Consider the following 70,489-nt stretch of genomic DNA (forward strand, 5'->3'; position numbering starts at 1 on the left):
TCCTGATCATGTTTGTTGCTCTTCTCAGCACCTTTTCCAACTCTAATATAGCTTTTTTTGAGATGGGGTGACCAGAACTGCACACAGTATTCAAGGTAATCATGGATTTATACAGGGGCATATGATATTTTCTGTTTGATTATCTGTCCCTTTTCTAATGGTGCCTAACATTCTATTAGCATTTTTGGCTGCTGCTGCACATTGAGCCGATGTTTTCAAAGAATTATCCACGATGACTCCAACAGCTCTTTCTTGAGTAGAAACAGCTAATTTGGACTCCACCATTTTGTATGTATAGTGGGACTTTGTTTTCCAACGTGCATTACTTTGCACGTAATCAACCTGCCATTTTGTCACCCAATTTACTGAGATCCCTTTGTGACTCTTCACAGTCGGCTTTGGACTTGCAGACCATACAAAATTACTCAAGATAGGTAAGTTTTGCTACCTCTTTTCAGATCATTAAGGAACACGTTGAACAGCACTGGTCCCAGTGCAGATCCCTGGGGGACCCTGCTATTTACCATTCTCCATGGTAAAACTGACCACACATTCCTACGCTTTGTTTCCTAGTTGTCAACCAGTTATTGAACAGCCCTCGCCAGTTTGTGCACTCACAGTCCCCTTCCCATCATGCCCCAGAGCTTTAGCAATTAGAACACGGGATGTCAAAAGCATTTGCACTGAAGATGGGCTGTAATTGCTCAGGCCATGCTACAAAATGTATCTAAGAGATTAGCCTAGTTACACAGCCATACAAACGAGGGTCTGTTTGTCTAATGATCCTAATGTAGACATAATTATCCAAATTATGAAGGACTTGCTTCTTTTTCCTTTCTGATAATTAGATGCTCATAAATTTCCTGTATTCCATAAAAAGCTACACACTCCTACAGACATTTTAACTGACACAGGACTCTTCCATTGCCAGAGGACAAACCAGAACTACTAGCGCAACAAAACATTGACTAGTTCTTTTAGCTGCATTTTTGGCTTGTGTCTTAACTTTCAGGGTTTTTTTCCCCCCTCCAAACTTGAAGTTCTATATTTAGGCCCTTAAAAATGGCCTGATTTTCAGAGGCACTGAGCACCTGCAGCTCCCATTGATTTCAAATTTGGCACTGTGTCCCCACCGCAATGGATATGTTTACTGGCAACATATTATTTAGCCATTAGGTTTCTGTGCTGTAAAGATTTCCAGACAAGGTGTGGTCCCTGTTAAACAAAGGCAATAATTCTGGAACTCAAGCTAAGTGGAAGCCTGCATGTCTGGGATTGTAGTCTTTCATTTAAATAAACATCTCCTGTGGAAGACATTTTGAAACTGTATTTTCAGACATCAGGCATCAGTGGCACTTGAATGCTTTTTATAGTGGGGGTGCTGAAAACTAACAAAACGATCTCCAAACTTTTTATCGTGTGCCCCCTTTACGCCTGTCTGCCCTCCACCCCTCCCCCAGAGCTGAGGCCAGGAGCAGGGCTATGTTTCCGGGAGGAGGGGGGCATGGACAGGAGTAAGGGGGTCAAGGCTGGGCCACAGCCAAGGGTAGGTGTGGGGCCAGCAGATGGGACCCCACATAAAACCCAGGGGTGCTGCAGCATCCCCTGCACCCCTACTTCCCACACCTGTGTCAAGCACCTCTGAAAAAAAAAGTCAGGCCACATTAGGTCAAGATAGAAAAAGAAAGAGTTAGGGATCTAACATTAGGCACCCCAGGTCTGAAGATTTCACCCCAGAGCCCATTGAAAGATCCCTACTATGAGGAAGCTCCCAGCGCAGGCAACCTAGCTCTGTAGGTAACTCAAGGTGTCAAAGTAAGGTGCAGCAGTAGCCTGACACAGTGTATGCTTAGATTTGAGGACTGTATTTGTAAGTCAGGTAACAGATGTCACAGAGTTCTCGTCACAACAAACAGAACCCAGAGCTTGCCACACCCCCACCCAAACCTGTACCACTAACCAACAAATGACCTACATCTGGCTTCTCATGCAACAGAGTTCGCATGTTAGCCACCAAGAGCTTTTTGGAGAAAGAGACTGCTACAGATTTCACCCTACCACCAAGGCTTCTTTGGGATTTGAACCCAGTTCCTCCAATACCATAAGACGGACCTTTGCTCTAGGCTACTAGACATCTTTGGCTGGTGTAGGAAGGAGATTGTCAATGAGGTATGAGAACTTATTTGAACAATTGAAAGGTAGCACAAACATCCTAGCTGTTATTCAGAAGTTTCTAAGAGTTCTCCTTTCCAAAGCCAGAATTTCAGTTTTACCCGCACATTGCCCTTTCATTCTCATTGCAAAGGGTCAGCTCAGAGTTTAACAGACACTTCTGTTCCCCTAGCCAAGCCAAACTCTCATCAGCACTTGAAACTGCCCACACTCACGCCAAAGCTAGCTGCAGACCAACCAGCCTTTTTGTTGTGTTTTCACAGAGCCTAGCACAGTGGGGTCCTGGCCCAGGGAGGTCTTGGCTCTTAAGCCCTAGATCGTTTAATCGGAATTTGCCTCAACTCCTCTGGGATTCCCTCTGCTCCCCACTATCAGGATACACAGCATGGGACAGAGTCACTGCCCCAGTGGGACGACATAACTTGCTCCTCCGATTCTCGGTGTGCATGGTGCTCTCGTTGATGGAGGATAGAACAGCCCACTCCAGAAGCTTCCCACCTCTGCCGCACTCTCTTCTAACCAGGCAGAACAACCCAGCAAGGAAGGGGCCGGGGTTAATTTGAGCATATCACACCCACTCCTGGTTCACATCCCTCGCCCTGCGGGTGACTGGTAAGGCTAGCAGCTCTCCATCAGCTCTGACACATTCTGGCAACCTGTTTAATCATCCACCCTCCCAGCCCAGGCGAATGCTGCGTTCAAAGACAAGGGCCGTGCTGCTTCGCTCGGACATTAACCCGGCAGTGAAGGCAAACAGGAGAGAAGGCTGGCTTCCTGCTTGTGATAGACTGGAAGGGGTGATTATAATACAAGGGAAGCCACAGGGCTCAGGAAAGACAGAGACTCCATCCTGACTTCATCCCCTATGTGCCTAATCAGAGCAAGAGCAGACACCTTTGCAACAGGAACTTTGCTACGAACTGAAGCTCTGAACAAAGGACTGAATGACCCATACCAGCGAAGGATGTACTCCAGAGGCTTGATTTGAACCTGCAGTTTATTCCATCACGGCTACAAGCCTGAACTAAGAACTTTGCCATTACTGGATGTAATTGATTCCATTTAACCAATTCCAGTTCTCATCTACATCTTTTTCCTTTTATGAANAACCAGGCATGGATCAGGAGGCATAGGAGTAAGTTATAACCCCCTGTAAGGGTGCTAGCTACATGACACTCCCTTGGAAGCCAGTGAGTGGGGTACAGTTGCATCACTGCAGTACAATGGCAGAAGTTGCATTTATCTGGCTGTATCCAATTAGCCACATTTCAGGAACAGGGGGCTGCAGCATTCAAGCTACAGAGCTAGGGCTATTCAGGAGAATATAGCATCAGAGTTTCCACGTAGAGAAACGGGGTGGTCAGGTAATGCCATTGGCGGGTTAGCACAGCCAGGCAGAGTCCCAGGCACAATGACACCAGCACAAGCTCAGTAAATGGTACTACATCCATTTATAACCAGAGGTAGATGGGGTGACAGCTCCCTTCCTGTTGCTGGGACAAAAGGGTGTCCCTTTCTACCAGTGTCAGGAAGCTGCCCCCAACTCCAAATTTGCTACAAGTTACTTCCCAAGAGAGGAACTCTGGCACACTGGGAAAGGCCACGTCCTTTCAGGGCATGCCCAGGAGCATCCAATTCCCACAACCCACACATTATTGCACTCCCTAGGTACTTATAGGACCCCCATTAGGGCAGGATCGAGTGCCTCACACAGCCACTAATGGACTTTCTGCCCTGCATCTCCTTTACCAAACCGTTAGAGGGATTCTTCTCTGTTTCTCCAGCCCCAGACACTCTGGCCAGGGCCCTGTTCACATGGAGCACGAGACCCATTTTAGCCCTCAGCTCCAGTTCTTGGTTCCTAACTGGATCTCAGCTCAGGCTCGGCCCATTTTGTCCAGTAGCCCAGCTCAGCACACAGAGTTCTCATAAACTCCCCCCAGCAGCCACTTTTTACCCTGCCCTATTTCCATTCAGTTTGCTGAGACAATAACATCACTGACCAACCATATGTGTTTGCACTATGCTCCAATTCCTGCTTATTCATCTCCATCAGTCCTCACACCATTCTAGTCATTCACCTAAAAAAAATAACATCATTTCATCACTTACCTATTCAGTAGCAGATCAAGTTTTCATCCCCTTCATTTAACCATCACTTCAGTCAACCATCTGCATGAGTAAATTCATCCATCCATAATCCATTCCTAACCTTTTCTCCTCCACTAGAGTCACTCAAACTCGTCTGCCCATCAGCATAGGATGTTAAGAGACAGGAGTTCAGCAATGAGACATAAATATCATCCTTCCAACATGCAGGCATGAATATGAAATACCTCTCAGCTTTCAAAATTGGAGTATTTAGCCAGTGGATAAGCAGCTGAGTGAGAAGAGATTCATTTGCTCAAGTTAAACACTGGATGGAGTCTTTTTTGCAGGGTGGAGCAGGGTAACATTAGAATTCTGACAAACCCATGGAGATGGTGTTATTTTATTAATTGGATTCTGCTGCAGAGAAATAGGGACAGATCTTACCCACCATTGTACACCACAGTCAGGGATAGATAATGCTCCCTCCTGCCACGCAGACCCCGTTGCATGGGAATGCACAGGAAGCGACAACCATTCAAGAACAAAGACATACACCAATGTAGAGACCCATGCGCACGCGCACACACACAAACACACACACACGTATCTATCTATACACATAAAAAGAGACACACTTAGTTGTGCACAAGCATACAGCCCTCACTGCACAGACATGTCCAATTGTGGCAGATGGTACTCATGTCCACACCACACACACTGTTGCAATCATCTTTGTACAAAGTATACCATGTGAGGTATCATTTGAAAACTCATAATTTGCTGAACATTATTGTCCTGAAAAAAAATGTGTGTGGCAACACTGTATGTGAAGTCATAAGATTCCACTGCATGTTGTTCTTAACACGTTCCAATTTGAGGTTGGCAAACAGGTCTGTCTCCAACAAAGGAATGTATGCTCTGCTTAATTTGCATTTAAGCAGTAAACTGAGTCATCAAGTGGGAAGGGAAACAAAAGATGCTCAAACAGGTGAGTTAAAAGCAGCAGGGAACATCCTTCCTTATAGACTCTTTGTATCCTGAATCTCAGCTGGAAATGTTTTTTGAGGGGAACTGATGCTATAAAAAGAAGGGACCAACACCCCAAGGGATCCCCTCCCTCTCTCCTAGCCCATTACATTCACTTCATACCAAGAAGTAAAATACTACAAGTACTTCCTGCAATGCACATATATTCTCTGTAATTTTATCCTTTCAAAGTGTGTTATTTTAGTGTTTTGACTAGTTTATGAATTTCATAATTTTTATTTCTCTTACATTTAAATTTAATTCTTTGAGTAGTGAGTTCTAAAATGCCTAACCTGTCCTGGCTAGAGTAATTATCCCTATGGTAACTTTTGAAAATATATATCTAGTTTTTTTGTTTCGACTGGTGGTGCACATCCCTCAGTGCACATAAAATTTATTCTGCAGATGGATGGAAAAAATTAGAGAACATTGCTCACAATGGTCACACACACAAACGTGCACATTAGAGCTGAGAGGGAAATGGTTTCCTATCTCAGGAGTATGAGATTTCAGACTAAAAGTCAAAATTTCTGAAATTTGTACAGACCAAAAATCTGAACATCTTCAGTTCAGGTCACTTGACAAGTTTCATTTTGACTCCCCCCCCCAATGTACTATAATTAAATTTCAAAAGAGAAAAGTCATTTCAAGCCAGAACACTAATTTGTTTGTTTTAAAAATGTTAAAACGGGGCATCTGAAACTTTTTTCTCAAAATTTTTTTAAGTTGAGAAATTCATCAACACCAGCCCTGTGAAGAGTTTTGGTTTCAACAAGCTGGCATTTTTGACAAAAAAATTAGTTAAAAGCTTTGCAACTAGCTCTACTATTCAGTTATGGAAGAGGATCCATCCATCGGCCACCCACACACTTCCTGTGCACGGGTAGCACAGTTCTAAATACAGTTCACATTACGGAGACACAAGTTGCAACTCCATAATTAAGGTAAGGGCCAGCCTTAGGGGTGGGCTGCCTGGGCGATCGCCCTGGGGGTCCATGGTCAAGAGGGCGCTCTGTGGCTGTGCAGAGGTGCACGCTGATGGTGTAGTGTCAGAAACTGCTCCCAGCTGGCAGGGGAGCACTGCATGGGGGGGCACCCAGATTTCCCCCTGCTCCCCCCAGTGGAGGAACATGCGAGGGAGGGGGGTGAAAGGTGACACACAGATACTACTCTCCCCTAAACATTCCTCTGTGCCCCCCTAGGCGCTGGGAGGGGGTAGAAATTGAGGAGCAACACCAGGGCTGCCCAGAGGAGGGGCAAGTGGGGCAATTTGCCCCAGGCCCCACAGGGGCCCCACGAGCCCTGGCCCAGCAGCGGTCTGGGTCTTCGGTGGCATTTCAATGGCGGGGGCCCTTTCAGTGCTGCTGAAGACGTGGAGCAACTGAGGGGCCCCCTGCTGCTGAAATGCTGCCAAAGACCCAGACTGCTGCCGGGTAAGTACAAGCGCCGCAGCTCCCCCGCTTTGCCCCAGGCCCCCTGAATCCTCTGGGCAGCCCTGAGCAACACCACACACTTGGTGCATCAGGTCAGCCCCCAGATTTTGGACGCTAAGGTCCAGATTTGGGACAGAGGCTTATTACAACAGGTAAAAGAAACATTAACCCTTAACTATCTGTTTATGACACCCCAGGCCCCCTGAATCCTCTGTGCAGCCCTGAGCAACACCACACACTCGGTGCATCAGGTCACTTTCCCCACCTCGGCTGTGCTGGGAGGTGAACATCAGGAGCTGCTGCTGTCCTGCCCACCCCTTATGCAGCCCAGGTGGGGAAAGTGAGCTGTATAAAGGGAGCCCTGATGTTGCTCCTCTCTCCTCACAGCTCCCTCAAGGTGCACAGAGAAGCAGGGTTTCAGGGGGGGAAATGATAAGGAATGCCAGCTGCACCATGCATCCAGGTCAGTTTCTTCACATGGGCACAGGAGGGGGTACAGAGGTTGAGGTGAAGGTGGGGAGTGCAGGGAGTAGGGGTAAAGGGGGCATAGTGTAGAGGTTAGAGTGCAGGATGATGCAGGGGTTGGGGTGAAGAGGGGAGTGTAGGGATTAGGGGCAAAGGGGTCACAGGGCAGAGGTTGGGGTTCAGGAGGGTGGAGAGCCTAGGGAGCCCATGAGAGTGAGGAGCCCCAAAATACAAGTTTGCCCAGGGTGCCAGTCTCCCTAAGGCCAGCCCTGAATACAGTTAACCTGAATTTTGCATTTAAAGCATGTTTGTATTTTAGTTTGATCAGAGAGGATAGATGTTTGTGCTGCCTTGTGATTGATAGATACTTGGCAGAAGCCCACGTCAAATTGGCCGCTGTGATGGACGTGTGGCTCTGGACAGGTAGCCTGGTTGGATAGGATTGCAACGGGAACATCAGAGTGATCATCCCTAGTAATCTAAGAACTTTTCACTTGCCTCTCCAGGGACATGTCTTCAGGGACCACTCCAGCTGTGGCAGGAGGGAAGAACATTGGATAATGCTGAGAAATGGCATCAGAGGCCAGTCTTGCTGTTACATTTGCTAAAGGATTGTGGGTTATTGGTTGGTTCGTAGGAGGAGTGAGTTGAACACCTGATCAGTTGGAGGGTGTGCTGATCACTTCTTTCACCCACTGAGGCCAATTGAAGCAGATTCTCGAGATCTCACAGGATTCAGACTGTGCATCTCCCCATTCACTGCGGGGCAGGGATCAGTAAACAGTAACCTACTCCACATGCACAAGGCCTTGGTGGTCAGCTCAAGATGATCTGGGGAAGAGTTTTCCTTGTTTAAGTCCATGGAAGTCGGTGGGGCCCCAACCCATCAACTCTCCTTTGCTGTGAGGCCTACAAAAAATCTTGGCAATAGTTTGTCTGCTGGTATGTTGAGACCACAGCCTGTCATGATGACCAAGATGGTCTCTTTGTGCTCCCGTTTGTATCCACCTATCGTCACATGTCTTATTTAAACTGTAAGCTCTTCGGGACAGGGACCATCTTTTGGGCCTGTGTTTCTACAGCGCCAGGACTAGGGCTCCTAGATGCCAGCACAATACAAATAATAATCCAGTGCATCAGATAAAGCTCCCTCCAGCAGCATGTCAGTCCCTATCTTCAGGAGTGGCTTTATGTCTCAAAATAAAAGCAGGCCGATGGAAATCCAAAGACCCTGCTGCCGATCCTGCTTCCAGCTCCTTTTGCTTGACCCAGGATCACCTGCAGGAGTGAGCCAGTCAGCCCCACCCCCCATGGGATGTTTCTTGGCCTTTTATCTAAGCCTGCAGATCATCTGGTCCTATCACCTGGGAGGCAGCTAATTCAGTACAGGGAGGCTAACGCCACTTATCGAAGGCCCTTGAGTCCCCACTGGGACTGTCATCCTCTTTATTAGCCGATCCTGGCTCTCCTCCTACTTCTCCATTCATTCCTGTGGAATCCTGGCACAGCGTGGGCACTGCCGGAATGCAGCTAATAACAATGCTAAGAGCTGTCCATGACCATCATTGTGAGGTACCTGTGCACGGACAGCAACTGCTGGAGGTGATGCAGGCAGCAGCAGGCCAATTTGGTCCAATGCTGTCCACTCCTGCCATGAACTGCACACCTATTGAAACAGAGCATTCAGAGCTCTTGCCTCAGTGCGAGGCACTTTGCATCCAACTGTCACTCAGCCGGGCATACGAGGGGTTTGGTGGAGTACCGCTGCCAGAGGGAATCCATGGACAGCTGTGTGCAGTGGTGCGGGAGAGTCTGGCTGAGGAGATGGAGGGCCGAGACTCCTCTACTCAATGGATAAGTGAACAAAGCACAGCAGCAACAGGGAAAGTGGTAACTGGAAACAGTAGTGGGACAAATACAGGGGCAAGGGGAAAGATCTCCTTTCCTTTATGGGCTGAAGTGGGTGGAGCTCACCCATGCACTGGCACCCCCCGCCCCTCCCATGCAGGGCTGGATTGTGCTCTCATCACAGGGTTCTTCCCCCTTTTGGGAGGCACAGTGACCCGAACCCCACAGACTTCCCCTTTCTGGACTCAGGCGTCTGTGTACCAGACATGATAGAGCCAGCAGTGACCTTGCATTACGCTAACGGCCATGTCTGTGTTGCTCGTTTCCTCCTGGTCTGCTGGATTATTTAGGGACACTTATTTCTGCAACATTAAGTAAAAATGACATTCGCAAAACCCGTAAGTGCTGTCTGCCTGGTAACACCTCTGGGGCCAACATGGCCGTTCGTTCAGACACAGCCCACAACCCCTCTCCCGGCCATTCATATTGATGGTATGTTACAGCCCATCCTCCGAGCCAGATTCAGCCCAGTCCTGGCACAGAGGCAGAACAAGAGAAAAAATCTGAATCAACATCTCCTCAGTGGAGCGCTTTGATCGCCAGGCTACAGATCTTTCTCAGTCTCTCTTCAGTCCAATGACTATTTAAGTATCTACACAAAGCAGAACAGCATCCACAGGAGAGACTGAGAGCAGAATAACCTATAGCAGAGCAGTAACTAGGTATTTTTGCACCCGAGGCAAGAATATAAAATTGCACCCTCCCCCAGGGCCGGATCTTCGGCAGCGGGTCCCTTTGAGGGAAGGGCCTGCCGCCAAATTGCTGCCGAAGAATGAATGAAGGGGCAGTGGTAGAGCCTGTGATTTTGGAGGGTCAACTCATGATTTTTGACTGCTTGGGCTAGTAATGTTGCTTCCAAGATGGTCTTGGTTCCAGACCAGTTCCAACCCAGAGAGGGACTCACAGGTTAAGAGAGGAGGGAGGTGCTGGATATCAGCAGTGGCCACTAGGGATCAGCATGTGTCCTGAGAATGCTGGGAGTTCAAGTCTGCAGGGCAGGATCAGGGGTGGCAGGTTTGTAGACATTTTGGTGGTGCCCAGAACCTGCCCCCACCCACCCAAGGCTCTGGGAGGGAGTTGGTGGGGGAGGAGATCTGGGGTGCAGGCCCTAGGCTGGGACAGGGGATTGGGCTGCAGGCTCTGGGAGGGAGTTTGGGGATGGGAAGGGAGCAGAGGGAAGGGCTGCAGGGGTGAGGGCTGTGGCTGCAGATGAGGGGTTTGGAATGTGGGAGGGGCTCAGGGCAAGAGTAGGAGTGTGGAGGGATGAGGGCTCTGGCTGGGACTGGGGATAAGGTGTTTGTGGTGTTGGAGAGGCTCAGGGCTAAAGCAGAGGGTTGAGGGTGCTGTGGGGGGGTGAAAGCTCTGACTGGGGGTGTCTGGGGTGGGGCAGGGCTGGGGATGAGTTTGGGGTGCAGGCAGGCTGCTCCAGGACAGGGGCCAGAGAGGGGGACTCCCCCCAGCCCTTTCCCTGCCGGCAGCAGCGAGCTCTGGGGGAGGAGCCCCCCTTTCCTGCCCCCACAGCAGCACACTCACCTCTACCACTGTCACTGCATGTGCTTCTAGGGCCCCTCTCAGATCCAGGAATCTCCCTCGCCTCCCCTGTGGTGGGTGCTGTGGGGTGCTGCATGCGCCCCCTCCTCTGCTGTTGCCTCTGATTGTAGCATCACTGGGGGTGAGGGATGGGGCTGCCTCCTTCCCCAGCATGGGGCAGGAGCAGTGACTGTGGGCGGGGAGGCCTGTACTGCTGAAGGGTCCCACTGGAAAATGAAAGGGTCTGAGGAGGAAGGGCACGCTCATAGTCAGTCTGCCCTGGCAGTGAGATGGGGGCGGGCACTAGGATCCTGTGGCAGCAGTTGGTGCAGGGGAAGGACAGGGACTCTGTTCCTGGACCCAGGAAGGGGGAAGCAAGTCGCACTCGGGGGAGGTGCGTGGGGGGTGGCAGGTGGGGCCAAGGGGTTAGATCACCTGGGTTATAAATATCTCCGTGCCAATGGCTTTTTTTCCCCTCTCCACCTCTTTCTGCACCCCCCAGCTTTGTGTGTCAGAGGCAAGTGCCTCACTCACCTGCCCTTGTTAAGGCACTGACCTATAGCCATGTGGGGAGGGTGCTCACCTGGGAGAGAGGAATATCTGTATTCAAGCCTTGAGTACAGATTCAAACCTGCCTGTCCCACAGCCCACCCAAGTGCCCTACCAACTGGGCTAAAGGTTATAGGAGGATGTTCGTTTTCTTTCCCTCCCTCTCCCCCACTGGGGAAAAGGTCCTAGAGAGTTGTGGCTGACCAAAACTGCAGTTCTTTGGCAAATAACCTGTGTCCAAAAAAATTTCCCACGCTCTAGTGCTGAGCTAGCAGAGCCGGTTCTGTGCTGGGACACAGAGACCCCCTATACTGGGGCCCTTAGGCCTGCATGCCAACCCCTTTCTTGCTAGCAACAGCACTAGCGTAGACCAGCTGTTGAGGTTTTAGCCCCTTCCCATCTCAGCCTGTTATGGGGAAGGTCTACACCACTGTGCGTGGTCGGCATTAGCACCCCCTACCATTGCTACCCCCCAAAGGCCATTGTCTGCACCAGGCGTTACCACAGTTCATTTTATAGGATCAAATCCTGGGGGCCTGATCCTGTGATGCTTATTCTGTGGGACTGCTGGTGTGAGAGTAAGAAGGACAAGATCAGGCCCTTACCTCCCTATAACAGAAGGCCAGTGAGCCTGGCTAGCTCAGTTGGTAAAGCATCAGACTCTTACTCTGAGGGTCCAGGGTTCAAGTCCCTGGTCAAGTGATAAGCTACTCACGAAGATCTTAAACATCTGTCTTTCTAGAGTCCACTCTTCTATGGCCCCACAAAGTTGCAGAACCTCCTCCTTGCCTTGGCTAACAGGGCCATCTACACAACCAGGGAGAGGAGGTTGGCCAATGGAGACTCCTGTGACTGTGGGGCTTGTTTCCAATCCAAGGAGCAGTAGGCACTGTCCACGGTTCTCTGCTCAGTGTCCCCATCAGACTCCCTTTGACTGCACTCCTGTCCCTGTTCTTTTATTAGTTGTCTCCCAAAATCAGTTGGGTTCCGAGGTCCTGTAGATCCTCCTCTTAGGCTGGGGGGATCCTTTAGCAGTGGGTGGGCTTCCACCCACCCAGTTCCTGGAAACCCAATAGGTACAAGGGAAGGCTGGGGGAGGTGGGAGAAAACAGCTGACATCAGCTGCAAGACAGTCACAAATTGCCTACGTTAACATATTGAAAAACCCACGTCTGCCTCCCACACATGCAATAGAGCAAACCCGCTCTGTCCTTCCTTCCTCCTGCCATACTAAAGTGGAGAGCGGCTTTTCTCCGGCAGGGTCAGAAATTGCCTGTGCAGAACGGGGGCATGCAGCGCTGCAGCAGGATTAATTCCTGAGTGTTTGGCGCTGCAGTGAGCGCACTTGTCATGGAGATAAGGGCAGTTGTTGCCTCCTCTTACCCAGGGACCATCAGATTTACAGGAGAGAGTGACCCCGGGGTGTACGAGTGCCTGTGCCAAGCAGCCCCATTCAGGAGCCAGGACGAAGGGGATTGCAAAGCACAATTAACTGTTCGGCCAACACTTGCTCCAGAATTTCCTGGTGGAAAGGCCTCAAGCGCTCTTTGTTGAAATGTCTTAAATGATAATGCTGCAGGCCTCAGACTAATCAAAACACAGCTGCTATGGCTAGCCTCGAAGCAAAGCACAGCAACCTCACGTTCCCTTAGCAGCATTTAAGGCCTGGGAGTCCACAGAGCAATAAATCAGTGCTTCGGGGTGGGAGGCTGAGCCAGCATCCCTCAGTGCAGTAGGACCCACATGAAGTGCACTAGTGCCAGGAGTAGGGTGACCAGATGTCCCAATATTATTGGCACCATCCTGATATTAGGATTTCTGTCTTGATTTTCACACTTGCTCTCTGGTCACTCTAGCCAGTAGTTGCAGACCCAAGCTGCTGAGTTCACAAGGGTTGCTACCACCAGGGTCAGGCTTTACATCCCCTGCCTCTGAGTACAGCTGCAGCCACAACAGTGCCAGAAGCCCCCCGCTCTGGATCTGTGTATGTGTGCAGACATGCCTAGGGGTTGAGGAGCTAAATTAAACTCAAGTGCTAGTTGCATTCGTTTGGCTCCCCAGTCTCCCTGCTCACACACCTCCCAAGACACAGATAGCCAGAAGTGGTGAGAGGCACAGGGATCGGCACAGGCATTGCTGAGGGCTTGGTTTCCCTCTCCTAGCAGCCACATGTTTTAGCCCCATTTCTCCAGTTCCTGTGCAGTAGTGATAACTCGTGGCAGGTTGTCCGACATCAGCAAGCAGACAGTTAACAGGCCATTGCCAGCAAGGCAGCACACTAGACACAGGTAGGATCTAGACCCAGAGGCCTGAGCCTGTCTGACAGCACCTCTCTCTCCTCCAAGGACACATCACTTTGCCTCACCGTGCCTCAGTTTCCCCATCCATCAAATAAGGACAATAATGTCCTATCTCGCAGGAGGATTCATTAATATTTGTAAAGCATTTTGGAGATGGAAAGGCCACTTATTCTCCTCCGAGCTCTGGCTTGTTCCTGAAACAGGCATGCTTTATTCAATAGCAAAGAAGATGCCCATTGGGAAGCAATCATGCCAAAGCATTCATTTTGGGGCAATCCTACCTGTTTACGATATTATCATGCTTAAATTGCCTAGGTGCTTTCCTCCCACAATGTAATACAGTTTTAGAGTCCAATCCCACACTCATTACTCAGCTCTGAACTCCCACTGACTCTGAGTGCAAGATCAAGTCTTTAAGAAGCTAGCTTTAGAATGCTGCATCAGCTGACAGTTATTTGGGCAACACAGCACCCGCTTCTGGAGTCATGCGGATGCCTGCGTCCATTCCCTCGAGGGCGAGTGTGGAATCTTGGGGCTGTCACTCATGTCCTAGTTCTCCAGGCAGAGCAGGATGCACAGCTACTAACCCAGCTGCATCCAGTGCGAGGAAATTCTCCTGCAAAACTCACACCCTTGTTTGAATTCCATGCTCTGGTGTCCCTTGCCGATTGGCCAGGCATGCTGTGATGCCACCATCCAGCTGACCAATCTGCAAGCAGTATTGCTGCACAGGGAAAAAAAAAAAAAGTCTGAGGACTGGGGTGCTTCCTGGAATATTACAGCAAAAGCAGTGGGGTGAGCAGGTGATGAGACCAAGCTGTGAGGCCAGGAGGAATGTAAAACCATGTGAAGAAAACAAATGGGCAAGTGGCCATTCTGCTCTGCCGAGGGGTTTTAGGGAGTTTGAATTGAATTGAATCAGAACCCAAACCCGAATGAAGCCTCGAATCTTGAGCTACGCCCACCCAAGCTAGAGCTGAAACCCAGTCATACTGCAGGATGACTAGGTGCCCAGTAGGCAGCAGTGATATGATGAGGGCAGGGCTATGTTCTGGGGGCTGGCTGCAGACTTGAACATGGACAATGGCCTGGGCTGCATGTTTCAAGCAGAAGCCAACAAAGCCTTTATCCATGTGTTTTGTTCTCATCTAGGGATCTCCAGCATGCTGGTGCCGAGCATCATTTAGATACAGGACCCCAGGAAGGAGCATCTTGACGGTCCTGCAGGAGATGCTCCCCACGGGACGTTGTTTGTGCTCGGCATTTGAGATGTCGAAATGTGGCAGGGCAGTTTCTAGACTTACGTGAATGGAGGAAGCTGGAGTAACATCAAGCTAGCTCAGCAGAATCCTGTGTTGCAGTAGCTTCAAAGTGCCAGGACTCAAAATGACAGCCCCACCCTGCTGCACACTAGCACTGGCTTTTCACCCCTTTCCCATGACTCCTGCTAGTGCCAACAGGACACTCTCAGCCTTGCAGTGGGAAGGGAGGAGAAAGCAGCAGAGTGGGGACATTCTCAAGGCCTTGTGTTCTTGCATCTCAAAGTGGGTAAAGCTGGAAAGTCCCCTTCTAACCAGAAGCCTCTCTTCAGGTCGTGTAAATGCTCTGCCATCTGGGGCATTGCTTCCCTCCTGCTGATCAGCTTTGGGAGATGGGATCAGACAGGTGTGAAACGCCACTCAGATGAGACAATAAACAGCCTGTCAGATTCTCTCATCTGCTGTCAGATCAGATAATCCCAACACTGGCAGCTCTGAGATGCCTGCGAACAGAAAACTCATCTCCAAGATCACATCCTTATAGGGAAAAACCCTTTGGTCTGGTCCCAACCGCAGCACATCAGGATCCGCTACATCTTCAGAGAGGTGGCCCGTATGTAATGACTGTTTACGTTCTGGTCTGCAGCACACAGAAAGAGGCGCTAAGGTGAGTCTCTTCTTCCAGACCACCAGCTCCAAGGGACGGATTTAATTCTAGAAACCTCAGATCAGACAGCATTCAGTGCAGGGCACAGAGAGCGAGAGCCCGCTCTCAGCGACAGCACCACAAGCCCATTGACGCATGTGGAACTTTCTGATCCTGAATGCGGAATTTAGCCCGAAGTGTTCACTGGGTGGCTGATCCAAAGCCCAGTGATATCAAGGGCTTTGGATCAGATCTAAAGACTCCAGCGCTATTACTCCAGCCACCACCCTGTATTACTCTATCAAGAGCACTATGAAGACAGAGTAGCTGTCTCATTGGTGCCAGTGATCTTTGGGCTATTTGGGGTCACACACTTGGGTCAGATGCTCACAAGATTTCCCATACTATTGAATCAGAACCCAAACCTGAATGAAGCCTCGAATCTTGAGCTAGGCCTAGAGCTGAAATGCCACGTTGGGTCCCATCTCTGCATTAGCTACTTTCCGTATGGTACGCAGAAGTGAAACCAAGCTATACTCTCCTTCCAGTAGCTGGGGTGCTTTAGAAACACTTCTTACTGTGGGTTCCCTCCCACTGTAAAATAATAAAAATTGCCACTCGGTATTTTGTTTCTCTGTTTATGTAGTGGTGTCCCCTTAGGAACACAGCTTTTCGGAGTGACACACACTTGGAAAGAAAAGGAGAGATTCTTTACGTGGGTGTGAGTTCAATTACCGGGGCCTGAATTTTCAACTTGCTTTTACACCTTTTAATAAAAAGCAACGTGGAACAGCACTAGAGGCAGAAGCCATTGTCAAGAGTGGAGGGGACCAAAAAAAAAAAAAAAAAATAGAGCAGCCTTTGCAGCTTTGAGCCCTCTAAATGGAGGCCAGGCCTCAAGCGTGGGTCTCCGTACAGAACATACAAGCAGGCTGTGTAAGAGAGGGGAATCTAACTCAAGGCATGTGTATTAAAGAGCACTCTATTTATGGGGAGCTTGTTTAATGACAGTTTCTGCATTGGAAAGCTGGAGACCAGGGCCCAGAGAAGAATCACTTCATTTACTGCACCCCCAAAGCACTTTAGAGACATAGTGGAATTGCTTTAACCACCACAGAGGTGAAACACCCACCACACAGCAACACAACACAACCACTTGGGCTAGAAGAGAAAAAGCCCTGCATCTGTGGGAGGAGGTTGTAGGCAGGTAGGTGCAATGACCCACACGGAAGCTGTCCAGCACTTAAGGCCTCCCACTGCTGCTCCTGTCAACATGTCTCAGGAGTTTTAGTGACCTTAAAGACAGAGGAGTTTCCATTTAGTTCCACTGGAGCAATGATACCTCCAGCAGCACAGACATATTTAGCATCAACTCAGAGGGAAGAGCAGTGCCACCTCTTAGAGGGCTCCTGTACAAGCTCTGACCCAGACCAGCCCTGTTTACCACAACTGAACTATTGAGAATCACAGCCCCCCAGTGCAAATGCTACAGAGCAGCCACCCTTCCTTACCCTGGCCAGGAGATCCACATGCAAAGACATTTCTTTGAAGCATGGTTCTGCCCTGAATTGTGACTCCAAACAATGCCATGGTGGAACCCTATGGCTATCACCCTTCAGCAATTTCACATCCAATGGGATCCATTTACAGCTAAAAAATATCTCCCTTTTAACTACAAACCAAGCCTAGAAAGTAGGAGATACACTAAGCCCTGCACATCTCACCAAGAATAAAGAAACTGCAGGCCACTTCCTGTCCTTAGAACACCTGCACAGCCTGATCAGGCCTGGGTGGGTTTGCACAGCCTTAACCAATTAGTGATTCATACACCATTTTGATTCAGGATACAGCCCAGCTGACCCCCTTAGTAGGGTCACCAGGTAAGAAAAACAATGCACTTAATTTTGTCCCTGCAGCCTTCACTCTGACACACTCAGGGAGCAGAGCTGCCAACTGAGAAGGTGCCATTATTACAAAGCCACTTCCTGGAGCAAAGCCAGGCTCTTCAGCTGCTGCTGTCTCTGTGAACTTATCTGCATTCAGCATGCATCTCCAATGCCAGTCATTGCTCTCCAAGCAGACCTTCTCTTGCTGTTCCTGAGCCAGATCCACAGCTGGCAAAGCACCACTGGCTTCAGTGGAGCTAACTGATTTATACAAGCTGAGGATCTAGCCTGTTGTTCAGAGGGCTTGTCTTCACGTCCGGGGTTGGCTTGAGCTATAATGTGAGTGTTGCCCCTAATGCAACTTCCATCCACACACAAGTCTCCAGCTTAAGATAAGTGGTGTTATAAACTCCAGTTAGCTGGCCTGGCAGGGGTGTGTGTGTTGATGATTGAGAACTGCTGACACTGGGATGGGAGGGTCCCAGAGATGAGCTCCAGCCCAAGGTCAGAAGTCTACACAGCAGTGAAACACCCCCATGAGCCCAAGTCAGCTGGCATGGGCCAGTCATGGGTTTTTCTTTGCTGTGCAGACAGACCCACTGTGCTCCTAATCCATTCCTCCTGTGCTGCTCCAGTGCTGTTTCGTAGTGTAACTGCTCTCACTCAAACTGGGATAGATCAAGTTCTCTCCTCTTGAGCTAACACCACAGTGAAGACTGTGACTCAGTTGCCTGAGAATTGGCTTCTTGGCAGGGCTGTTTTCCAGACAGCAGCTTGTCTGTTGTGTCACACACTGCAATAAAAGACCCACGGGGCTGAGTCTCAGAGCTTGGGTGACTTTACTTGGGCTCATGGGGCTGCAAAGAACCATGTAGACATTGGTCTTGGGATGGAGCCCAGGCTCCAGGGCCAGCTTTAGGCCGGTTCCTTCGATTCCCCAGAATTGGGCCCTGCGCCTAAGAGGGCCCTGTGCCTTAGGCGCCTTTTTAATGTTTTTTTTTTTTACTCACCCAGTAGTGGTCCACTCTGGAGGTCTTCAGCGGCATTTCAGCGGTGGGAAGGGGGTCCTTCAGTGCCGCGGAAGACCCAGAGTGGACCCTCATTGCCAAAGTGCTGCTGAAGCCCCGGACCGCTGCCGAGTATTCAAATCGGACCCCGCAGTTCATAAAGCCAGGCTCTGTACCCCAACAAGTGGGTACAGCCTCAGAGTCTGGGCTCCAGGCCAAGCAGTATCATCTACACTGCTATTTTCAACCTAGCACCCGACCCGGATGAGCCCAAGTCAATTGACCTGGGCTCTGAGCCTCAGTACTCTGGTAGATGTCCCCATACACCTGTTGATTGGAGACCCGATGGAGAAGGAACTGGCTCCCAGGGCTGCTGGGGCTTGAATTGCTTTCTCAGAGGCATGAAGGGGCAGCACAGATGTCCCAACTGCACACGGCCCTCTTCCTTACTCACCTTCCCTAGCAGAGACCAGTGACTTAGTGTCCTTTCTGATGCTGCTATTTGCAATACACTCTCACCGCTTCCCAGTGCATTGCTCCAGTTCCTGCAGTAGCTGCTGAGACACAGTGATAGTGAATCACTCTCCCGCCGTACATGTGCTGTAAAGAAAGTGCCTTGTCCTTCCCACCTGCCTCCGGCTGCTGTATTAAAGCTCTTTAAACCACGTCAGGAGATTTCACGCAACACACACAGTCTGAGGTTTCCAGTGGAGCTGATGTATATGGAGCCCACCAACAGGGGTTTAAATTAAGGCCTCTCTCAGTAAGTGTTGTAGATGGAACATCTCCAACCAACAATGGCTTTTTGAACAACTCATTAAATCTATGAAACTGAGCAATGGATAGATTTCAAGCTGACACCTCCCAGGCAGAGCAAATGCAGTTGCTGCATATTTCCCTGGCCTCCCGCTGATTGAGGGCAGTGCGGCAAACTCTTGTAATCTTGCACAGGCCACCTGCGGATCCAAATGATCTTTCCTCTAAAGACTTTATTAGGAACTGGTTAGTTTGCTCTGTCTAGCAGCTGAAGGAGGAAATGGCTCAGGTGACTTTTCAGGAAAGCAGGATGTCTTAGCGCAGAGGACTTGCAGTCAGGAGATCTGGAGTTTTATTTCCAACTCGGTTGCTAACTCGCTCTGTGACTTTAGGCAAGGTACTGTCTGTGCTTTGGTGTCCACATCTGTCAAATCGGGGAAACGTTACCTGCCTCCCAGGGCGTGGTGAGGCTGAATTCTCTAATGTCTGCACAGTGCTTTGAGATCCTTGCACAGAAGGCATTGGAGGGGTGCTATCCAGTTCCTAGGGACTAGGAAAAGAGAGTGATTCGGTGACACAAAGGAGGCAAAACAAGAGTCAGAGAAAGAGAGGCCAGCAGCAGCCTCTGGGGAAGATCAGCTGCAGCCAGCACATCCATTCATGGTTTATTCTGGCTGGAGGACTTGGAGTCACACAAATGGATCGGACATTCACTATATTCAGATAGCAGCATTGTACCTGGGGACAAGCTGCAATGCCCAATGGGAAATGCTGGGCAAAAGCATGACCCCCAAAGACCCAGACGCTCTCTGCTGGCTTCATGAAGGACACTACAGCAGTGAGACACGGACAAACTACCTGCAGAGGTAGGAGCTCCTTCCATTTTCTATGCCTTGTGTCTCTAAGCTGTCTGGTCCAGCAAGCCAGCGGAAGAACACACCCACCGCTGCATCATTGTTCTCTCCTGGGAATTTAGCACTGATCTATTGACCAGCTCTGGATGTCCCAGCATCAGCCCCAATCTCAACTTTTCACTTTCTCTGCATTGAATGGACACGGGTCTGGAAATCTGTGGGATGGTAGGTTTTTCTGAATCATTTCTGTGATTAGTGTGTCCAAAGCTGCTTTCTCTGCAAGACACGTTCACCAGGGCAGAAGCATCTCCCACTGCCAAGATGAACCAGACAGCAGAGAGAATCCACTGGGGAGAGGACGAGAGAACACACAACATGGGACAGATGTGTAGGCATGTTATTTAATGCACTACTGGAAGACGTTCAGATTCTGCAATGATGAGTGCTGTGTAATGCCCTATATAGCGGGGATGGGCAACTGGCGGCCCGGGGGCCACATCCAGGCTGCCAGGTTATTTTATTAGGCCTGCCACAGACCAGCTGACAGCTGGCGATCCAGCAGTGCCTCCCACCCACCCGAGGGCAGGACCTGACAATTTCCGCTCCCCGCATCACACCCCTATATCATCACTCCTGGTCCACCAAAGAGTTTTCATGATCTTGTAGCCCTCTACTACCTTAAAGTTGCCCATCCCTGCTAGATAGACTAGACTTTGTGCCTCCTCACCTCCTGTGCGGTGTAACCAGGCTTGTATCAGTGCATTGTGGGAAAATCTGAGCAGCTCTCCCATAGTGCCCCAGTATGAGAGGGAGTCCAGAGCAGCACTATCAGCAGTGCATTGTGGGATGCCCTATTGCACCATGAACTGAGCGGCAGCAAGACCAGCTGAACTGGTTACACCAAGCAGATCAGAGGGTCCCGGCCAGAGTGGAAATCAGCTCGTTAAACTGGTTATAGGAAGGCAGCCAGGCGCCAGGCTACTGTCAGGAGGGAAACCCCGTCAGCTGCTTTGGTTGCTAACTGCATTCAAACCCTGCTGCTGATGCTGCACACGGTCGATTCGAGTCCCCCCAGCTGGGTTGCCCCCTGACATGGAACAGACCCACACATGGGTTGTGCTCCAGGCAGACTTTGTTAAATCACAGCGATACTTAGCAGGCCTCAACCGAGAGCAGGGCCCCTGCACAGAGCCAGATTAACTTTTTGTGGGCCTGGTGCCCAACATGTTTGTGGGCCCCCATGGGGGCAATGGACCATGGTGCAGGGGGGGTTGGTCCCTGGAGTGAGCGACTGGCAAGGGGCAGCAAGCCCCTTTCCCTTGGGGGTGGGCCTATGCCATGCCACAGAGTCCCCCCACCCAACACTGGAACAACCCTCCAATTTCCTGTGGCCAGAGTCCCCCCGAACCTGCTATGCCCAGTGCCCCTACCAGACCCTGCCACAAATGCACAGAGCCCTGCACACCACCACCCCTGCCTAGGGCCACCCTGCCCACAGCCCCACCCCCCAACAGAACCCCCACTCCTAGTGCCCCACACAGATCTTCCCCATTCCCTCACAGCCCAGCACCCCCTCCAGACATCCACTCCCCCATGCCCTGCCTCCCGGCCACACTCACCAGTCCTGCTGGGCGGCAACTGTCTGCTGAGCTGAGCTGCCAGGGCTGGTCCCAGGGTGGGAAATCACACTGGCCCCTCGGGAGTGGTGCGATCAGCCAGGCCAGGGCCTGCCCCGGCCAGGCTCCCTCAGGACCCAATTGCCTGAAGGGGCCCAGTCAAGCCCCTACACTGTCCTCTCCAACTGGCCAAGACTGGCCAGGCTTTGCACCAGTCCCAGGCAGTTCAGCTTCAGAGAGACAGGTGGGCCCTACACGTGGTGGGAAGCAGAGACTGGCTGGAGCTGGAGGTGCACTGGGGGCTTGCCAGGGGGCAGAGAGAAGCTGGTGGGTGAGGCCAGGGGGTGAAGAGGAACCCTCGGCGGACAGGCCGAGAGGAGCAAGTGGTGGGTAGGGTGGGGGGAGCCAGGGGGCTAGGGGGTCACAGGGCACAGTGCAAGCAGAGCAGGCTGGGGCCCCTTCTGAGCATGGGCCTGGCTCCATGGCACCACTGGTGCCATTGTAAACCTGGCAATGCCCTGCATGCTGGGGCTAAACACACACATAGCAAGAGCCAGTCCCTGCCCTGGGGAGCTTTCCCCCTTCATCTGTTTAGAGTGTGAGGGGAAAACAGGCCCAGTGGGAAAGCCACTCAGGGCCAGCTTTAGGCACCGTGGGGCTCGATTCGACGGAGCTGCCGCTGAAGTCCTGCTGCTGTCTTCGGCGGCAGCTCAATAGCTGCAGTGCAGGAAGGTCCCTCTGCCAAAATGCTGCCGAAGACAGAGGCAACAACCGAGTTGCCGCCGCCGACAATGCCGGTACTTCAGCAGCAGCTCAATTGGCTCTCGGTGCCTTGAGCGGCATTTTGGTGGAGGGACCTTCCTCCGCGGCAGCGAATGAGCTGCTGCCAAAGACAGTGGCAGGACTTGGCGGCAGCTCCTTCAGGACGTTGCAGGGCCCTCTTAGTGGTGTGGGGCCCGATTCCGAGGAATCGGCTGAATCACCCTAAAGCCGGCCCTGAAGGCACTTGCCTAAGGGGGTGGCAGAGCCAGGAAACAAGTCTCCTGAGGCCCAGCTGAAGGCCATGCCCTGGGACACACTGACTCTCCGAACATACCATGGGACTCAGCGTGCTTCACAGGCAAGGAATCCATGTGTCTCACGGGTCTGCCCTAGCACCAGCAAGACACAAGCTTCTCCATCCCACCCAGGATCAGCGCGCTGGAGCCAAGACGAACGCAGCGAGAAGGGGACGTGGTTCTGGCTAGGAAGAAGAGCAAGGAGAGAGGAATTAGTTCAGGCCAACAGCGGCCCAGTGAGACGAGATGGGGAAGGTGGCAGGGCAACACTGACCAGGCGCCTTCCAAAGAGTGATGGCAAATCCATTTAGCCAGGGCAGAGGGGGGTATCAGGGCACATACAATGCTGTGCACGCTGCCCAGCCTGCCAGGGTTGGTAACTGTGGTGCAATGGGGCCATCTGCTGGAGACCAACCTCTGGGATCCCACTTGTTATGGAGAATGTCAGACGGCTCTGCAGAGCTGCAGGGTTACATCTCCCCCTCTCTATTATCGCACTGCAGGGAGACAGGCCACCAGGCCACCTTAATGCGGCTACAAGGCGAGCAATCAGAACAGGGTTTCTTTGAGCTGAGTGCCAAGACAGATCACTTATGTCTCAGTCTCTTTCCCAGACACATCCCAACATTTTAGCTAAGCTGAGGATAGCTGGGTGCGCTTGCACCATCAGCACACAAAACTGTCCCATGCATGATCAGGAGCTAGCATCCCACCTGGTCTGCACTGGGAGGGCACTGCTGTGGGGACGCTCACCCTGCCGGCGTCCCAGCTGGCAGATGGGTACTGTCATGAGGAAGCTGCTAAGCAGTGCTTCTAACAAACCTCTGTGTACAAAGCGCGGCCTCCAAGAGGGCTGATCCCCAATCTCTGTTGTTCAGGAGTTAATTTCTGTGTATGCATTAGGAAGGGAAGGGGTCTACGCGTGGTTAATTAGAAGCTGGCTGCAAGGACACTCAATCTGTACTTCCTGTTTGTTACGTGAATGCAGGAACTGCTAGATGGGAGTAGACCTGGGGTCCATCTAGCCCAGTATCCTGGCTCTGCTGTGGCCATTATCAGATGATTCAGGAGAAGGTGCAATAAACCCTGCAGTAGCAGCTATGGGCTCATCCTACCCCCCTGGAAAGTTCCCTCCTGATCCATAATTGCTAGGGTGGCTCATGCTCTGAAGCTGGAGGGTTTGTATCCTGTCCAGAACTCCTTCTTTATGTTTGGAATTTACTCTGGATGTCCACAGAAATGTCCAGTCCTTTTCTGAATCCTGCTGATCTCTTGGTCTCACTGAGATCCTGTGGCAGTGAGTTCCACAGGCCAACTGTACCTTTGTTACACATCAGAATTCACTTTGCTCTTTCCATTCAAAAATCCTTATGAAAATTCCTGGCCACCTGCAAACTGCCATCCCCATCATCAAGGCTTTGCCTCTCTCCTCTCACTCCAGGCCATTTACTTTCCATCTGTTACTTCTCTCATTCATTTTCTCTCGCACCGGGAAGCCTATGATGCAGGAATAATCTCACTTAGCTTTTCCCAGCCAGCGTGACATCCATACAGCTGGTTAGCTGATCTCTCCAGTAGCCAGTGTACCTGAGATATGACTTCCCAAGGCTGCCTGCCCCATTCCAGCCAATTCCATTTCCTCATGGCCTGCCTTCTGGCCTCATGTCTGCAGAATCACCTGAGTTCCCTTGAGCTGCCTGGGGCAGGAGTAGGACTGAGCCATGTACCTGTCAGCCCTGTGAAAGTGGGTCGTCAAACCATCCCTGTCATTCCGGACTTCACTGTCGTGTGCACCTGCTTTCCAATTTGGCAGGATTAATCCTCGGAGCCGTGCAGCAATGACTGGTCAATTGAGAATGGAGAAGAATTTCCTGTTGCCAACAATGTTAATGCAATCTCCCCTACAGGCTGGACTCAGGTGCCCACCGGGGGTTGACCCATCAGTCACCTCCCCATAGCCCACCTGTTGCCAAATGTGCTTCCTTTACAACAGCTTTCAAATCCTCTCCAGCCACTGGCATTGCACCACCTCAGTTGCCTGGCTTCAGTTTCCAGCTCCACCTCGACTAGCTCCCCTACCTGTGCTGTGCTTCTGTTTCTGCACGAGAGGGAGGGGTTAATAAGAAGCTCCCTCACAAGGATTTGAGAATTAACATATGTGAGGCACTTTCCCTCTTGTACGGATCTGGCCATCACCATAGCATCAGTCATGATTTTTAATGTATTTATTCTCATGCCACCCCTGTGAGATAGGACACTGCTATTATCCCCATTGTACAGAGGGGGAAACTGAGGCACAGAGCAACCAAGGGACTTGGCCAAGGTCACCCTGTCTCAGAGTCTGTGCCAAAGCAGGAATTGAACCTTGGTCTCCTATAGTCCATAGGAGTGACCTAACCACTGGCCCACCCAGCACCCTACTTTAGGTGACAAATAGAGCAACATATTTCTGGGATGATTTTTTTTTCCTGGAAGAATTTTAAAACGCGGTGAAATCTCTGCAATTCAGAAACATTTTCCCACCTGGCCACCCACAAATAACACATCTCTGCAAGCAGCAGCACGGAGAAGCCCACTGTTTAGTTGCATCTCTGGGTGAATCTATGTTTCCATTATTCAGCTAAGTCCACTGGAGACTCAGGACCACCCCTTCTGTCTGGAAGTTACACTGCTAAACCCATATTTTGGTCCCTGAAGAAGCAGCCTGGTTGCCTGGTGTGACAGACACCCCCCACTTCCATGTGCCTCATGTGATTAGCTCTCTGTCGCACCCCCAAAGCTCAGCCCACACCCATCAGCTGCCTCGGCCTGTCCTGCATCTATCTGACTGCAGGCTGGGTCCACTCGGCTCCAGTGCCTCTCCAGTCTGATCAGCTGTTCTCCCGGGCCTCCGGAAGCCTGCAAGTCAGGACATCAGGAGCACCTGGGGGGAAGGCCAGAGAGCTGCTCAGTGGGGCACTTCCTGTTAATGGGGGCAGAGGAGGCATAAGAGCCAGTCATTGCTCCATCCCAGCCTTGCATCACTGCTTCTTTCCTCCTGTGCCCAGGACAATGAGGGGGGTCAGCTCTGTAGCTCCCTTTCCTTCCCGTCAAGTAAGAGGAGAGCCAGGGTGCAGCTCCCACCCAAGCTGTTTTCCTTCCCTTTAATGGGTTTCTTAAGTGACCTTGGTGCTGGTGATATGTCCCTCTGGGACCCTCCAGTCTGGCTTCCGCTCTCTCCACCCCCCTAAGACTGCTCCCCAAGGGCCACAGCGACCTCTTCAGGGTGGAGCCTGGGACCCAGACTCTGTCCGCAACTCCCTCTCTCGCTCTGCAGCCTGTTGATTGTTACCCTCTTCTAGTTTGGTTGCCTCTCCCTGCCTGGCTTCTCCGCTAGCCTCTCCTTTTGTCTCTTCTCCTCTGCCAGGTCCCTCTCTATTGGTGTCTCTCAGGGCTCTCTGTCACTGGCCTCCCACCTTCACCCCTGTGGGGGGCTGGTGCATAGAGCATGCTCTGCGAGCAGCATTTCAGATGTCCCAGGCTAGGTGCTGTGCTGCAGGGCAAGGGAAATAAGTGGTGTTATGAGTGAGAAGGGAGCTGTCTATGAGCCAGCCTAGCAGTGGGAGGCCTCCATCCTGCAGGTTAACCCTGGGCCATAACCTCCCCCCTGTGGGACAAGGACTTCTGCTCAGCTGAACCAGGGCAATCTACAACGGATGGGAAGCTACAAGTCCAGCACTACCCAGTCTGACAAAGCACAGCCTGGTGTTTTCAAACAACCCCCAAGTCACTGCTCCCAAAACTATGGCATAAGGGCTTCTGAAGCCCTGGGCCAACCCCAGTTGCAAGGTGCAGAGGGGGATCTCCATGAAAGCTCTGCCAACAGCAGCCCTCGGCAGGTGAATGCTGCCAGGACAAAGCAAAACAAGCAGCATACGCTACCCCTCTCCCCCGCGAGCCTTTCCTTCCCCAAAGGGGGAGGACGCTGGATGCTGGAGGTGTGTCTGCCGCTCCTTGGACTCAGGTGGATCCCAATCAACATCCTTGTGCACCTGGCACCAGAAGGAACCAGGAAGTGGAGGCCAGGGGAGTGCAGCTTGCTGCAGAGGAGATCGGCTGGAAGAAGTGCTCTGGAAGAAGCGCTCGGAGTGGTCCCAAGGTAAACACTCCACTCAGGAAGCTGCCCTCTCAGGGAAGGGGGAGTTATTTGCCCCCTGGGGGTTGTGCTGCTCAGCCAGGGCTGCAGTTCTGGGTCTGTCTCAGAGGCGAGTTTGGGGAACTGAAGTTACTTCCTCATTCTGGGAGCTCTCTGCTTACCAGGAGCCAGCTCTCGCAGCCGACTCTGGGGTTGCAGATCCTCAGGGGCAAGGGCCAGGGCCAGCCAAGAGGTGTGCCCAGGCATAGGGTCAAGGTTAGTACGAGGCTGGGCGCTGAGAGGGCTGGGGCTGCTAAAGGAAAATCCTGATGCTGCAAAGAAAAGGAATTGAGGGAACTTCTTCCAGGGGTTCTCTGTGCAGGAGCCACTGCAGGGCCCAACGAGGAGGAAGTGCCGGGGGGTTGCAATGGCCAGGGCCTCAGAGAATGGTGGGATTGCGGGGTGCTCCATAGCTGTACGGCGCTCTGTCCCTGGGAAGTCAGGAACCCTTGGCAGGATCTCACCACTCCAAGGAGGTTCTGCTGGCATAGGCCTTCGGGTCTGGAGCCCCAGCCCTGAGGTGCCCACAAGTAGGGGCCACATCCAAAAATGTGCCAGGCTAGCTAGCTGGGTGCACATAAGTGGAGCTGCTCAGACCCTCCTGGTCCATCCTCTGCTTCCTGCAGAGATCTGGCTCCCTGCCCTGGCAGCTAGGCATCATGGCAGTTGTTGTGGCAGGTGGGCCACCCTGCAGCCAGGAGGAAAGTACATCCCCTCTCATGAGGGGCCTGCGTGGTTGGCTGGTTAGGGAACCAGTGCTCTTTTGGCAGGCAGGTCTCCCCAGGGATGGGAGGTCTCCTTTGACAGGAGGACCAGGTCTCCAGGCTCCCTCCTCATGCTGGCTTGTGACACCCCAGCCTGGCAGTGCGTGTGGAGAGAGGTGGGCAGCAGTGCCTGCAGGACTCCCAGCTGCAGCAGCTGGAGCCCACCCCCTGCTGGAACAGCCCTGGGAAGGGAGATAGGAGAACTCTGCAGGGTGTCCCTTACGCACTGCCAGTGAGGCTGGCTGGGGACAAGGGGGGCAACCCCCTGCAGTCACAATGGTAATGCAGTGAGAGCAGCAGCTGCTTGGTCACAGCCTCCCAGAGGGCCTGAAATGCTGCTAAGCAGGGCTGGCCTGGGGTCTTCAGCTGGGACTGAGAACCAACTACCTCCAGCCTGCAAGCCTGATTGCTGCCCACCACCCCGTGCTGCAGACAGGGCTGGGCTGAGGGGAGGGCCAGTTAAATGGTTCTGGGGAGACCATCCCAAACTGTGTGTGTATGTGGGGGATCTTTAGATTCCCCACTCCTCTCTGCTCAGCTGCTGTGTTCCTTTCTGCCATCATAGTCAGTCATGTTTTCAAGGAGCTTCCCAAGGAAAAATGGCTAGAGAGCGAATTATTTGTACCTGCAATCTGAGCTTCTCCTTCATAGAACCAAAGGCTGGACCTGCTAACAGAGGGCTCACGCAGCTCCCCCAGGCTTATGAGCATTCAGAGAGAGCAGTCACTTCCCCTGTGCTGAAATGCAGCCTCCTCTGGAGTGGAGCTCTGGATCTCTCTCACGGCAGCACCATGCAACAGTGCTAGAAGGGGAAGCAAGTGCTACCTAGCAAGCTTTCAGCAGGGAGGATAGAACCACACTCTGCTTGTACTTTGAGCCTCACAGCTGCTGGGCAATGCCAGAAGCAGTTTCACTTGGCGCAGGCATACATATTGGTCACTAGCACATAGGGTCTCTGGCTTTCAGCAGCTGCACTTGATCTGGAATGCACTTTGTGCCGGGTTTATTTCTGGTTCCTCTTCGCACTCATCACCATCTGAAAGTGACTAGGGCAGTGACTGCAAACACACAGGCCAAACCTGGCCTCTCGGACATGTCCCTAGGGCAGCAGGGCATAGTCCAGATTCAGATTCCATTTGTATACATTTAAAAGAGATTCTAGCCCTCCTGGTTGTTGTAAATTGCCACGTATTCGCAGGGGCGAAAGGAAATGCAGGCCTGTTATTTACCAAACTGCACGTGGCAATGGACTGTATAGGTAAGGGATGCAAGGAGAGTATGGGCTACGATGCAAACTGCAGACACACACACAACTAAAATTAATCAATTTAAAGTTTTATTGGGGATAGTTACAAGGGGTAGGGGAGCAGCGTATGATTAGCTAATAGAGTTAACAAAACCTAAAACACACAATGCCTAAAATATCTACTAACAATATTTATAAACAAAAATGCAGCATTTAGTACTAATTGATACTTACAAATACAAACCAATGCATAACGACCGGCAAACGTAGAAACCCTGTTTGAGACACGTGGGCTGAGAGAGAGGCTTCGAGGTGATCAGGCTCGGTTACGGGTGTGCACAGGATACACAGGATTTGTTTTTTTTTCTCCTCTCCCTGCCTGCCTGTACCTACTATGACATCATAGAAGTGTCATAGGGGACGGGGCCCAAAACCTGTGTGTGTTCGTTTCTGATTGGCACAAGCAAAGTTTACACCAAGTAGGGGAGCAGGTGCCTAAAAGTCTGGCTTCGCCCCCAAAAGGTGAGGAAATGCATATTGTTTTAGAATGCGTTCAACACTGAATGATGAAAGAAGAGGCCAGGGCAATACCGGTATGGGCAAGTTCTACAGGATGCAGATAGGAACTCATCTTAACAGTTGTAACATTCACCGTGCAGACAATGAGGCAGCGGTGAACTGATGCAGTGCTGTCTTCCTGAGCGTGCAAGAAGCCTGAAGCAATGTCTCAGTTTCACCTACAGCAGGGGTATGTTTTTGTCATCAGCATGTCTGCTGTTAGCTCTGGAGTGTAATGATGACACCTTACATGTCAGCATTTGCTAATTCACTGCTGATCATTGTAGCAGCTGGAAAAGGGAAAGGAGTGGAAGGGAAGCTCGGGCACTGGGGGAATTGGATGTTATGGCTAGAAGAAGAGTTCAGAGGAGATACACAAAGACAGGGAAGCGGGAGAGGGAGAGAAAGGGGAAGGGAAGAGAAACAAAAGGCAGAAATAACCATGATCCTGACAGGGCCGGCTCCAGGCCCCAGCGCGTGCTTGGGAAGGCATGCCGCAGGGGGAGCTCTGCTGGTTGCCGGGAGGGCGGCAGGCGGCTCCGGTGGACCTCCTGCAGGTGTGCCTGCGGAGGGTCCGCTGGTCCCGCGGCTTCGGTGGAGCATCCACAGGCACGCCTGTGGGAGGTCCACCAGAGCCGCGGGACCAGTGAGCGCCCCCCGCGGCATGCCGCCGTGCTTGGGGCAGCGAAATGGCTAGAGCCGGCCCTGGATCATGATGGCGGCCATATTTCCCCACTGAGTAATGCTGACTGTCATGGGAAGTCTTTGTGGCACTCTCCCTCCGTTATTGATGGGTGCTCTGCTGTGGACTGAGGCGTGCTATGGAATCCTAGATTAGGTTCTCTGCCCTCTCCAATTAATCGACGTGACAAGCCTGGAGGAGGGGTGCCAAAACCTGCGAGCCTGTTTTCAATAAAGGCTAGCTTTGCAAGGGAAAGGGCTAGGCACGGAGAGCCCCTGACCGGCAGCTCTCAGGAGCTGTGGGAAATTGGCCACTGCTGCTGGTCTGGAGGAAAGTCCGCAGTCAGGTCCTGTCCCTACATTCCGCAGGTTGTTCAGTCTGAACTGGAAGCAGCAAGTCAGGCTGCAGGGGGTTTGCTGCCATAGGCAAACTAGGAACTAACCTTTCCTCCCACATCACTGACATTCTGCTACCTCAAGGCATTGCCCTGGGATGGGGGAGCTGCCATTTTCCTCAGCCGTGTCCATGCACTTAAAGTGCCTGGCTTTAACACAGTGTCTGACTGGGGCCAAGGTAAGAGAGGAACCATTCACAGTAACTACATATATGCACATATCTATATACACCCCCACATCACTGTAGTATCGGAACACCTCGCATCATCTGTGGGTGAGGGGTCAGTATTGACCTCTTTTTACAAGTGGGGAAACTGAGGCACAGACCGAGCTAGTGACTTGCCCAAGGACACACAGGGAGGCTGTGGCAGAGCCTCAGTTCAGTGTTTAATCACTAGGCCAGAACTACTGTTCTGCTCTCCAGCCTTCCCCCTCTACTATCCATAGTTTCCAGAGGGCACCGTATCCCTTTAAGCTTTGTTATCTCTGGACTCCCCCCTCTGGCTCAGGACAGATCCCTGATAAAGGACAGAGCAGGAGACTTTCATGAGTTGGTGGTGTGAAAATGGTTTCCTTCCCTATAATACATTGCAAGTCAGTTACTAAACGGAAGGAACTGGCCTGGCCCAGCCCACAAGGGGTGGTTTGCTATTTGGTGTGAGTGTTTCTAGCAGGTCACGTCTCCCACTAGAGAGAATGCAGCTCTGGTGTCAGGCTGCAGCCTTGGGAACTACAGGTGCTTGTTTGAGACTCACTGGGCGTATCCCTAAGAAATCTGGGCAGGTTTCCCAAATTGCACCATGTGGCTTTCCCTGCATGGCACTGGCAGAGCAGAGGAGGATTCCTTGCTTCTATCCCTCACCCTTCCACATGCCCTTAAAGTGATAACACAGGTACTACAGGGGATCGGCCCAGCGCTATGGAATCGATCGTATTTCAGTTTTGCAATAGCGGCAGCTTCCAGGATGCAGAATCGCCAGAATTGGTTCAGATTGGGAAATATGAATGACTGCATCTTTGTTTCTCATGCTGCAGGCTGCCTGGGTCTCTAGCACACTGCTCCCATGCTGCTGCAAACATCATAATGGACAGTGTGTGAGAAATTCCCTCCAGGCTCCTTAGTCTAAGTGCAGCCAAAGGAGTGACTATCCTGTGAGCTCTGGCTGGGCTCAGCTTTACTCAGGCCTTGCAAAGTTACAAGAGTTTGTTTGCTTTCGTGGAGCTGCTCCTGCATCTTTAACTGGCACGAGTGGTATTGTCTGAAATGTTGTGTTGTGCTCCCAGCTCTGGCTGGCTGGAAGGAACCTGCAGGTATTTGGTAAACAGCGCTTAAGTTTCTCTAGGCTGTTCTGTGCAGGTTCTTAGAACACATCCGTCACTGAGGCATCTGTGTGTCTTCCACAGCAAGCTGGTTTTACAGATGGGGAATCCGAGGCACAAAAAGACAAGTGACTTGTATAAGGTCACACAACAAATTCATAGCTGGATCCTCCTGGGACATTCTAACCCACACATGATAAAGGGATGGACAGATGTTAAACTGCAACAAGCATGTCCTGTGTGTGGGGAGGGGGTGTCACAACAGCATGACAGTCTGCTCCTAGGCAGGTTGTGGTGCAACTTTCTTGTGTGGCCAAGGCCTCAGACATTCCGCAACTTCTGCTGTGATCTGTTACTTGTTAACCCTTTGTGGCCATCCGGCACCACTTCACCCTGGTTACCCCGCTGCAGACTAGGTCAGACCCTCCTCTCCCCACTCTGGGGGCTGGAACTCCACAAGCAGAATGCACTGGCCCCTTCTTGCCCTGGAGCAGTAGGATCAGTGGCCTATGGGGCGGGGAAGCAAGCCCGAACTGCTGCAGTCATCTTGTACACAGCACCTCTGCCCCACAGTATCAGAGGGAACCAGCAGCCAATATGGGCAAAGCCCAGCGCAGCCAGAGCTAGGGACAAGGTGATCGTGTCTCTCAATGATACTCCAGCATTTGGGGACGGGGAGGCCATTCAGCTGGGGTGAAGCGGTTATTAGCAGCACCAATCCTCCCTCTCTTCCTTTGTAGATCAGACCGCAGGGGAAACTCGGAAAGGAACCAAAAATGGGATCTGAAGGGCAAAACTTGGGAGAGGAGTTCAACGACCAGATCAATGACGTCCTGAGCAGACTGGCAACCAAACAGATGTTCCAGTCAGACTGGGACATTGCTGCCTTCGCCATCTTCTTCATCTTCATTGGTAAGCGTGGGGCCAAGCAACGGGCATAGGATTAGGAGCCCATGGCCTGCAGCTGCTCTCTATTCCCACACAGGGCAGACGAGATACTTGTGGGTGTGCTGCAAACCCAGCCCCTCCATCCAACCCTTATCTGTGCAGGGTCTGTAGGGCTGTTCTGAACTCGTCTAGAGACGCTGGGCACAAGCAGCTGGAGTTACTGCAGTTGGCACCTCCAGCAAATTCCAGTCTTTGGGGGCAGAGATGGTCTGTAACGTGTGCAGCGTCTAGCACAACTGGACTAGGGGCCCATAGGTGCTACCACTGTAAGACAGTCCGTCCACTTGAAGCTCAGAAGGAACCATTAGATCATCCAGTCTGATTTCCTGTAGATCACAGCCAGAGCCCTCTACCTCTGTTTGAGCTAGAGAGATCTGTTAGAAAGACCCGCACTGTTGATTTAAAGACTTACATGAAGGAGAATCCACCACATCCCTAGGGAAGTTGTCCCAGTGGCTCATCACCCTTACGGTTAAAAATCTTATTTCTAGTCTGAATTTGTCTCACTTTAGCTTCCATCCATTGGGTCGTCATCTGCCTATTACAATAAAAAGGAAGCGCTGTGTCTGGGGATCCGGACACCAGACTGAGTTAAAGCATGGTCTGTGCTGGGGAATAGACAGAAGGGAACCAGTTTTTAAAACACTGGCCAAACTGTGCTGCTGTAACCCTGGGTGAGTGTTTGTCACAGGCCCCATTGAGCCAGTCAGCAGAGGAGGTGAGTCTGTTACAGCACATTTAGGAACCTTTAACTCAAGGTGCAGCAGCTTGTACGTTTAGTGCTGCAGGTCACCAGTTCAGTCCCTAGTACGTTGGCCAAGATGGCAGCCAACAGACTGCAGTTCAGGCAAGTCCATCTGTGTAGCATCATTCAAGAATGCAGTTAGAACAAGTGTTGATCCCAAGTCTAAGCTGTATTTTAGCTCTGATGCCAAAAGCTTCAGCATGTATGTGACCCATGTAGCAATGCGTACAACTACATACCCTCTGCTGACAGCTGCATTACTCCTAGGTACTGGTGAACCATTCAGGGCTAGAAAGGGGAGTGACAGGAGGGAGACAGCAGTGGAGATGCTCCAGCTGACCACTTGGCCAGCCACAGCTGTGTCTAAACCCATTCCTCCTAGCATGGTTTTTTCTCTGTCCAGTGTAAACAGAAATTTCCCCTCCCCTACCTCGAGCCATAGTGCGAAGCTATCACAGGGATGGCTTATTGCATGATTCTCAGCAAAACTAAAAGGCCTGTGAGTATGGCCAGAGTCTAGGTGATCAAAACCGTGAGATAGGAGATAGGTCAACACAAACCTGAGGGAGAGGTGCAAGAGAGGTGGCATCCCAGCCTCTTCTGGGGGGCTGCATCCAGCAAGCACCAGATCAGATCATGGGTTTGCAAAGGGCTCCCCAATGGTCTGTTCTGGGAGGAATGGGAATGGGTGGGAATTATTGCCTGAGGGCCTAACCTCCCAGAACTTGTTTATATCAGCAGTTTCAACTTTTAGGTTCCAGTTTAAACCAATTTAATTAAACAGATGTAAAAGGCTGGAGGGACACTCTTAATTTGGTTTAAACCAGATTTGGTTCAGGTTAGTTTACATCAGTTAGGAACTAGTTGAAGGTAAACAGAAATAAGCCACCTCTTGAACCTCAATAAGAGTGTCCACACGGGAGCTTAACTAAACTGGTGTAGCTGTGTGTAGACCAGGCTGTACCTGGCTCCTTGAGATATTGGATTCATGCCTGGTCCACTCTGCCAATGGCTGTTTTCCTGACCCTCCATCACTTACTGCGGGGGGTAGAGGAACCCTGGAGACAACGACTGCCTTGGTTAGTGATCTAGAGTCCAAGGATTCCACATCTCCTGTCTCTAGCAATGAGCAGTGGCTTTAACTATGCTTAGGGCTCATAATTCAGCAGCTGCTGTGCACAGGGCATGGTGCCAGCTGGGTGACTCAGCAGCACTAGGGAGCATGCAAGGGTCAGCAAGGTGACAACGTAAGGAGGAGGCAGTCGTGCTACTGCTCAGAGTATTGCATCAGTCCAGGAAGAGCACCTGTAATGGGCATGTACATTTGATCCTGCCAGAAGCTTGGAAAGGGACTGAAACACACAGGCCTGATTGACTCTCTAGAAGGTACAGTCACTGCTGGCGTCCTAGTGCTAGCAACATGGGAAGGGATGTTGATGTGACTGCTTGATTCTCCCCCAGGTACCGTGCTGTTGATGGTTCTCCTGGCTCTGATCCATTGTTGCTGCTGCTGCTGCTGTGACACCCGGGGATCACACAAAAAGGTAAAAAGAAAAAAAAGTTTGTCTCTAGTGGAGTCTGATCCTGTGCCTGGTGTTTTGGCACTGGACTCAGGCAGCCAGCTGTCGCACAGCTTATGGCAGGGAGGCAGGGCTTGGCTCCTCACAAACCTCCTCGGCTCTGCTGGATTGGAAGTGTTGCGTGTTCAATTAGCCTCCCCTGCAGCAAACCCCAGTTAGGTGAGGAGAAGCGGGTCTCCCCACTGTTAAAACACAGCTCAGTCTTGAGGCACAGACAGGACTGGAGTCATGCTACAGCCTTGGCATATCATATGGCTCTGTCCCTTCTGTGCTACATGGTGGACTTGGGTTATAAAGGGGCTCTTCACCTTTAGGCTGGACATGAGTCAACAGTGTGCCCTTGTTGCCAAGAAGGCTAATGGCATTTTGGACTGTATAAGTAGGTGCATTGCCAGCAGATCGAGAGATGTGATCATTCCTCTCTTTGACATTGGTGAGGCCTCATCTGGAGTACTGCCTAGTTTTGTGCCCTACACTACAAAAAGGGTGTGGAAAAATTGGAGTCCAACGGAGGGCAACAAAAATGATTAGGGGGCTGGAGCACATGACTTAGAAGGAGAGACTGAGGAAACTGGGATTGTTCAGCCTGCAGAAGAGAAGAATGGGGGGGAGGGGGGTGAATTTGATAGCTGTTTTCAACTACCTGAAAGGAAGTTCCAAAGAGGATGGATCTAGACCAGGGGTCGGCAACCCTTCAGCAGTGCTGTGCCAAGTCTTCATTTATTCACTCCAGTTTAAGGTTTCACATGCCAGCAATACATTTTAACCTTTTTAGAAGGTCTCTTTCAATAAGTCTATAATATATAACTAAACTATTGTTGTATGTAAAGTAAATAAGGTTTCAAAATATTTAAGAAGTTTCACCTAAAATTAAATTAAAATGCAGAGACCCCCGGACCGGTGGCTAGGACCTGGGCAGTATGAGCGCCACTTAAAATCAGCTCATGTGCTGCCTTCGGCATGCGTGCCGTAGATTGCCTACCCCTGATCTAGACTGTTCTCAGTGGTACCAGATGACAGAACAAGGTGTAATAGTCTCAAGTAATGAGGGAGGTCTAGGTTGGATATTAGGAAACACCATTTCATAGGAGGATGGTAAAGCACTGGAATGGGTTACCTAGGGAGGTGGTGGAATCTCCTTCCTTAGAGGTTTTTAAGGTCAGGCTTGACAAAGCCCTGGCTGGGATGATTTAGTTGGGGATTGGTCCTGCTTTGAGCTGGGGGTTGGACTAGATGACCTCCTGAGGTCTCTTCCAACCTGATATTCTATGATTCTATGAAAGCCCTGTCTAACCACAGCGGTTGCTGGCATGGTTCCTGCAGCATCCTCTGACGGGGTGGGAAGGAATTTCTTTCCGTGACCTACGCTTTTCACAGTGTGGTGTGAACAGAAGGGAAGGGGGCTTTGTGTTTACAGGGTTGATCCAGGACACAAGTTCCATTCCTGGGCAAGTCACTGAGTCTCTGTGTGCCTCAGTTCCCTACCTGCAAAATGGGGACATTTTCCTACCCCCCACAGGAGCTGTAATGCATTAAGGACTATGAGATGTGCAGACACAATATGGTGATGCGGGGCCATAAAGGACTGAGCAGACACCACCTCCCGTCAAATGGTTCTCAGACAAGAAATCCCTGTCCCTGATCATAGTTTCTAGGCCCAAGCAAGCAGAACTGGGTTCAAACTGTAAGTGTAGGCAAAGCCTGGGAGATGAACCCTGCTCCCATCACATGGTAACTAGACTATAGACATGTTCTTTCTTTTCACCGTTTTTTTTTAAATCACAATTAGGTCCCCAGAAAGAAAGTGGGCATTGATAACAAGGCCATGGAGCCATAACCCCGCCTCCTCCCTTGGACAGACTGATTCTGGAGCCAACGGGCAAAAGACTCTTCTTTGCTTGCTTCTTTCTGCTACACAGCAATCAACTGCAGATCAAACTCTTTGTGTTAATTTTGAGTGCTGGCCTGGTGGGGCCCTGGCCTCACACAGCTGTGCTTCACTGGCTCCAGCACTTGTTCATCCTTCTCTGTGCACAAAGGATGAAGATTAAAAGGAACTCGTATGATGCTGAATAAGAATAGCATCTACAGCCATCTCACATTGTACAATTAGACCCACTAGTCCTCAAACTACGGGGCAGAAGTTGCTCATCAGCCTAGGGTCAGCAGAGGAAGTCTGCCCCCTTGTGGTAGAGTACTGTACATAACAGGGAGTTTACACCTTCCAAGGCCACTACTGGCATCAGGGATTGCAACTAGATGGGCCATTGGGCCGGTCCTGAAAGGCAACTCCTGTGTGTGTATAGTCACCAATTAAAACAGTGTCCCCAGGGACTCTTCCAGGTCCCTGAAAACATCCCTTGCTTTGTCCCTCGCTGGCAGCTGTCATCTGACACTTCCAGAGTCTGGAAAGGAACATGCCCTAGATCAGAACTGACCACAGGGGAAGGAACAGCTCCCCTGAAAGCCCATCCTGGCTTAGCTGAAGACAGCGGAGGCATAGGTCTTGGCAGCACTTTCCTATAGAGCCCCCATTGACACAGGCTCTTGAGTCCTTTTGGCAGCAGCCAAGGAGTTAAATTGCTACCTGCACAGTCCCTGATAGCCAAGAGAACTGCCCATATGACCAGTTGAAGGAGAACAGGCTCAGGGGAGGAAGCATGTCTTGTGCACTGACATGCTGCTGTCTCCACTCATCCAGCAGAAGGAAGACGGAGCTCTGCAGAATACCACCGAGCTAGGGTAGTGCTGGTGCAGTCCTGATGCTCAAGAGACCCAGCTCGCTGTGTCTGTAATGGCAAGGCCAGTCCCCAGCCAAGGGCACTGGGCTCTAGTTCAGGGAGCTCAGGAAAGCCCAGAGTCATTTCTTTTCTGCATAGATGGTTTTACACTGTGGATGTAGTGCATGGTCAGTGGCCTTCTGCTGAGTCCTACGGAGCCAGCAAGCACATCCCATTAGCCAGTGACCCTGTCCAGCTCCCTGAGACACTGCCACAAACACTGCTTTGTTCAGCAGGTAGGGGAGGGGTTAGAACTCACCACCGTCTCCCTCTGGGAAGGCGTATTGCAGGGCCAGGTTAAGTTAGCCTATCCACTGTCTGAGACACTGACTCCCTGCAGCAGGACAAGCCAAATAAGAGAGTAACTTGGTCAGTGGCTTGGAAGCCATGGAAAGTGAGGGGGCCTGAGCACTCCAGCTCCAAACAAAGGGCCTGTCAGTGCCTGGCCTCTGCCACCCCCACCCTTCTCTGGTACTCAGGAACATCCTGAGCATGGCATTCAGGAACAGACTCACTTAGCCACCGGACTAAGTTTAGACAGGAGCTTACCTGGCACTGCGAAGGGAAGCCAGAGTCACAGAGACAACTGTGCTCTGGGCAGGAGAGCTGCTTCTGACTCCTCCATGAAGCCCTCTAAATAAGCAGTGTTCAGACAGCACATGGGACTTCAAATGGATCTGTGCTTCTATTCAGTTTGCACATTCTCCATCACAGTACAGTCTTTACGTACGCCCCACTGGCCTGTGAACACCCCTGGAGAGCCTTATTCCATATGGCATAATCTCTGCATTGCAGTGGTATTGCACTCTGCCTAGGGAGTGTGTCTAAAAGCGAAGGCCCACAAGGTACACGGCTTCATCTTCCCCAGCCCCTTTCACACTCGCTTTGGCTCAGAGGTGAGTGACATACATAGAAGAAAAGGCTTCTTCACCCTGTGGGCTTGATCCTGTGCTCAGTAAGACCACTGACTTCAGTGGCAGCTGGAGCAGACCCGCTTTCTGCCCAGCAGTTTGCTCTCAAACCCAGCTAGCAGCAGGGCATGCTGAAAATACAGGAGTCCCTTTGGTTGGAACATTTATCAATTTCAACAGCACTTCTGGCTGAGCAGAGCCACTGACTAGTGCCTTACAACCCTGTGCTTTTTATGCTAATTAGAGTCAAGCACAGGGAGTGTCACATCCTTCCTGCTGGTCAGCTGCTCCAGTGCTTGTGAATGCCTTCTCCCGCCCAGCTCTGTTTATCCACTGACTAGTGGCTCATAGGGAACCCAAAAGGAAGGTGTTACGGTCAGTTCAATTAACATTCCAAACAATGTCCTTTGGGGTTTCCCACTGACTTGTATGTTCATAAAACTTTCTAATTTCGTCTCTGAATCCAGGAAGACTCATGATTATAAATAAAAAGCACATGATGGAGATCAGTTGGCCAGGCATTTTTGTACATTAAACCCCTTGGATACTATATGGGAGCAGGTACATACATATACACGTAGCATGGGACCTGCGGTATTCATTTGGCTGGCAGTTGGTCCCTGTTCTGTGGGTGATGCTGGACTAACTGCTGAGGCTGAGAAGCACACAATAGATGCATCAAATAAATGCCTGTCACTGCTTTACATTTCTCTGCTTGGTGATCATCATTTTAGGACCAATTCATGGCGCTGCTCCTGGCTCTCCTGGTAGCCCAACTCTGTCACTGGTGCATGATTCTAGTGCCAGCTAGAATGCCACTGCTGGGAACTTCCTCAGCTTCCCCCACCAGTTAAGGCTGCCTCAGCAGCCTTCCCAAGGTCATTTAGAAAGGTGGCAGCCTAGGTTCTAGTGCTGAGTGCCCACAGAGACCGGAACTTTGCCAGTTTCCATGCAGCAAGGACCTGGCTGCTAGGACTATAATATTATGAGCTATTTAGGAGCAGTGAACCAGAACTGCAGCCCACGCTGGTTCTGAGACCTCTACCTCTCCCTGCACACACAATGAGGAAGAACCGGAGGTGCCCTACTACGGGAAAGAATGAGCATGCTGGGTGGGAGCACTGCTGGAAGATGTTTTACATGTGACACAGACAACCTCCTGCAGGGCTTGGTAATCAAAAGGAGCAAACACACATAGGAGAGGGCAACTTACATTTAACTCTGCCTGAAAGGAAACTCAAAAGCAAGATAGCCAACGTTCCGTAGCACTAGGCATTCGTGCAGTCGGAACACCTGTTCTCCGTGCACGTGTGGCAGCGAAGAAGGGGATGCTTTCCTACAGCCCGGTAGAGATCTAGCAGCCAGAAAGGTTCCAGCATTTCCCCTGCTGAGGGTTTATACACATTTGTGCATGATCACAAGTGAATGGCTTTGAGCAGGCACGCAGAATGCCAACCCAGAAATAGCATCTATTAGGTACTAGGGCCCTACGTACCTCCTTTATCTGCATTTCCAGCTTCAACTGAAGATGAGCTAGGAGACTGGGCCTATTTATCCTCACTGTGGACAGCTGGTGAGACATTTATCATCCCTCTCAAACCAAAGAATTTTAGAGGCCCTCAGGGGTTTATTGGGAAGAGTCTCACATTATTCAGTACTCTCCATTTACACAGTGCTGTAGATCAAGCCATGTTACAGACCATCCTAGTCCAGGAGCCAGCCTACAGCTCCTGTTACCGCTTTCCATAAAGGTTCTCCTAACATACGCATATGGTCAGTAGGGAATGGCAGGATGGCTATTTTCCTTAGCCTATGTCTCCAGACCTGAAGGAGGCTATTTCCACCCACAGGAAATAACACATCCCTGGTTGCATGCTACGGGCAAAACTTCCCTGACAAGCTGGCAGCCAACCAGATTATACATATTAGTTTGACTCTAAAGGAGAGTCACCCTACCACACAGAATTAAAGATCAGGGATCTTCCAAATATGGAGAGGAAACTCCATTAACTATACACATCCTTTACTGTCCTTGTAGACATGAGAACTGATGCATGTGCAGTGTCTAATTCTCAGCAGGCTGGTAACAAATGCGTGGAGCAGGGCTCTGGTAATGCATACCCAGAGTCAAGAGCACTGCTGGCCATAAAGATTATTGATAGGAGCCTGTAATGCGTTTGCTATTGTATTGTCACTTTTGGGGAGCCTCACAAGAGGATGGCATGGAAAGCCTTTGCATCCCATTGAGGTATCTGCAGAGTCCTAGTCCAGCGCAGGCCCCACAGTGCAGGCAGAGCAGCAGTGGCTGAGTGCAGCAAACAGAGACACTTCAGCTTCTCCCTTCCAGAACAGAAGACCCTGGATGCCAGTTTCAGTTTCCCCAAGAAGAATCACTGTTAAGAGTCTCCACCCTCTGCGGATTGTGTCAGGGGATTTCAGGCTGGTGTCTAGATCCAGAGACCTTTAACCCAGGAGTGTGTGATGCTGCAGGAGAAAGGAAGCACAGAGGCTACATAGCCATTCTTAGCACGAGAGGATGGAAAACTCCTGCATCCTGACTGAGTTAAGGTTGAACCACCTGGGAGGAACCCTCAGTGATTGCATATGGAGAGAGAGTGCTGCTTTAACTTGGGGAAGGGGCCTACTGAAGCTGAGCACTGGGGAAAGGAGGAGCTGTCCTCACCACTACAACCCCCCACCCAGCACCAACCCCTTAACTTCAGTACAATCCACTCTCAGCATCCAAAACTAGCCCTGCATTTTTGCCCTGGCCCCAACTCTTTATGATGGTCCCAGGCGGGTACGTTACGGAGCGGCACTGGGTGGCTTTTAGTCCTGGGGGGAAAGAGGTTGAGTGTCCCTGCACTATAGTACTTGACTTGCAACTATTTCCAGACTCTTGCCATGGTCTAGGGTTACCTTACTCATTCTGATCTTCCAGTACCTGCCCACGTCTATCCCCACCTCAATTCCGGCTTGTTTCATCCTGCACTGCACCCCACATATCCCGCTCTGCTCCCCCCAGCCCTCCCTTTAGCTGTTACTTTGCAGTCGTCCTCCCTCCACCCTTCCCCCCTGAGCAGTAATCCAGGTTATTCTAGCTGAGTCACACTAAGCACCTCCAGGAGATATCCTGGCTTACTGAGTTAGTAAATCACTTGACACACTAATAATTCTCTCCACGTCCTAGCATTGAACAATGCCTGTACCAGCCACGCAGCAAAGCGCTTGGTCTGAGGAACTTTATTTCACAAATATTGACTAGTTATGGGGATGATTCATATACTGTAGCATCAATAGGTTAGGCAGGTAACAATAACCATCCTTCCACAGGAATAACATGGTCTTGTCCACAGACCTGTGTTTAGTGTCACCCTGTAGCAGACCATCGAGACTGTACAACGGAAGACCTGGCACAGATGGCGGACAGAGGCGCCGCTCATTCCTGTGCTAGGGAGAGAGAGGTTTATGTGCAAATGGGAACAGAAGCTACATTCTAACACAGACAGAAATGCCTGGCTCACCTGGGGCTCAGAAACAAGGAGTAACACGCAGTCACATTGGTGCCAGGGAGAAGGAAGTAATAGCTGCAAATAAGAACATCTCAAACTGAATTACAAGAAACATCTGGACAGATGCTGGGGAGGGCTTGAGACAGGAAGGAATGAGTCTTGGGGCCATTCAAAAACCTTGCTAGACCATCCTAGGTCACGGCATTACACAGCATCCCCTTGACCCGTGATGTGCTGCACATTAACAAGCACTCAGCCTGCTCCAGTTAGTGTTTGTCTGTCTCCATCCCTCCCCAGCCCTGCTCATGGTCCAGCAATCCTGATGGTATGTGCAAATTAGATTAGTTTTACTGGCTCATCGTCTTCCCTTCACCCCAGCCCCTCGGACATGGTCCACATGACTTATTATGGGCTTGCAAGGTGCAAATAAGTAACATTCTACATGTGACTACGCAGACACGAGCAAGCTCATGGTCCACATCACAGCACTGCGAGGGGCCCTGCTTAGTGCTGCCATGTGTTGAACCCTGAGGTCTGAAGCACAAGCAGCTCCTACAAGTGATGTCTCTGGAAAGCACTGACCCTGGTGTATGGCAGGACACAGGCCAATGCGACATGGCACTCCTCTCAGGTTGGTACACAGGGGTTTCCTCCTAAGAGGGCAGGGCAGTAGTGTTCGGGATCACGTAGGGGCAAACTCTCCTGGAAGGATTAGTACGGCCTGTAGTTCCAGTAGCTGGAGAACACAGAGATCTGGAAAACAAGGGATAAAAGAGGTAGGTCTTTGGGTTCCCTGGATCCTTGTTAAATATCAGTCTCACATTAAAGCTGCTTCTTTCTGTTAAAGGGACAGCTTCCTCCCCCACCCTGCCTCACAGGCCAGACCCGGAAGCAGCTCCGGGGTTGAGAGAAGCTGGAAGGAGGCTATGATTCTCTTAGCTCTGGGCCCTCAGATTCTCCAGTCTCTCTCTGGCCACACGTCCCAAATCCCAGGATCCGCCTCCATTTTCTTTTACATCCCTCCCTTTAACTCAGAACAATGGCTGCTCCCAGCTCAAGGGGGCTGGGCAGAGCTCCTTTCAGCCAGTGGCATTTCTGGAGAGTGATATTCCCTTCAGACCTCCTCAAGGGCACACAGCTCAGGCCAGGAGCAACAGGCCACACTTGAATCCTAGGGACCAAATGTGTGCACCTCAGCAGTGATCCAGAACCAGTGCTATCAACAGTCTACTGGTTCTTGACGGGTTTATATGGATCCTGCCAGAGTGTTTTAGCCCTGGCTATGTAAGTAGTGGTTCCTGGTTCAAAGTTCAAGAGCAGTTACAATGGGCCAATTATTATTTGTTACATTTGTCTATGGAGCCATAGGTGTGCATAGTGTTTTACGCAGAGAGAGCGCGTCACTGCTACAGGTATTATATAACGTACAGCAGATACACACCAGACCACCAAGCTCTTACATGGCACTTCTCAACCAAGGAGCTCAAAGCACCCTGCAAGGGCTGGGAAATATTATTCCCATTTTACAGATAGGGAAAGTGAGGCAGCATGATGCGGTGACACACCCAAGGTCACGTACCAGATAAGTGGCAGAGCTGGGAACAGATCTCAGATCCTCCTGAATCCTAATCTGACCACACTGCCTATTCAGTGGTTCTGAACCTCTGGCTCCTCATTTCAGCTTCTCAATGTATGGCCATGGTCCTTAGCCCAGGAACACACATTTCTGAAACAGCATGACTAGTCCCTTATGAACAGATTCCCCCTTCTGCTCCTGGAAACCCTCCTAATTAGCTAACTACACAGCACACACAGTCCACACCATGGTACCTTCACCAAGTGTCTTTATTATTGTTTTCTCCCTTGTGCTCCAAGTACAAGGGAGGGATAGCTCAGTGGTTTGCGCATGGGCCTGCTAAACCCAGGGTTGAGAGTTCAATCCTTGAGGGGGCCATTTAGGGATTTGGGGTAAAAATCTGTCTGGTGATTGGTCCTGCTTTGAGCAGGGGGTTGGACTAGATACCTCCTGAGGTTCCTTCCAACCCTGAAATTCTATGATAAACACAGCAGCCGTTAATGGGAGCTCCCCAGCCCAGCATTTTATACTGTTTGCCTTCTCTCTGGCATTCAGCTGGTGAGCTAATTACCTCATTAGCAAATCAGATTCTCTACAAGTGCAAGTGACACTTGTAACCTTGCAAACCCCGCTCTGAAGTGACCAGCCTGCTGGATTCCAAGGGGTTCTCTCTGCAGCTGCTAACAGCACCCTGTTACTAAATCTCACCCAGTTATTCAGAATTTTAACTAGACTCCTGCTGTGCAGCACCTACCACTTGTCAGCTCCATAGCAACAATTTTCATTATTTCCCTCAACATCCTGTGCCATCAATACATAGAACCAATTACATCATATTGCATACTGATCTCTGTGCCAAGCACTCGTGGTCAAATTCATTCCAGCTCACGAGAGCACCTAGGTAATTAATTTGAACAGGTTTGAAACCTACTAACAGAACTCCTGCCCATCTCCCTACCTTGTCCTTCAGCTGCTGGCAGAGCTGCAGAGAGACCGTGAAGAAGACAAGGGCATCATTTAGCCAAGGTACCACACACTCCACTTTATGGACATGGCTGACTTCGTATCTTTGGCTGCCACACTCACTGCAAAGAGAACACACCACAGCTGCTCACAGACAGGGCTCCGTGGACTCTGATGAATCCAGGGGCTACACTAGCTAAGTCGGGGTTGGACTGTAAATTATAGGGGCATGTAGTGCTCATGAGAGGGAGGCTCAGTGTGCTAGTTAGCAGACATATGCTACACAGCTTCCTCTCCACAGTTCTGCCAAAGCACCTTCCCCCAATAGTCCAGTCCTATATTAAGCAATAAAGATGGCAGACTGTGAAACCTATCCACTGTAGGCCGTCACATCCAGTAGACATTTAACTCAATTTTACCTGTAGTCAAATTAAGTCGAACCCAAGCTTCTTAATAGAGAGGCTAATGGCATTTAGCTCACTGCACCACCAGTTTCATAGCTTAGTTTCAGTTACACTGCTACCACCCCCAGGTGCGGAGAATCAGTATGAATCACTTAGAACTCTTCCCCTCCCTCCTCCTGTTAAGATAGAAACCACAAGGATTTCTGTCAGAAGCACATGGTTACACCAGACACCTGCCAGACATGCTGAATATGAAACTGTTTCAGCCTAGCTTAGACAAGATGTAGTGTCAAGCACTGGCTAACCAGGGCACATGCAGGGGCAGCAGCACAAGGAATGAAACACTGATTGTAGTGGTGGGAGGTTAATGTTCTCTTTTGTGCCAGGCCAGAGCTCCTTGCCAGCCCCTTCCTCTCTAAGTGAGGACTGTATTTTGAACAGCCAGGTTCGTCTGGGCTACGGAATGAGTCATTAAAGAGATCTTGCTATTGCATCAGTGCTCAGCAGGTACAGCCCCAGTACTGGCTCACTGGAGCTGCTCTACCTAAGTGCTTGTCTGCACTGACAGCGCTGCAGCTGTGCTGCTGTAGCACTTAGGCCACGTCTGCACTTACAAGTGTACAGCTGTGCCGCTGGACCGATACAGCTGTGCCGCTGGAAGAGCGGTCGTGTAGCCATGTTAGGCTGAAGGGTGAGAGCTCTCCTGTCAACATAATAAAACCAACTCAACAAGCAGCAGTAGCTATGTCAGCAGGAGAGTATCTCTTGCTGACATAGCCCTGTGCACACAAGCACTTATGCTGGTAAAATTTATGTCACTCGGGGATGTTTTTTCACATCCCTTAGGGTACGTCCAGACTACCCGCCGTATCGGCAGGTAGCGATTGATCCCCGAATGCACTCCTGTCGACTCTGGAACTCCACCAGAGCGAGCAGCGGTAGCAGAGTTGACAGGGGAGCCGCGGCCGTTGATCCCACGCCATGAGGATGGGAGGTAAGTCGAAATAAGATATGTCGACTTCAGCTACGGTATTCCTGTAGCTGAAGTTGTGTATCTTACATCACTCCTCCCTTCCCCCACAGTTAGACCAGATCTTAGCAACAAACATTTTGCCGACATAAGTGCTAGTGTAGACATAGCCTTAGTGAAACCATTACCTATACCGACAGGAGAGCTTCTCCCATTGGTGAAGCTACTCCACCTCCCTGAGAGGCTAGCTACCCCTGAGGTTAGGTTGGTATAACTGTGTCTCTCAGGGGTGTGGATTTTTCACACCCCTGAGTGACGCTGTTATACCAGTGTAAGTCTGTAGTGTAGACCTGGCCTAACATATGCTTTTCTTGGCCAAAAGTTCAAAGCTATTCATAAGCAGGGCTAATGCTAATGACTGTGTTCTGGCCATGAGTCAGTGTAGGAAATCACTCTCTCCTACACATGCTATACAACCCTTCAGAAGACAGTACTTACAACATGGCTCCAGGGTTATGCAGAATAGACCCTCCAGTAGGTCTGAAGTTCTACACAAAGGATGAAAGAGAGAAATTAAGTCACTTAAAATTGGACATAAGGAAAAAAAATACAATCAAATGATTTGTCAGGATGTACTGACAAAATGCAGCTGAGACTCACATTTACTTCTATATATAGGGAGACAGTGGTTTGATATCAAGAAACATGGGGAGGTGTATGCTTAGGAGTTAAGAGTGAGCAAAAGGCAGAGCCAAAGAGCCTCTAGCATCTGGTCCTTCCTGCACCTTATGAATAGTCCCAGAAAATTTTTGAAAACAAAATCCATCACACTGCAGGGTTTGCATCCCAAAACACAGCACCACTGAGAACCTGAGTGTGAAACTCACTAGAAACTGGTTATAAACCAAATGAAACTGACTAGCCTTATTTCCACTGTCCAAGCTGAGAAATGCAAGTGGTCAAGCAACATTGTGAAAATGAAATTAGTTCTTTAAAATTCCTTTGGTTTAAATAATCTAAGATGTATTTGCAACACAGAGAAGGGATTTTTATTAGAAAAACATCAATTAACTTGACTGCGTCCCTTTAACACTATAAAGGAACTGACCCAAACACATTTTTTTAAAATAAAATATCATGCGGGTAAATTTAGTGATTATCCCCTCTGAGGCTCACTCAAATAGCTCCATCTTTACTAAATCATCATGCCCAAACCTAGGTTTGCACTTCCAGGAGGACCAGTTGTTCTGGCTGCATCCTGACCTAATTCCAGGTACTTAACCCTAACACACACTCATTCCATGCTCTGGAGATCTCACCACCTCACGTCATGAGGTGTCAGCATCATCCAGGCAACTGAGATCTCCTCTTTTTAGCCCATATCTCCCCTGACTGGGAAAGGTGAAGAAAGGAGACTACCTTGGTGGAATTGGGCTGCAGTGCATGGAGCTGGTAGACAGTCAAACACAGCTTATTTAGGTTGATGTAAAAATTCACAAGGATGTCCGAGGGCAGAGCAGGGGTGAACATTTTCTGCAAGAAAATAAAAATGATTTCTGCATCAGTGACAGGACCCTCTGTTTCTAAAGCTAGGGTAATACTACCGTACAGTCTCTTCCATTAAAAAAAAAAAAAAAGAAAGAAAGAAAGAGAGAGGCAGAGAGACATTAATAGCTTTAGGTAGAAGAGAAAAGCTATGTTTTATAGAGAAACTTGAATAGGGGCCTGACCATACACAATGGCTATTTCTCTTCTTGCACCTGACTTCTAGACAGCTCTTGCACCAACTCTGTGTAAGTGTGTACGAGAACAGAGGAGATGGGAGTTAGACTCCATAGTTCTGTCTCTCTTTAGAGTTTTGCCCTGGAGAAGCCCAGCTGACAAAGCCAAAACCCTTTCTCCTGGCTGTGGGCTCTTTAAGCCCAGGTCTGCTGCTCCCTGCAGCAGAGAAAGGTAGACCGATGACCAATACTGAGCACAGCATCTACATCTGCTTCCATACAACAGAAGTTATACAAGACTAAACGGGGGATTCTCTAACACGGTACAACAAGGGTAGATAAGAATACAGCAAACCATGTCCCCATTGTGGAGGGACATGCAAGCCCTCACTAGTGGGTGGAGAGAGGGAGCGGGCTGTATAGGCCAAGAGTGATATAAGGTTACCGTAAGGCCGCTGGAGGCAATTTCTGGCAGGGTTAAGGTGGCTGGAGTAGTGAGCCGGTTCCGAGCTCGTGTCAGCTGTAACATCACTGCATCCATCAGCTAGGAAAGAAAACACATATTCCTGTCTGAAAGCCATGGTGTAACTTTGGAGGGCGAGCTGAAAAGCCTGGGTAACACGCATGAGTTGTTACAGGGGAAACTGCATCAAGGAGTTGCACTGATTCAAGGCAGGGCGTCAACTCTACACACACACTCCCGCCCAAGGCTCAAACAGACGCAAGCAGCTCTCCCTCAGGCCCCTAGAGAGCAAAGGCCTCTTCATGTTACCCATGGGGAGGCACGTTCTGTCAACTGCATCTCCCTGCTGATGTTCCCAACAAAACCACATCAGCCTAACTGGCATCACTCCAATGCTCTGTCAACAACTTACTGTCACCGGGAGAAGCTTCCAGATCAGAAAGTGCTGACGTTTCATATTAGAGTCTCTGCTTTTCTACAGGATCTGCCATTGGAAGAGCTCGGAGCTCCTGGATATTCTGTTGCTCTGAATCCTAACCAAGTAACTTGCTTTAAAGAGAGTCACAGACCTCTCCCGGCATCCTTACAATGACACCAAGCATCATAATTTGCTCTGCAATTTCTTCTAACCAGCAGAAAGGTATTTGCATCAGAGTCACCTCCCACCAGGTTGTTCCCCTCCCCACCTACATGATCCCACTGTGAAATCTTCACGCTAAATTTACACTCTCCTTGGCAACAGGGTTACAAAAAAAATGAACCTGCTCAAGCTAGGCTGGGAGAGAGACTGTATTGCTTTAAGAAAAGAGGAGCGGGAATTCAGAGACTTACTGGGAAAGAAAATTGCTGTTTATAAGTGTAATTTCGCTGGCAAAAATGTACCACTGTCATGCAGCCTTGCATAAGAAGGGCAAGAATGTTTACAGAAGTGTCAGCCCACACTCTCCTCCACCCCACTTCACCCCTCTTCAGAGTAAGTCACCGCCAACTCCAGTTAAAAAAAAAGAAAAAGCCCGTCATGCCTTATGTAAGAAACAGCAGAAAAAACAATTTAAAGATTTTAAGAGCTGACAGTTAAAGAGGGATCTAAAGACACTGAAAGCTCTTCTAGAAGCTTTATATAAAAAAGAAGAGAAAAATGTTGCCTAATTGCTCTGATGGGCTCCAATCCTGCATGTGCAGAACTTGACTCATGTGAACCATCACATGGATGTCAATGAAACTACTCATGTTAATAAAGTTATGCACACTCTTGGGCATTTGTGGAGCAAGCTCTTTCCTATGACTCTGCGATAGTGGTGGCTTTTTCACCTGGCAGGAATATTGCACCTTGAAGGTGAATTTCCTCAGATATAGTCCCTATTTTGGGAAGAATGCCCAACCCAGCATTTTGGGGGAGCCGTGTTCATCTGCTACAGCGCTCATGACTACTAGAACGTTAAGGCACTCTGAACTATGACTCATCTTCTCCCAAGGGGAGAAAAAGGGTTGGTGGCCAAGTAAAAACGGAACAGGCTCTTTCTCACACTTGATGTGGTGAGAAGTTACAGCCAACCTGTCCAGTGGCTAGGACGCTAGCCTGGGACCTGGGTTTGCATCCCTGCACTACCTTGCATGACCAGTCTCTGCAGAGATTTCAACTCAGGATAAAAAAAAACACAACACAGCGCAGCCGCATTAAAAAGAAGAGAGAAATATGGAATTGGAGAGTTTGCCCTCTTATCCCACCTCCCAGAAAGAATTCTGCTCACCTTGAGGACCTCAGAGCCGGTTTTGAACTGGTAGTTTACATCTCGGTTTGTGAGCAGGTAAATTGCTTGGTTAACGTGGTTCCTAGCATCCTGGATCTGCAAAGGTACAAAATGCAGCCCTGTCAAATCTGCTTCCTCTGAAGCAATGCTAAAAGGTGGATTATCCCACTGTTGTCTCCCAGGATCCATCCTATACCACTGCACAGACAGGAAAGGAAATGTTGATCATTGCATAATACTGACGGCATTTTCCCCTGGGCACTTGGCACTCACCACTAAAGAAAGCTGTTACCTCTGCCATTCAGATCATAACATTTATTGGTGTACCAGACTGGGCATTTTAAGAAACAATGGTCTGAAGTCTGGGGCCTGCTGGTTTGAAGGAGCAGTGATGTCAGGTAGTCAGATCTCGTGAGCAGTCGGGGCCAGAAACAAAAGTGATACGTTGCTTTCCAGCTAGGCATTCCCACTGTCCAGGATATAGGGCATTCAGAGTACATTCTGGCTACTGTCTTTGCCCAGTCTCTGACTTCTTCAGCTGTGATCTGATTACAGTGGCTGCTCTTAAGAATCATTGCCATAGAGCTAAAACAAATACAACATGTGAATACTTTAAAGTTAGAGATCAATGCTATCTGTTCTCTTAAGGTTCATTGGAACAGCGGATTACCAACACCCTAAAGTAGCATTTTGGGTAGCTGGGGAACACATCACTGGGGCTTGCCTCTTGAGCAACCTTTGATAGAATAGACCTGAGGCACATCTAGCATGAACCCCTGTGAACCAAGAGAGACTGCAGCATATGGTCCATTAACAGAGCAATCCTGCCAGAGCTGCTCATAACACAAGTGAGGAAAAACAACCTAAAGAAAGGGTTCACTAGCAGGGGGAGAAAAGCAGAGGAGCAACTTCAAGTGGGGGTGAGACTTGGACACTCAGCACCAGAGGCCAGTGTGGGAGCTGGAACAGAGGAAGGCATCAATGAACAGGGAGGATGAACACAAAAAAGGCAGGCACAAGTTAGGGTAAGAGGCAGTGGGTGTGTAGAGAAAAGCACTTGATCAAGTTTAGCACAGGACGCTGTGAAGGGCACATTTCACTAGTGTTTTCAGACAAGTTCTAGATGCCAGTTGCAAATGTAACAGTGAAACAGACAGACATACAGCTTTGGACTTTGTTCATGGGAAGCTTGTAATCTGAAGCTTCCTTTCTCCCTCAAATATCGGCACAACTCTCCCGAGTGCTATACTGAACCTTACCCAGTGCAGGCTTTGGATAGATTTACAAGAAAAGCTCTTGCATGACTTGCACTTGCTTCCCCAGAACACACAGCTCAGAAGTCTCAGCAGGGGTCTTGTTACTCAGAGGAGGGCGTCTCTAGATGGAGGAAACATCTCCAGTGCAAAACCACCATTATGGTGCACGCAGCTGGCAGCTTAGATACTGCTGGCACTCGTGACATGACATCACAGGACACTACTCTCCAGATCCCCCACCTCCAGGAATATTCCAGAACAACAGACTTGGGAGCAGCTTATGCCACTAGGCTCTGGAGTGACATAGCCATCACAATTTTCACAGCAGTTCCTCCAACTGGCAAGGCCCACTCTCTCATGGAAGAAACTCAGGATATTTTAATATTGGAGGCTTGTTCTGAGAGAAACAGGACAAGGGTCTCCCCATAATCTCACAAAATACTACTATTCTGCCTCCTTTAGGCTCTCGCATCCCTTGTCTAAATAACGTTAAGAGACCAAGTCCTTCCAAAGTAAATCAAGGCGGGAGCTGTGCTTAAGAGATGGTGGAAGAATATCAATAGAGCAGCAACACAGAAGAGTCATTTATATAGAGGCAACACTGCTGAGTGCATTATAAAAGCTCCCTTGTCTACAAAACACAAACAATTCAACAGAGCCGTAAGCATTAATGATTCAAAGCCCAGATCAACCCAGGGCTTGATTCACCTACCACAGAGTAGCTAACATGTTTAAAATTAGCTAACATGTTTAAAATGCCAGTAAATTAGAATTCTCAATTTGCTGTAGATTGACGTGTCAAACAAACCACCAAAGTCCAAATATGCTTATAAAAAAAAATCCAAGACATTGTATAAGGACCTACATAGCATAGAACCCAGTGTCAGTTTTTAAACTTCAGAGCAATAGTGGGAAACTTTAGTTCCATGAGACTGGGCACTAGATTTCCAGAAGCCAGATCTATTCCAGCAATAGAAATGACAAGCAATACCAATCTGAAGAAGAGATTCAGAATTCTTCCCATTTGGATTCAATGGTCTTATCTGGTTTTATTCCAACTGAAGAATCCAGTTATAGCTAGAGTCTAAGGGCTGGTCTACACTGGGGAAGGGGGTATTGATCTAAGATATACAACTTCAACTACGTGAATAGCGTAGCTGAAGTCGAAGTATCTTAGATCGATTTACAGCGGGTCCCCATGGCATGGAATCGACGTCCATGGCTCCCCATTTTGACTCCGCTACTGTTGCTCACTCTGGTGGAGTTTCAGAGTCGACGGGAGACGCGATATATTGATTCCCGAAAAATTGATCACTACCCGATACGGCGGGTAGTCTGGACATACCCCGAGGCACTGTCATATACTGTTAGTGAGGAGAAGGGAGAAGACATGATTTCATACAGGGAATGAGAGCAGAATTGTGAGCCAGCTCAGAGCCGGATGAACTGTTCTCTGTTCAGTCAGCTAAGATTCAACAGGCATTGAGAGAGACAGCTACAGCCCGGGTGCTCTGAGCACTTCTTTCACAGGCTCAGCACCCCAACCCAGAGAGCTTTCAGCTCATCGATGTCTCAGGAACTAGTAGCACTCACTCCTTTTTCTTCTAAAACCTTAATCCCAACTAGTTCACACCTCTGCCCCCTCCTCTATCCCACTCCAATGAATAAAGAAAGGAAGGTGAGTACTGGTGTCTGGAGAACCACAATAGGGACCAGTCCTTTCCTCTTTGAAAGACAGGGCCTATGCAGCCTGCAGGGAGGACACAAGCTCAACATCAGGAAGACTCCTGATAACCATACCTGCTGCAATTTCCACTGCTTGTCTTCGCGGAATGTGAAGTGCAAGAGCTGGTTATTTCTGGGCATTTTCAAGTTAATATCCTTTAAAAAAGAGAGAGAGAAAAAGGCAAAGATGAGAGGAGCTCTCTCACAAAACTCAGAGCAGGGGTGCTGCTCATACCCCTTCAAAGCCAGGTATCTCATCTCCAACAGATCCATCGACACTGACTGCTGAGTGGGGGCATTTTGAGCAGTACTGGTTCAGCCAGTTTTTTGCTTTATTCTTATTTCTATGAGAGGGAGATGCAAGACGTAAATGATAACATCATTACTGAATCGGGCCCAGAGAGGAGACTGCCAGTTCATTTTAGGTGGTGTTGAGGGAACTCTGATGACAGAGATAAGAGGCAACATAGGTGAGAAGCCCATCAACTAAGAAGGGTCTATTGCAATACCTACTGTTGAGATTATAATATTGCAAAACACTGGTAATGATATTTCACTCGGTCATCATAAATATTGAACTGTCCCAGGTGAGTGAGTGGCAGTTTTGGAAGGTTGAGTTAAAACAGATCTAAGACTATACATCATGCATATTAAGACTGGACTGCAGCTAACAAAGGTGCCACTCCTTAACTGGGAGAGAACACACCCCAGTAGGATACCACACACGTGCAAGGACAGAATCTTCCTTCTCCTCATCCCTGCACTCAGATTTTCCTAGATGCAGATTTCAACCCCTGGCATCATGTCTCAGCAGCACGTCAGCTATGCAAGAACTGCCTTGTTTAGCCACAGACTTGGCTGCATCTTCATCCAGTTGCCTGACAGAGTTTGGCTGATACCAGAGCCTATTGTAAAACCAACCAAAGCTATGGCAAGATGCAATCACTGTGGTACCGAGGTGCCATCACTAGACAGCAACCAGCCAATCACCACCACAGAGGGCAGCTCCAGCCCCAGTGAGCTTGACACATCTTCTTGCTTGTTGACATCTGACAGAGCAAAGTCTAGCAGGGGAAGAAAGGCATGGAGCATGCTTCACCGCTGATCAGAAAAGAGAAGAATACAGGTATTCACCACTTGCTCACCCCAGTGCTAGCACAAAGTGATTTGTGTGGCTTGGTACTCACAGCTTGGCAGAGAGCATCTCCCTGCAGCATCAACACTCCTTTCACCTGGTCTGTGCTGGAATGACAAAACAGTTCCAAACAGTGAGAGTCACAGAAGGCTGACTGCAAGAACAGGTGACCAGCCTCCACCTTTACCAACCAAAATGCAACACAGCAGAGGGCAGCAAGGACCTTCCCCACTCCCAAGTGGGCACACAGGAGCTCTCCAGTGCTGGGCCTAGCATGTCCTGTGGACAGCTCAGCTAGGGAGATGCATGCTCACCACCTACTCTTACGGTATGTCTACACTATGGGATTATTCTGATTTTACAGAAACCGATTTTTGGAAACAGATTGTGTAAAGTCGAGCGTATGCAGCCACACTAAGCAAATTAATTCGGTGGTGTGTGTCCATGTACTGAGGCTAGTGTCGATTTCCAGAGCATTGCACTGTGGGTAGCTATCCCATAGTTCCCGCAGTCTCCCCCACCCATGGAATTCTGGGTTGAGATACCAATGCATGATGGGGCAAAAACAGTGTCGCGGGTGATTCTGGATAAATGTCATCACTCAATCCTCCCTCCGTGAAAGCAACGGCAGACAATCATTTTGCGCCCTTTTCCCTGGATTGCCTTGGCAGACGCCGTAGCATGGCAACCATGGAGCCCGTTCAGCTTTTCTTTACTGTCACAGTATGTGTACTGGATGTTGCTAACAGACGTGGTACTGCAGTGCTATACAGCAGCATTCCCTTGCCTTTTGCAAGTTAGCAAAGATGGTTACCAGCTGTTACGTGCCTGAGTGCTCTACAGGGACGAGACACGCACACACACACACGGTGAGTGATATGGCTTTTAATGAAGGTAAAGAAAACACACCCGCAACAGGGACTCTGCACGTTGCTAACTCAAAGCGGGGAGCGAGTCCAAAGCAGCAAAACAATTTCTAGTAAATATAACTTTATGCTAATGGCATGTAAAGCAGCTCATACATAGGCAAGTGGGAGCTTTCCCACGGCTGGGGCTATCTCTGGTGGCAAAGGGCCAAAGGCTAGCAACACTTTCCCAAACACACAGAAGCTCCCAGGCAAAGCAGTTCTGACCAGTTACATACAGCATGCACTAGTACACAGCAACCTTTAATAACCTGTGTCCTTGAAGAAGGCGGAAAAACAGCCTAAGCTAAACCGTAAACAAAATCTTCCGCAGTCCTTACCAATCCCAGCTTAACTGGTACCATCTGCTGCTTTGCAAGTTGACAATGACGGGTACCAGCCAGAATACTGTACTTCGTGTTGCTTGTCATGGGTGCTCCCCGTGGCCCGGCCTCGGTAGTCGGTCGGGCAACAATGACAAAAATAGGAATGATCCCCGAGCGTCATCTCCTTAAGTTTTGTCAAAGGAGAGTCAGTCCTGCCTAGACATCAGCGCAAGCCTCGTAAAAACAGTAGAAGGCAAACCCGCCCCAGGTCAGAGCCCTAGCCATCCAAAAATAGATCGACTGCCAGTCATACTCTAGGGGCCACCTGCAACAACAGCCACCATCTGCTTCCCCTCCCTCACCCCCTTGGGCTACACGGGCATTATCCCCCCATTTCTGTGATGAAGTAAAAAGAATGCAGAATATAGCCAACAAACACTGACTTTATTCGCCTCTGCAAAGCAGAGATCAAAAGCGGTGAGGGGAGGGCACAGCCTCACAGCTGCTAGAATTCCAGGCAAAGGAGACTGACTCTCCCAAGGACACAAGCTAAGAAGAGAAAATGACCGAGAGTTATCTAATTTCTGGCCCAGAGCGCTACCCCGCCAACCTACTGAGGCCGAGCCAGCGAACCACTCACGAGACGACAATAACAGTCCTACTAATACTGTCCTGCAAGACAAGGAAGGGGAAGGTATGCGCTGTGTAGCGCTGCAGCACTGCATCTGCCAGCAGCATCCAAGTAGACATACGGTGAATTGAAAAAGGCGAGAAATTATTTTTCCCTTTGCTTCACAGCGGGGTGGGAGGGGGGTCCGGGCTGACGACAATACCCTGAACACCCGCGACCAATGTTTGACTCCTTCAACACTTTGGGAACTCAGCCAGAGAATCCAAATGGTTTCGAGAAGTGCGGGAATTGTGGGATAGCTAACAGTCTCAGTTGCCCCTCCTCCGAAATGTCCATTCATTCTTATGGCTTCTCGGTAACGCTGTCTCACTCCGTAAGATCAAAGAGCACACGGTGTTGAGTCCCTGCTGTGGCCTCTGTCCATCATAGCCTTGGAGATTTTTTCAAATGTTTTGGCATTTCGTCTATTGGAACGGAGTTCTGATTCATCTCCCCATGCAGAGATCAGATTCAATATCTCCCGTACAGTCCATGCTGGAGCTCTTTTTTAATTCTGGGACTGCATGATCACCTGTGCTAATCAGCCTTCCACGCTGGGCAAACAAGAAATGAAATTCAAAAGTTCAAAAGGGGCTTTTCCTGTCTAGCTGGCCAGTGCATTCGAGTTCAGATTGCTGTCCAGAGTGGACACAATGGTGCACTGTGGGATAGCTCCCAGAGGCCAATACCGTTGAATTGCAGCCACACTAACCCTCATCCGAAATGGCAATACCGATTTCAGCGTTACTCCCCTTGTCGGGAAGGAGTACAGATATCAATATTAAGAGCCCTTTATATCGAAATAAAGGACTTTGTTGTGTGGACAGGTGCAGCGTAATTCGGTTTAACGCTGCTAAATTCAAAATAAACTCGTAGTGTAGACTGGGCCTTAGATCAAGCCTCCTGCCAGCAACTATAATATTGCTTGAGAGTTGCTCTCTTGTGTAACTGACCTGCTTAGAGCACTAAAATCTCATCCTAAACTAGTTTCCTCCCTGTATTAACAATCCACACTCTGTTCACCATTTAAACATTAACACCTTTTGTTTAAACATTAGAGTTCTGGCACTAACAGCAGGGACGCAAATCACAAACTAGGTTATCATCTGACATTGTGTATGCTTTCTGCTTATGCCATAGAGGAAGCTGAAGAGTAGCGCTGGGTAACTGGTCACTTTCTGCAAAGGTCCCACCTTCTCACCAATCCTGTTACATGTTTACATGAAGCAATGAGAGGAGATTAAAGTATCTGGGCTTTAAGGCCTTCACTTTATGAGCCCATTTCATTTAACGCAGACACCACAATCTCACTGACCTCCCAGCATCGGAGAGAGACCTGTCTCCAGATGGAGACAAACCTGTTGCAGTTCAACCCAAAGTAGACTGAAGTGATAGCTGACAGAAGAGAGAAACATCTGGAGGAATGGACAGAGGCAGTCTCTGCACACACTATAAACCCGCCCACAGATTTTCCTCTGTGGATACCAGAATCCCTTGCTCCACAGCTGCTCTGAGAACTTTTGTGGAAGCTTGTTTCACTGTCTACTGTGTAGCTCTACAGAAGTAGAGCTGGACTGGAGGCTCAGAAATGTTGACTATTAAGATGCAGTTTAGTAGTAACTGCACTTATACAGCGCCTTTCATCCAGATCTCTCACTGCTTTGTGAGGTCGGTAAATGTTATTCCTATTTCACATTTGGGGAAACTAAGACACAGAGGTTAAGGGACTTGCCCAAGGCCACACACAGAATCAGCAGCAGAGCCAAGAACAGACTTCAGATTCCTTGAGTCCAGGTCTCCAGCTGTAAGCGCTAGACAGGGTCTCCTCATTTTTCACACTTTGAACATGGTGAGAACTGATCTAACTATTCTGCAGTGATGCAATGAATCAGAATAGGACCAGGAAAACTACCTGGTGATTCCACTAAAGAATCAAACAGGAAATTGGCAAAGCCTAAAATGTGATCCATTTTAAAAGTACTTTCATCTGATGGGAAGCATCTAATTTTATTTAACCCTACCAAAGGAGTGATTTTTTTGAGTGCCCTATTCTTATGGGATCAAAGAAATGAACTTCCCATTCTGTATGGACATTACCAAAGATGCTAATGTATATAAATAGAGTAAACAAGGACAGGTATGTGTATTTCACCAGGCAAATACAATTAATGTTTGATAAAATGGCAAGAAAGCAAAACAGATGGGAAAGCCAAGTGTTCATTCTTTAGAAGGTTATTAAACAATGATTAAATGAGCATTGGATAACTGCCTTTTACAACATAAACAGCAAAATATCATCAGGCTTTCCTCAGAGCGACAGTCACTTTTTTAAAGAGCTGGAAATCTGCAGCAGTAAAGGCTCAAATAATGAAATTATGGCTAAATATTTCAACATCTATTTAGAAGCAGATATTCAGCTATCGACCCAACCACTCAGCTGTGGGAGTAATACAGTACAACAGGTAAGGTGGGATTTACAGAGCACAGGGCAGGTAGCTTCCAGCTACAGCTGTCTGATAGGGGCTCTTATCCTTGAACTGCTGCTTTTCTAAATGCCACTGCATTCAGATCTCCATGTTATGTAACAAAGCAGATGAAATGGGGGAGGGAGGAAGATGTGACATGCACATGATTAAAGTAAGCTAGGAGAGCAGCAGGCGAGAAGAGACAAATAAAGCCAAACTGTCACAGACGTTGTAGGAAAGAAGGTGTAATTGTGCACCAAAGTAAATCAGCTTCTGTGCTCTGCAAGCCAGGCACCTGGGTCACTAGAAGGTGGATGTGCTCAACTATGAAAGTGTTCTAGTGTGTCCAGATGTTAAATGGGGGATAGCAACAACAGGAGAATCTGTGTAAAATGGGAATGAATTGCCTCAGTCCTCCACATCCTCCCTACTCCTTTCCTAAGCAAGGAGGATCCCAAGACCAAATGTGCACATGGAGAACAAACACTTACCTTGAAGTATCCAGAATAAAATTCTCCTGTTTGACTGGTCCTTCTGTGCCACCAACAGGCAAAGCAAATCTGTGAGAAGCCTCCTGCACAACAGCAAAGGGAGCTGACACTGTGACTGACCGACAAAATACTGCAATATCCTGGACAAACTTTACGGGACTAAGATTAACTTTACTGAATTACGTTAAACCATATTGAATTAGGTTTAAACCTATGGGGTCCATTGTATTAAAAATGCAATTGTGTAGGTGTTATTGTGGCATTGTATGCATCTCTTTTAGGAGGAGAGGGATGCCAATGTAAAGCCACTCCTGGAGAGGTCCAAATACGCTCATTCAAACTGGATTCTCCAGGGACCACCAGACCAAGAAAGGATTTTTGGATAAACAGCCTTGTTTTAGCTCAGGGCCTTCTTCCTGATTAAGTAAACAGACAAGTCCCTTGGTCTAAGAAGGAACCCAATCCTTAGGGAAGGGTTGGAAGGACTGGGGCCCATAAGGACTGGGTCTTATTCTAGGCTGAAGCTGTGATGAACTTGAAACCACAAGGAAACCCCTTGAGCGGGGTTTTAAAGGGCTGCTCCTGCCAGAGCTCATGTCAGGGTTGAGGGAGTCCTCTGGTTAGCTTATTAGCATGCATGCAGGGTTTTTTAAATTGTTTTTAATATATTTTCTTTGGGGATAAAGAGAGATCTTTGCTCTCCAGGGCTGCCACCCCATCATTGTGTTCACACAGAACAAAGCAGCAACCAGAAAAAAGCAACTGAGAATTCCCTATGCATGGCTGGAACTGGCTCGTTACCTTCAGAATATCCTGCAGCTGTCTCAGAACACCATGAACCTCCTCTTGCAAAAGCCATTTAAACTCTTCTTCCTACAGCCATGGAAAGACAAAACAGGAATAATTTATGAGAGTCTCTTGGGGCTTTCACAGGATGCTTGGTCTTAATTTCTTTCTGAGACACAGAAGCACATAATCCATGGAGAACAAGTTTACTGGTATGTGCAGATGGAAATGTAACAAGAGGAAAGGTAGGCAGTTTTTGACTGAATTGTTCAAAGGTGCTGTTTTCTCTACCTCTCCATGCTGCCTTTCAAAATATCTTGCCTTGACTCCACTGATCAAATATTTATTTATTTAGAGGATTATATGAATAATAATGAGTAGGTGGCCCTGTGCTGCTGGCGGTATCAGTTTCAGATGAAGCATAAAGCCCAGATCCTGCCTCCTTGAAAACTCTGGGGCTGTTCGAGCCTGGCTCTTATACTGCTCTCATCCATTTGGTTTACCAAACAGCAGCAGCTTAATTAGGAAAGAACCTGAAATAAATTCAGCTGAGGGGACTGGACTCTTTGCACAAATTCAGTAATAAACAAGTTCAGATCTGATGGGACAACTTCTCAGCTGACCTCAACCAGTTGTCTAATATAGAGAAAGCCTGTGAAAATCAGATCCTGAATATGAAACTACAAACCTGAAGTATTAGTATAAAAACACCCTTGGTCAAAAGAACAAAGGTAGTAGGTGTATGGGCATTGGGGGGAGGATTACTTTCACCACAGCGAAGTAGGGAAGGGCAATCCCCATTTTTCAGAGGCACATGGTAAATAAGTGTCTTGCCCAAGGTGTCACAAGCAGTCTGCGGCTGGGGCTCAGGAACTGAATAAGGTCTCTCAAATCCCAGTCTAGTCCAATGGCTTAACTACTATACCATTCCTACCTATATGTATTAGGAGAAGTGTTAGCAAATCTGAGGATTTCCGCCTAGCTCTTTTTACAGGAGATGGAAATGTCCTACTGGCAAACACCTTTTGAATGAGGGCTAGGACAAAGATGCTGGTTATAACACTCGTTAACCTGCCAGATGCGCCTGTTGGGTGCACATCTGGATAAGACTGCATTTCATAGAATACCTGTTAACCACTAAGTGCCAACAAAAGCTTGAGATACGTTACAGCGGGAAACAATGAGAGGTTTGATCCTTTGGTGGAATCAGGTTTGGGAGTTTGCTAGAATGAGGTAGCTTACAGCAAGTCAAACATGATATGGATCCAATCCAGAGAATCAAACAATCCCTCTCTGAATACATCTCCTTAGAAAGAGTCTTTGCAAAACCACTGAATACATTAAAAGAAAAACCTTTCAGCTCTTAAGAACAGTCACTTCTGGGGTGGTAAGAGATTCCATTTCAGGGGAGAGTAGGCAAACAGATTCACTGCAACATGAAGGACTTTCCCCAAAGCCTAGAGGATGGCAGCCTCGCCCTCCTTGATGACAAACAGGACAAGGTTGTCTGTGAAGAGACTGGGAGACCTTCCATCCTGTCCGGTACAGCCATGGAAGGTTAGTTGGGTCGACCACCAGAACGGTTTAGTTCTTTCTATATAGAAAGCTAGAGCCCATCTAACCTCCAGTGAGTGAAGACATCGTTCATTCTTATTTGCACAATGTTTCAGGTAAAAGACAGGTAAGTAAATTGCCTGATTGCTATGAAATTGTGAAACCACTTTCGGGAGGAAACTGGGGTGAGGCTGTAAATACACCTTACCTTTAAAGAAGGCTGAATACAGTAGCTTCGATGTGAGGACATGGGGTTCAGAGACTCTTTGGGCCTAAGTGATCGCAATTAAGAAAACCACGTCCCAGGAGAGGTGTAATAAAGAGCACGTTGCTAATGGCTCAAACAGTGGTCCCGTAAGTTTTGACAAGACCAGATCAGGTCCCAAAGGGGAATGGATTCCCTTACTTGAGGCCTTTGAGGAATCTGACATGTCATGTCATTTGAGAAGCAGACTGGTTATCCACCCTCAGGAGGAAAGTTAATATTGCGGCCAAATGAACTTTGACAGAAGAAATTGCTAAGCCTGTTTCAGGTGCGACAATGTTTTGGATGGATGAATGCATGGGTGAGACTCTGGACTGGGATGCCCAGACTTAGAACAGCTTCCATTTTGAGAGGTAAGTAGTCCTGATGGAGGGCTCTCTATTATCTAGAAGGACCTGGCAAACTTGCTTTGAGCAGCCTATTCTGTGGGATTTAGCCAGGGAGCTCCCAGGCCATTAAATGAAGGAAACTCAGGTTTGGGTGGAGCAGACAGCCATGGTCCTGAGAGATCAGGTCCAGGTACAATAGGAGTGGAACTGGAGTCGCCACTGAGAAGTCTAGCAGAGAGGAGAACCAGTGTCGGCAGGGCCATGCTGGGGCTATCAGAATAACTTGAACCTAGTCCCACTTGATCTTTAGCGGCACTCTGTATAAGAGTGGGATTGGGGGAAAAGTATAATAAAGCTGTCCTGTCCAAGGTAGCAGGAAGGTGTCTGTGATGGAACCTGGCCTATGACCTCATTGGGAGCAGAGTTCGGAACAACAGAAGGAGTCACAAAAAGAGCAAGGCTCCTTGAAAGGGTACATCCTGAACAGTCTGTTGGACCTCCTGTGGGAGATCAGAGGACTGTAACCATGAACTCTTGTGTATGGCAACTGCTGAAGCCATGGACCTGGCACCTGAGTCAGCTGCATCCAGAGCAGCCTGTAAAGAGACCCTTGCCATCGATTTTTCCCTCGTCCACTAGCAAGGAGAACTCTTGCCTAGCCTCTTGTGGGAATCCCACATGTTAAAATCAGACCTGTCCAGCAGCTCCTGTCGGTTTGCAATTCTGAGTTATAACCTCCCCCAGCAGAATAAACTCTCCTACTGAACACATTTAATTTCTTTGAGTCCTGAACTGATCCCCTTTCTCTCTCTTATTGGCATTCCGGGGGGATAGCTTTAAAATGAACTCATAACCTTGGATGGGAACATAATATTTTCTGTTAGCCCTTTTTGAAGGAGGCAGGAAGGGATGCGGGGTCTGCCACAGAGTCTTAGCTGGTTCATAATGGCCTCATTGAGAGGCAGAACTATTTTAGAAGGGCTCACAGTGGCTAAAATGTCAACCAGGCTGTGGGAGGACTCTTTCCCTACCTCCATTTGTACACTCAGATTCAGGGCCATCATCTTTAACAACTCTTGGTGAGCCTTATAATCATCTGGGGGAGACGACACGTCCCTTCCTGAGATTGTTTCATCAGGGGAGGAAGCCAGCACTGGCTGTGGGTGCTCTTTTTCCCTTTCTGCATCAGCAGGATCCCACTGAACTGGCTCTTTGAGTTTGATACTGGGCTTGGTACCCAGTAGGACAGTGCTGCCCATCTTTCAGAGGCCACTGAATAGGAGCACCTGGAATATGCCCTGGAAACTGGGGGAACCCCCACAGGTTCCAAAAGGGCCACTGGACTGGTGCAGGTCCCCAGTGACCTCCTGGCCAGCCACTCAATCGTGCTCCTGTGCCCGGACTCATGGAAGGGTAGAAATGCCTAGAGGAGTAGCAAGAATGGTTTCAAGGATGGAAAGAGTAAGACCCGATCTCCGATTCTGAAGAGGATGAGTCTCTCTCTAGTGATCGCAGAGGTGCTGTTCCCAACCGTGTCAGAGATCAGTGATGGAGTGGAGAGGTCCACACTGAAGCAAGCATTGCAGGTTTCCCTTCTGATGGTGCTGTGCCCTTCGCATTGAAATGACCCAGCTGGTTCATTCCTATCCACCAGTACCAATAACACCAACTGCCGACAATACTGGTACCAACAGCGAGAGAAGGTCCCTGGCAGCTACAAATTCTTCCGGTGCGGTAGGTACCAAAATAGTGTCGGTACTGCACAGTGCCACCAATATAGAAGCTCTTCTGGTACCAGACTTCACAGTGCCTACGCAGGTGCCAGAATCAATGGTGCCAGTTTCTATGGATCTGAGGTAGAGGAGTGCTTTGATTTAGATCACACTCTACTCTAAAGGTTGCCAGGCATGGGAATCAATGCTGGGGATGCCCCCTTTTGGCATGCTGTTTCTTATGTCTTTTTCTGGGCTCTGGAGATGGTGATTGGTGCTGGGACTCTGGTAAGGTAGGAGGAGCACTCCTTACTGATGCTGAGGCATTTGGCCTGGCTCAGATGAAGGTTTCGGTGCCACATCTGTGAGCAGGATCTTCCACTTGGCCTCATGATCCTTCTCTGTCCGAGTCCTTGCAGATCTAGCAATGATCCCCAGTATAAGCATCCCTCAGGCACTTCAAGTAGCTCGAATGCCAGCTGGTCAAGGGCACAGCCTCGTTGCAGGAGATCCAGTGCTTGAAGCCCGGTGACCAAGGCCTCCCTCAGTACTGGGGATCAGATGAAAACTCCAATAAACATGATAACTAATTTACTAAAACTAACTATGTACAATAAAAAGAGAAAGTCCACTGGGAGAACTTGCAAATGCAAGGAGAGCAGTTCCAGCGACCGTCACAGGCGGTAAGAATTGAGAGGGCGCAGGATTGGCTGGGCGCTTTATATTGGCGCAAACAGTGTGTGGCAGCAAAGGGCGCTTGATCCACCATGATGGGTACCACTGAGGGAAAAATTTCTGGTGACTGTGCGCAGGGTGCATGCACATCTAGAGTAGAATGCACATATGCAGTCATTCCAAGAAGACGAACACCATATCAACTGTTTAAACCACTTTTAAGCTTAAAAACGTCTTCCATTTTCAGGGTACACACAGACTGGCTTGGTTCTCATCCTTTGTTGATCAGTCCAGATCAAACAGTGTATCGATCTTCAGGGCATGCTATGTTTTTGCAGATCTTTAAGAACAGCTGAGAGACTTGGAATGGTTGGGATTCTTGGAAAGGGTGAGGCATATTTATATTCACACAAGTGTTGGTTAGTTGGTTATTTTGTCACTTAAAGCACAGTTCCAGCCTAACTATATTTGGAATACTTCTATGAACTTGTTAAAAATCTACAGCTCAGAATAGCATCTTTGGTTTAGAAGTCTCAAATCTCAATATGTAGAATTTGGGGCAATTTATTCATCCACGCATGAATTTACACCAAGTGGCATATGACACCTGCAATGTCACAGACTGACACATCCAAGGTGACTTACACAGCAGCAGTTTGTTTTGCTCAGTTTCCTAGGGTACCCTGGACCTTTTTCTAAAGCAGATAAAACCACATTATAAACATATCCCTCTGTGCAAGGCCATTTTAACTCAGAAAGCACAGAGTTTTAATAATTAACCATTTTCTGTTTCCATGATGGTACATCCCTTTATTAAGGAGAATGCACAGACAGGAGGAGGTGGGAGAAAAAGACTAGGATGTGCACAGGCTCTAGTATTTGTCTTGTTTTTTTCTTGAGCTTTCCAAATACCTCTGGGGAGCTACTTATGGCACCCACATAAATTCTTGCCTTCCTTGAATTCCTGGACATCAGATCTCAGATATTATAACTTCATACACATCACATGAGACCATAAGAAATAAAACACACAAAAAAAACACATCCAAAGTTCTCTGGCTTTGTTTGATACAATCCAAGTGTTACTATTTGGGTGTTTCCTGTGACTTCTGCAGAACCTGATTCTCTGCCCTAATCAAAATTAATATGAAGAATTATGATTGAGGATTGACAGAAAGAGTATAAATCAAACAAGTCTGATCAGAGAAGAGAAGCTGAGGGGCTTGGAATGGCTGGGATTCTCAGAGAGGGTGGGGTATGTTTATATTCCTGCAGGTCTTGGATGGTTGGTTATTTTGTTACATAGTCTTGATCTACACTACACAGTTAGATATATTTAAGGCAGCTAAAATGACCTAATTATGTCAGTGTACACACTATAGCAGCGGTTCTCAACCCATGGCTCACATGTGCATACGCACCGACTTCTAATGGTGCCAGTGGGTGCTTGATCCCCTCTGTCCCCAGCCCCGCCCCGACTCCCGGTGCAGAACAGGGAGGCAAGAAGTCTGGGGGCTACAGGGCTCTTGGAAAGGAGCTGTGTGGAGCTGAGTGCCCTGGCTCTCAGCTCCCTTCCCCTCTGCCGCTCTTCAGTGGGTGACAGTGCTCCCATTAAGGACATGCACCACTGACAGAAGGAGGGCAGTGCGGACATCAGCAGTAATTACTGCAGTGTCTGTAAGTCGACCTAACGTAGCTCGACTTAAGTCTATAGTGTAGACATGCTTTTAGGCTAAGGTTGTTTTAACTGCTATTCCACCCACCTATTGATTACAATCGGGTCTCAGTTAGAACACAATTTCAGACACATTTGTTAATTAAGTTCTTGATGGACAAATCCATGCACATCTTAGTCATACAAATGTCCTTTAGTACTGATGTTTAATTTCAGCCATCCAAGGCCAAAGGCCTCTTGGGTACCTTAGAAATAGCTAAAATTTATCAGAGACAGCATCTGTAAAATTTCCTCCAGCCAGCAAGTTACAATCCTGATCCAAAAACAACATGAGTAAAATGCTACAGAGTTATGAACCTTGATTTACAGAGGATGTACTAGTGAGTAAGGACATTCCAGGACTGAAAGCATGATAAGGCACTGCTTCCCATCCTTAAGATCCTATCTTGGAGAAGGACCAGTAGCTCCAATTTGCTGATCTTAATCCTCTTCACAGAACACAGGGCAGCAGCAGACAGTTCCTAAGGGGCACTGACTCTATATCAATGACATATCAGAGGGGTAGCCATGTTAGTCTGGATCTGTAAAAAGTGACAAAGAGTCCTGTGGCACCTTATAGACTAACAGAAGTATTGGAGCATAAGCTTTCGTGGGTGAATTCACCCACGAAAGCTTATGCTCCAATACTTCTGTTAGTCTATAAGGTGCCACAGCACTCTGTCGTTTATATCAATGAAGGCTTTCAATACTAAGAACAAGAGACTAAGGTAGGTCTATACTACCTGCTGGATTGGCAGGTAGTAATCCATCTATTGGAGATTGAGTTATTGTGTCTCATCTAGATGTGATAAATCAATCCGCAAATCGATGCCCGTAGTCCACCTCGGCAGGAGGAGTAAGCAGCATCGACGGGGGAGCCGCGGCAGTCAACTCGCTGCCGTGAGGACGGCCAGGTAAGTCGAACTAAAATACTTCAACTTCAGCTACGCGAATAGCATAGCTGAAGTTGCGTGTCTTAGATCGATCCCCCCACCCCCAGTGTAGACCAGCCCTAATACACTGGACAACAAGTGGGAAGTGCCCCGCAAGCAGTATTTAAGGGAGGCCCAAGGAAAGCGTGCCCTGAAAGAAGAGATCAGGGATGGGACATGCCTCTTGGCTGCTAGAGAAACTTTGGCTTCCCTGCTTAGTTCAAAGTCAGCAATGACCCCGTGCCATGAACCCCATTAATACAACCTAGAAGGAGCTACTATAAGGTGGGTGCCTATCTGGTTGGAAAATCGTTCCCAGAGAGTAATCATCAGTGGTTCACAGTCATGCTGGAAGGGCATAACAACTGGGGTCCCGCAGGGATCGGTTCTGGGTCCGGTTCTATTCAATATCTTCATCCATGATATAGAGAATGGCATAGAGAGTACACTTATAAAGTTTGTGGATGATACCAAGCAGGGAGAGGTTGCAAGTGCTTTGGAGGATAGGATTAAAATTCAAAATGATCTAGACAAACTGGAGAAATTGTCTGAAGTAAATAGGATGAAATTCAGTAAGGACAAACGCAAAGTACTGCACTTAGGAAGGAACAATCAGTTGCACACATACAAAATAGGAAATGAATGCCTAGAAAGGTGTACTGCGGAAAGGGATCTGGGGGTCATAGTGGACCACAAGCTAAATATGAGTCAACAGTGTAAAGCTGTTGCAGAAAAAAAGCAAACATCATTCTGGGATGTATTAGCAGGAGTATTGTAAGCAAGACATGAGAAGTAATCCTTCTGCTCTACTCCGTGCTGATTAGGCCTCAACTCGAATATTGTGTCCAGTTCTGGGTGTCACATTTCAGGAAAGATGTGGACAAATTGGAGAAAGTCCAGAGAAGAGCAACAAAAATGACTGATTAAAGGTCTAGAAAACATGAAGACAAGAGACGACTGAGAGGGGACATGATAACAGTCTTCAACTACATAAAAGGTTGTTACAAGGAGGAGGGAGAGAAATTGTTCTTCTTAACCTCTGAGGATAGGACAAAAAGCAATGGGCTTAAATTGCAGCAAGGGAGGTTTAGGTTGGACATTAAGAAAAACTTCCTGTTAAAAGCGACAAAGAGTCCTGTGGCACCTTATAGACTAACAGACGTATTTGAGCATAAGCTTTTGTGGGTGAATACATACGTCATCAGATTCACCCACGAAAGCTTTTTACAGATCCAGACTAACACGGCTACCCTTCCGATTCCTGTCAGAGTGGTTAAACACTGGAATAAATTGCCTAGGGACGTTGCGGAATCTCCATCATTGGGGATTTTTAAGAGTGGGTTGGACAAACACCTATCAGGGATGGTCTAGATCAGGGGTAGGCAACCTAAGGCACGCATGTCAAAGGCGGCGCATGAGCTGATTTTCAGTGGCACTCACACTGCCCGGCTCCTGGCCACTGGTCTGGGGGGCTCTGCATTTTAATTTCATTTTAAATGAAGTTTCTTAAACATTTTTAAAACCTTATTTACTTTAAATACAACAATAATTTAGTTATAGATTATAGACGTATAGAGAGAGACCTTCTAAAAACGTTAAAATGTATTACGGGCACGCGAAGAAATGAAGAGGCAGCACACCAGTTCTGAAAGGGGGCCGAACCCTGGTCCAGAGAATACTTGGTCCTGCCTTGAGTGCAGGGGACTGGACCAGGTGACCTCTCGAGGTCTCATCCCCTACGATTAACCTGGCCAGTGCAGGGGCAGCCACTATCCAGGCGAGATGCTCCAGCTCCAAACTGTCCGGGCTAATGGTGTCTGCGATGGCGGCGAGGGGTGGGGTGCCGAGCTCGGGGTACTGCCCGACAGGGAAGCACGGTCCCAGGACAGGTAGGCCCCGGGCAGCGCCTTCATCCCCGGCAGCCCTTCGCCGTCCCCCCGTTGCCAGGCAACACTTCCCCCCGTCGGGCAGCGCCTCTCTCCGGGACACTTGAGGGAAGGGTCCCAGAGCGAGGGGGTGGGGGCGGCAGCTGCCGCAGGGGCTGGACCCAACCCCAGCGGGGGCAGGACCGAGACACAGAGGGGCGGGCCCAGGCCCTTGGCAGGGTGACCCCTCGCTCGGGACTGACTGGCGGCAGAGGAAGAAGGGTCCCGGACTCACCAGCACTGCCCGCTCCGCCGCGCTCGCCATCGCGGCCGCCATCCTTCAGCGCCCCTCCCCCGTCCCCCTCAGCACAGCCCAGGCTGCCGGCTCCGCTTCGTGCCCGCCCCACTCACTTCTGATTGGCTAGGCTCCGGCACCACCAGCCTTGGGATTGGCTAGTCCTCACCCAGGCCCCGCCCAACTCCGACCCCTCCCACTACGGCTCGGCCTCTAGTCTGCCTAGCAACGCGGCACAGTTTGCGGGTGAGTGGCTGGAATTATCTCCGTTCCCCCAGAGCTGGGGGCAAAGACGCACGGGTCTGGGGATGACACTATAAGGCCTGGCGTGACATCACAATGTATGTGCAGATGCGCAAGCCTGAAAGGGGCGGGGCTTGAGACTGAATGGCAGTGAAGTGTTCGGGGTCCAGGATGTGCACCAGGCCATGCAGGATTGAGAGCCCATCAGGTAGATGAACCAACAGGCAGCAGGTAATTTACCTGTATTAGTGCAAGTCTAAGCCCCATTAAAACGGGATCATGACCCACAGTTTGAGAATCACTGCTTTAGAGCAACCTCTCCAGATAAGTGTACCCATTTCAGGAGTCTGATTTATCTTCCATACCCTAGCCCCCAAATTTCACCTCACTTAAAAACTAGTTGCTTACAAAATCAGACATAAAAATACAAAAGCATCACAACACACTATCCCTGAAAAACTTGCTTACTTTCTCATTTTTACCATACTATAAAAAACATCAACTGTTGGAAATAGGCCATCCTGATTATCACTACAAAAGTTTTTTTTCTCCTTCTGATAATAGCCCACCTTAACTGATTACTCTTATCATAGTTAGTATAGCAACACCCATTTTCTCATGTCCTCTGTGTATATACATCTTCCTACTGTAAGTTCCACTGCATGCATCTGATGGAGTGGGGTTTAGCCCACGAAAGCTTATGCTCAAATAAATGTATTAGGCTCTAAGGTGCCACAAGCTACTTCTCATTCATTTTGCTGATACAGACGAACACGGCTACCACTCTGAAACCTGTTATCAATTGGAATATAACCATTGTACTTACATTTCAGTGTATAGTATATAGAGCAGTATAAACCGGTTGTATATATCAAATTTTAGTTTGTACTGACTTCACTAGTGCTTTTCATGTAGCCTGTTGTAAAACTAGGCAAATATCAAGATGAGTTGATACGCCTCCTGGAAGGGGTATGCATACCCCAGTTGAGAACCACTTGCTTTAGAGCATTTGTTTTGTTCTTTAAAATCAGAGAAGTAAACAAGGGCTACTACCGGAGCAATCCTGGAACAGCTTCTGGTTATAACTGACTCTGGCCAGATTCAAACCCATGACGGAGAAATGAAAA

At 49.2% G+C, this 70,489-nt stretch overlaps 2 protein-coding genes, 1 long non-coding RNA gene and 1 other non-coding gene across 6 annotated transcripts in view; 3 read left to right on the forward strand and 1 right to left on the reverse strand.

The window, feature by feature from the left end:
* Positions 1–11,803: 11,803 nt before the first annotated feature.
* Positions 11,804–11,876, forward strand: TRNAK-CUU (transfer RNA lysine (anticodon CUU)). The gene has a single exon. It is a non-coding gene; the product is annotated as a tRNA-Lys (tRNA).
* A 14,698-nt stretch (positions 11,877–26,574) lies between these two features.
* Positions 26,575–39,364, forward strand: LOC116833277 (small integral membrane protein 22). The gene is made up of 4 exons (XM_075069433.1): positions 26,575–26,694; positions 32,436–32,607; positions 34,850–34,932; positions 36,758–39,364. The coding sequence occupies exons 2-4, from the start codon at positions 32,472–32,474 to the stop codon at positions 36,803–36,805; spliced, it is 267 nt and encodes an 88-aa protein (XP_074925534.1). The 5' UTR covers positions 26,575–26,694; positions 32,436–32,471; the 3' UTR covers positions 36,806–39,364.
* A 2,523-nt stretch (positions 39,365–41,887) lies between these two features.
* On the reverse strand, positions 41,888–69,187 carry ROGDI (rogdi atypical leucine zipper). 3 transcript variants are annotated; one of them, XM_032794706.2, is made up of 11 exons: positions 69,120–69,187; positions 59,794–59,865; positions 58,993–59,075; positions 54,188–54,242; positions 53,076–53,156; positions 50,020–50,115; positions 48,251–48,349; positions 47,504–47,617; positions 46,583–46,632; positions 44,706–44,832; positions 41,888–42,924 (listed from the first exon to the last, which is right to left on the reverse strand). In XM_032794706.2, the coding sequence occupies exons 1-11, from the start codon at positions 69,159–69,161 to the stop codon at positions 42,883–42,885; spliced, it is 861 nt and encodes a 286-aa protein (XP_032650597.1). In that variant the 5' UTR covers positions 69,162–69,187; the 3' UTR covers positions 41,888–42,882. The 3 variants fall into 3 exon arrangements, with proteins under 3 accessions (XP_032650597.1, XP_032650598.1, XP_032650599.1); XM_032794707.2 differs by lacking the exon at positions 44,706–44,832 and having other exon boundaries at positions 42,729–42,924; XM_032794708.2 differs by lacking the exon at positions 50,020–50,115 and having other exon boundaries at positions 42,795–42,924.
* A 229-nt stretch (positions 69,188–69,416) lies between these two features.
* LOC142047265 (uncharacterized) overlaps positions 69,417–70,489 on the forward strand; it is a 3,435-nt gene continuing 2,362 nt past the window's right edge. Inside the window, exon 1 of the long non-coding RNA XR_012656456.1 lies at positions 69,417–69,593. This is a non-coding gene — a long non-coding RNA (uncharacterized LOC142047265). The remainder of the gene's footprint in view (positions 69,594–70,489) is intronic.

The sequence above is a fragment of the Chelonoidis abingdonii genome, chromosome 9 (genome assembly GCF_003597395.2).
Source record: "Chelonoidis abingdonii isolate Lonesome George chromosome 9, CheloAbing_2.0, whole genome shotgun sequence".
NCBI classification, from domain to species: domain Eukaryota; kingdom Metazoa; phylum Chordata; order Testudines; family Testudinidae; genus Chelonoidis; species Chelonoidis abingdonii.

Bases quoted from the DNA above. Each gene is read 5' to 3' on its own strand.
- LOC116833277 (XM_075069433.1), top strand. From the start codon at position 32,472: ATGGGATCTGAAGGGCAAAACTTGGGAGAGGAGTTCAACGACCAGATC. The intron at 32,608-34,849 runs GTAAGCGTGGGG...ATTCTCCCCCAG, and splicing joins CATCTTCTTCATCTTCATTG to GTACCGTGCTGTTGATGGTT. The intron at 34,933-36,757 runs GTAAAAAGAAAA...AATCACAATTAG, and splicing joins CCCGGGGATCACACAAAAAG to GTCCCCAGAAAGAAAGTGGG.
- ROGDI (XM_032794706.2), bottom strand. From the start codon at position 69,161: ATGGCGGCCGCGATGGCGAGCGCGGCGGAGCGGGCAGTGCTG. The intron at 44,833-46,582 runs GTAAGTACTGTC...TTCTCTTTGCAG, and splicing joins CATAACCCTGGAGCCATGTT to TGAGTGTGGCAGCCAAAGAT. The intron at 42,925-44,705 runs GTAGGGAGATGG...CTTGTTTTCCAG, and splicing joins GCCAGCAGCTGAAGGACAAG to ATCTCTGTGTTCTCCAGCTA.